Source organism: Callorhinchus milii, unplaced genomic scaffold (assembly GCF_018977255.1).
Source record: "Callorhinchus milii isolate IMCB2004 unplaced genomic scaffold, IMCB_Cmil_1.0 Scaffold5, whole genome shotgun sequence".
Classification (NCBI taxonomy): domain Eukaryota; kingdom Metazoa; phylum Chordata; class Chondrichthyes; order Chimaeriformes; family Callorhinchidae; genus Callorhinchus; species Callorhinchus milii.
Genome location: NW_024704746.1, coordinates 18,278,101 through 18,350,189, shown reverse-complemented (window position 1 = coordinate 18,350,189; position 72,089 = coordinate 18,278,101). Strand labels below are relative to the sequence as shown.

The 72,089-nt window shown below is 36.6% G+C and overlaps 2 protein-coding genes across 6 annotated transcripts; both read right to left on the bottom strand.

Moving 5' to 3' along the window:
* Positions 1–13,505: 13,505 nt before the first annotated feature.
* Positions 13,506–36,628, bottom strand: cdc7 (cell division cycle 7 homolog (S. cerevisiae)). 5 transcript variants are annotated; one of them, XM_042335573.1, is made up of 13 exons: positions 36,489–36,626; positions 29,671–29,776; positions 27,747–27,833; positions 25,708–25,843; positions 23,938–24,031; positions 23,667–23,809; positions 23,074–23,308; positions 22,018–22,113; positions 20,062–20,237; positions 19,377–19,459; positions 17,240–17,389; positions 15,004–15,428; positions 13,506–14,619 (listed from the first exon to the last, which is right to left on the bottom strand). In XM_042335573.1, the coding sequence occupies exons 2-12, from the start codon at positions 29,765–29,767 to the stop codon at positions 15,010–15,012; spliced, it is 1,716 nt and encodes a 571-aa protein (XP_042191507.1). In that variant the 5' UTR covers positions 29,768–29,776; positions 36,489–36,626; the 3' UTR covers positions 13,506–14,619; positions 15,004–15,009. The 5 variants fall into 5 exon arrangements, with proteins under 5 accessions (XP_042191507.1, XP_042191506.1, XP_042191505.1 ...); XM_042335572.1 differs by having other exon boundaries at positions 13,506–15,428; positions 36,502–36,628; XM_042335571.1 differs by having other exon boundaries at positions 13,506–15,428; positions 23,938–24,030; positions 25,707–25,843.
* Positions 36,629–37,946: 1,318 nt separating this feature from the next.
* Positions 37,947–61,806, bottom strand: hfm1 (helicase for meiosis 1). Its single transcript, XM_007887346.2, has 37 exons — positions 61,716–61,806; positions 61,086–61,416; positions 60,456–60,664; positions 59,091–59,138; positions 57,968–58,038; positions 54,886–55,018; positions 53,748–53,899; positions 53,126–53,203; positions 52,784–52,945; positions 52,471–52,671; positions 52,291–52,379; positions 52,125–52,168; positions 51,931–52,032; positions 51,199–51,344; positions 50,752–50,846; positions 50,505–50,638; positions 49,781–49,828; positions 49,104–49,184; positions 48,888–48,979; positions 48,539–48,645; positions 47,707–47,754; positions 47,031–47,128; positions 46,487–46,618; positions 46,117–46,202; positions 45,276–45,359; positions 44,824–44,981; positions 44,469–44,572; positions 43,711–43,872; positions 43,329–43,418; positions 41,835–41,956; positions 41,647–41,729; positions 41,097–41,179; positions 39,972–40,196; positions 39,476–39,578; positions 38,878–38,953; positions 38,231–38,391; positions 37,947–38,095 (listed from the first exon to the last, which is right to left on the bottom strand). The coding sequence occupies exons 1-37, from the start codon at positions 61,804–61,806 to the stop codon at positions 38,038–38,040; spliced, it is 4,287 nt and encodes a 1,428-aa protein (XP_007885537.1). The 3' UTR covers positions 37,947–38,037.
* Between the last annotated feature and the right edge of the window lie 10,283 nt (positions 61,807–72,089).

The following is a 72,089-nucleotide window of genomic DNA, read 5'->3' as shown; positions in this document are numbered from 1 at the left end:
AAGTATTCCCAGGTCAGGTACAGTCACACGCAGAGTAAGGTTCTTCTGTTCCTTTACATCTTTTTAGAAGTGTGAATGTTCTGTCCTTCCAACACTAGTCATCCTATGATTCAGCTGAGTGAGATTATGGATTTGTACCAAACATTTTCAGTTTATGCTAGGATCCTATTTTATTTTCATTTGATATTTCATCGTCTTATCCATTAGAGAGTTTGGACATGAACATACATACAAAATGTGAATGATTAAAATCCAAATCTCATAGAGGAAGGGATAAAGTGATAATCCACAGTGTTACGACCTTGCTTTTGCACATCACTTGTACGCATAAAGAATCTTCTATTCTCAGTGAAAATTGAAACAAGAGGCCAACCAGACACTAACAATCCACTTAGACTTTTTTAAGATACTGCACTAAGAATTCAAAGTTAAAGAGTCCAATGGCATTTAGAAATAGAATTTCTTTATATTTAGCAAATCCAGAGTAATGCCTTGAATGCTAAGTGAAATCTCTACAAGAAATAAATTAAACAAAATACAGTATAGTTCCCATCCATTCCAATTTAACAAGCATGGCAAACTATTTCTGTCCCTAATCCCCTAATAAATCCATGTTTTTTTAAAAACTTCTTGCCCCAGCTAAGGGACTTATATTTATATCCTTGCAAACTGAATTTCAGTAGGCAGAGAAACACAATTATTTTTAAAAGGGATCTGATTTTAAGAGATAATGCAAAACAAAAATATGATTATAATTTTTGTGGGCTTCCAGAAGTACTTTTCTGCTTCATGAATTCCATATTGTACCAATATTACAACGTACAGCCATGCTATCCTATCTGGGGCAAACTGGCTGCCAAGTATTGCCCACAAAATGCATAGTCTTTTGTGGAGTCCTGTAACTTAGTGGTTACAGCACTTGCCTTGCAAGCGAGAGGACTTGGGTTTGATTCCCAGAGAGTGCAAAATGTTGGGTAGGTTTCCTTATTCCACATGCCTCTGTTTCCCTCGCAGTAAGTAGAAAATAGAACCCAGCTGTTAGTCGCTTTTCCGGGGGTAATAATCCCTTCAAATAAATAAATTAATTAAAAAATAATAATAATTTGGTCACTCAATCCACATCTGTTTGTGCGCAATAGGCTGCTGCGTTTCACCCACAAATATACAGTCAATTCACTTTACAATATACTCTGTGAAGCGCTTTGAGACGTCTTGAAAACCTGATAAGGCGCTAGATCAAATGCAAAGGTTACTATTATCCTGTATTACTAAAAGAGTTACTTTATAGTCTTCATCAGGAGTGGATGTGATAAAACATAATTTTTCTATGCTATGATCAGCCAATTGGAGAAGAAAATGAAAACAGTTACAGTAATCTGAAATAATGTGAGACTGAAATGTTAGATACACAAATCACTTTGGGCTTCACAAATGCTTATGCCATTCATGGACCTAACCACTAAACAATGGTCATCAGGTTCATGAATAGTACAAATATCAAAAATCTCCAATGACGAGACTAGTTTTTATAATAATTATAATCATAGTTTTTATTAGGAATGCATTCCCAATCACCAGGTTTACACACAAATTATTATTTTTATTTTTCATTTTATATGCACTATCATACCTCTCTTTGCTACACTTCCACACTATCTTTCTTTGGCAATGTAAGGGTTATTGTAGCTACCGTGACTTTGCAATTGCAGGATGTGTAGATAACAAACTAAGGGCAGATTTTTCTGCCAGTTAAGCTCTGATCCCCAAAACAAAATGTTCTGTTACTGCAATGCTCTCTACCTAATAGACCTTCAAAGAACTGGCAGAAACCATATTACTGATAACAGAATTCAAAAGATAACTAGAGATTGGAATTCAAATACTAATTGTTAGCCTGGTACATCAAGGTTTGCTTTATGTTTGAATATCATATCAAACAGGTCAATAACACATTTTCTGCTCTATCCTGATCTTTGAACACAAAGTTTCTTCAGTGCAAAATCTCAAATGAGTTAACCTGTTGAACATCCAGTGAACTTGTCTTCACCATGTACAACCAAATAACCCAGTGTTTGCCAAGCACACAATACTAGCGTTCTTTTGTGTGTTTGTTTTCAGTGTGTACACAGTTGGGATAGTTGCGATAACTGTGATTTGAGCAAAATCACTGCCACTGAATACAACTAATTTTCTGTAGCTCATAAACACATCACTTAGGGATCTCCGTGCAGTGTTCCTCTCCATTGTGTTCTGTGCATCAGTACGTCTTGATTGAATTACATTTTACATGTAGACAAAAGGCAGAATGCTACACTGAATCGCAAGCCAGCTGGATGAAAACTACAGCATTTAGTTGTTAAACTACTTTCAGAACTTAGTTGATATCGGGTCCTGCACTTTTTTTTAAGACTATGAAGCCTCTCCAATCAGCTTAGTTTAGCTTTTGGGACAAAAATTATGTCAATGCTTTTCTGGCTTTAGTGGCTGTTTATCTTTTTGTCAATACAATTAATCATGTTTGAAACGTTTCAGTGGACAATGAGAAATCCCCCCTTTTTTTTGGCATTTCCGAGAACATTTTGTGAAGTACTCCCCCATCTCACTCCCTTTTTATTGTTCACCCTGTTGGATGCAATACAGCTGTCTTAATCATCAGCAGCTTAATCATTTCTGCTGCAGTGTATTGGATTGTATTTAAAATCGTATTGAAACTCACCATTATTTCCCATGGCAGTATTAGGACTTTATCAAGGTCCAGTCATCTTCCCTGGGGCTACAACAACTCAAATAGAATCAACACAGACAAAAATAGGCCGAATGGCCTTCTTATGTGCTATAAGTTTCTAAAGCTACAGGAAATGACCTACCTGTGATGAGGTGAGCCTGGCTATTCTGGAGAAGGCAGTAGATTATTTGAAACACGTAGCAATGTGTGGAGGCATTATTGACTTCTGAGGGTAAGGTGTCACATTTGTGAAGAAAACAATTATTTGCAGCATTGCAGCAGTTTTTCTGAAGTGGCTATTGGCCAAACACGAACAAGAATTTACCATCTACAGATGGGTTGGATTAACTCTTATTGGTTGCCACATAATGACAACTGATGGCCTGTACAACGATCACTGAAACCCAATTGCCAAAAATGTGCCATGTCCTTCATTCTCCCATCCTCCACACAATGTAGCTAAATAATACCAATGATGCGATTTATAAATCAGGTGATAGAGGATTGTGCATTGGATCAAGTTTCTGGTACCGCAGACCTTGTAACTGAATACAAGTATTAGAATCACTGATTTGTGCTTCTCCCTGAAAGTAAACTGTCAGACTGCGTAACCACATTGTTTGAAGGAATCTTGTGCGTCAGAAACAAGGTACCGAGGTATTGCAACTGTTGGTCACTGCATGTATTTTGCTCATATTAATCAAGTGTAATATTTGCTGTCTTATGTCTCACCCTAATTAATTCACGGGCAGGACATGTAAAACAAAATCGAGAAGCAAATGTAAACGTCTTGAGTGGTGAATGTGAAAGCCGCTGCCCTGTAACCCAGAAGCCACGTCTTTAAAATCTAAATCTATCTCCTGCAGCCAGTTACGTCCTTCAGAGAGAGGCGCTGGCAATGGTCTCCTCCATCAATGTCAGTTAGTTCTGCAAACTTGGACCACCACTTGCAGCCTTTCGGGAACATTTGACGATGATCTATTAGTTCTCGGCAAGGGGCCTAATGTCCACGTAAGTTCTTCTGCAAATGTTACCATTACAATACTCAGTATCGACTCTCGCAAACGGCATATCTCTTTAACCTAAAGAACTTGGTGAATAAAATTATTTTGACATTCACTGTCTCGGCCATTAACACACTCACCTCTTTATCATTCTTTCCTGAGCCTCTGAGTGCTTTTTTTTTCTTTTCTTAATCTGGGCAAATACATTTTTATGTACACATCTGTTTGCAAGTCATTATCCATTGGCTAGCATTTTGATTCTTTTAGATAGAAGTAACTAATGCTATATTAATTCTCAACATTTCTTTCACACAGTTTGCTTATGACACAAAGTAAAACACAAAACCTTTAATGAACCATGCTTTAGAAGCAGTTAAAAAAGGGGTCACTCGTTGCGTTCCTCAAGTGTGTCTTAGAGCAAATGTTTATTACTTTTGGAAGTTTTTAGAAACCTCAGTGATGCCTCATATTCCCTAGAATTTTCCTCTGAGATTGTACCATTGAAATGTCAAACCCCTTCATCGGTATCATAACTTATAGCTGTTTAAATGATAATAAATAGTCCTATAAAATAAATACAGTATTCACAATTCTTACACCATTTTGAAGCAATACACACACACACACATCTATAAAATACAAACTGTGTAATAAGTGTTTGTCTGATCAAACCAGCCAGGCCAAAATAAATTGGAACAAATAGGACTTATGTGTACTTCATGAAAAAACTTAAATCAGTTTTACGCTTAAATGTTAATAAGAAAATATTAGCTCTCAGACCAATGAATCTTGTTTTTAAGATTCCAACATAAAAACAAACTCTGATTATGAGTCGATATTATGAGTCAACCTGTCTCAGTTGATAGGACTCTCGTCTCAGAGTCAGAAGATTGTGGATTCAAGCCCCACGTCGGGACTTTGAATTCAAGGGGTGAGTTGCATTGTTGGAGGTGCCGTCCTTCAGATAAGATGCTAAACCAAGGTCCTGTCTTGCCTGTTGAGGTGGAAGTGAAACATCCCATGGCACTATTCGAAAAATGAAGGGAGTTTCTCTTGGTGTCCTGGCAAACAATCCGCCAAATTAAATTGGTCATTCACTTTATGCTTGTTTGTGGCACATGCTGTGTGTAAATTTGCCCACAAAGCACACAGTCACTGCATTTTATACTGAAGTATATTCTGTAAAGAGTTTTGGGATGTCTTCGCAACGTGAAAGGCACTAAAACAAATGTAAAGATTATAATTATTAATATAAATGAGACACAAGTCTCAGCTGTCTTACTTTGTTCCATAAGAATTTGATTTAATTGCATTTGAGAACAGACAGAGCATAAAAGTTGATTGCTTCTTTTACCACTTGCTAGGACTTTTGAGATCTCTACATGCCTAACAATCAGTGATGTATCACATTTCCCTCTCTCTATATAAACAAACTAAACTGAACATTTCTTGTGGAAATTCTTCCGTCTGAACTGTGCAATGGTGTTGTGCTGTGAATCAAAGGCAACAATGGAAGGATTTGGGTCAGAAATGTCAACATGGCAACTGTGAATTTATGTTCAAGAAAAGCGTTTGTGAATTGTTTAGCATTAAGTTATTTTAAAAGAGAATCTGATATTTTGTAATAATCTTTCAAAGATAGAGTAGAATTTTTTAAATATGCAGTTGGCAGGAGGATTGGATGTCAGAGTAGGTTTGAACACCACCATTGGAAATGTGACACTTGACCATTTATTAGGATCGCATGATTCATATTCTTCTGAAACAGAGAAATAGGAACATAGAAAGCTACAGAGTGCTTGTAATATAATGCATGAAATAAATTTATACAGACTTATACTGGATGATTGCAGTATAAATCTGTACAGATCAGGAATTCTAATAAAATAAACTAGAACACACTATTATTAACAATGAGGGTAGAATTGAAAAAATGTTCGAACACATTGAAAGGACCACATGACTCAGAGGAATTAATAGATTCATTTGAATAGCTATGGTTTAGAGTAACTGATCATTTTAATATGGTATGCTTTGGATTTCCCTATTATTTGGGAAAATAATAACAAAGCACTTTGTGAAGGCTGCCATATAAATTGTTAATATTTAAATATTGCTTTTTCTTGAGGCCCACATACCATTTCCAGTCGACTGAACGAGTAAGTAATCTGCCTGAAACAATTCTGCTACGATTGAACATAATCTCACTACGAGCAGAAGTGGATTGACTTTGGCACTTTGTCCTTTCTCCCTCCTTGAAGTGAAGTATCTTATCCCTACTTGTTGCCTCACTCACTAACTCCATTGTGATGATGTTTACTGCAACATAAATCAAAGTAGTATTTTAAAATGAAAGTAATGTGTGGGAGTCCCAGATCATGTAAAATCTCTTTAAATAATCCATGCACAAATCTATCCTAAACCAAGCCAGTAATTTTTATAACTAGCATTTTATTTTTCACAAGAAAGAAGATGTGAAAAGCGCTATATCAAATGCAAGGATTATTATTATTATTATTATTATGATCAGGGAATTAAAGTTAATAAAAAGATCCCATTCGTTAATTTATTAACTGGCTACACTTCATACAATAGCAATCCATATCATTTTACTTGGCAAAATTTATTGTTCTTTGGCTATATAGAATATTTAATCTTTTTACGTGTGAGCCTATTTAAAAACTCAAATGGACTAATGTAGGAGACAGACTGTAAAGGGTTTGGAGCCAGTATACAGCATAAACCAATGACTCAAGTGCAAGCAAGTTTAAAAGTATTAGGGATAACAAAATCTTTCAGGTATCGCATTTGAGAACAAATTATTTAAACAACACTCTTAGCTGTAGCCTTGGACACATGTGTAGTAAATTTGGGTGTTATCCAATAGTGTATTGAAAGCCACAGACAGCACGACTGAGTGAACGAGGAAATGATAGATAACCAGGCGCTGGCAGACAGTATTGCCTGCCAACTTTGGCCACAGTTTTACCAGATAAATAACTTCACAGTGACGCGCTCTACTGATATTTCATAAACAGAAATTATAAGGACCTGAGGCTCAGTGCTGTGTGTGTGTTTTGAAACGTTTTGCAATCAATTCAGAGACATCTGTAACAATTTTGTTTTTGCAGATGATGCCAAGAAATCAAAAAAGATTAACGTCATATAAAGCTTTGTAGAAAACCCAAGTTAAATATGTGTAATAGCCTTAATTATCTCTAAAGGGAGTTCTGTAAAAAGATACTCTATTTTCCACAAGTTGCAAAAACACCCCATTTGCTAAGATAGTTCTTCACCTTATATGGCAAAGTTTAATGAAAGAGAGGTAAGAGTTTCAGCCTTCAGAATTTATTGCAGCTCAGTGCTGTTTAGATTAACTCTTTTCTGTTTGGCCATTTTCAAATATTTATGCAAAAATTGAAGCTCCAAACTTAATCAATTGCAACACAAAGTCAAGACATACTGTTTAATATAATAACTTGCAGTGAAATAAAACCTTATAAATCGCATTAAAAAGTTACTTGAAATGTTACCTTTATCCTTCTTTCACTTAGTAATTTATACCTTTTGGCTGCAGTTAACTTAACTACATTTGTCTTTCAAATGAATACTTGGGTTAGGAATCTGAACACTTGAACCATCTGAGAAACACATTTTCTTTGCAATAGTGATGAACACGAGTGAGCAAAGCCCATGAATTATTTGAATTTTCCATAATTTGGGTAATTAATCTATTCCCGTTATCGCTGATTATGAATACTTACCCAGAATATCTCTTTTTTTAAAATGAAAGCATCGTTTGGGTAAACAGAACTTTTAATCTTGCCTCATTTTACATACAATGGAAAAATATAGTATATACATTGCAATACAAATAGATACATTCTAGAGTTGTGTGGATAATTCTTGCACATTTTATCATTTATATTGCAAACCAATTGAAGTATTTTATTAATCAGCTATAAGTAAAAGTTCCCCCATTCCATGAGAATTTATAGAAGAGAAAACACCTATTAAACATTATTCTAGGAAGACAATATGGTAGCTGGCACTTGGCAAAATACAACTCTACAATATACAAATTACTCAAGCTACATAACCATTTATCTAACATGCACCAGTATTCTATTAGCATCGAATATTTTTGTAACAGATTCATAATTTTTCACAGAATAAAATACAATGCTTATTATAATTAATTTAGCAGCTCAATCAATATTCTATTTCACAGCAACTATGACTGAGCTAGAACTATGCCCTCCCCAATACATCATATTAATGATTTTCACCTTTGTCAATGAAAGGCAGATATACTGCAGTTGAAAGATATAATTTACTGAGTCTTAAATAGGTGATCTATTCACAATTCTAATACATGTTATTCACATCAGACTGCACTATAGGAATGATTTATTCAGCAAATAAAGGACAGATATGCACATTTTGACATAATTGCTTTGCATTCTTGTGGTTGTGAGTTGAGACCAATTTGTGGCCCACACTTAACATCCTTTAACTGCTGTGTTATATTTTGTGGCCCAAAGATGAGATTGCAATGATCTACTGGATGATATATGTGTAAACACATAGCACTAATTGTCTTTCTTCATGGGAGTACAACAACAACAACAAAATTACATTTATAGAGCGCCATTCACGTTGGGAAGACGTCCCAAGGCGCTGTACAGTCAGGGGTCAGGACCCGAGCATGGGGGAGAGGTGGGATAGGGGTGAAGGAAGGCAGAGAGGTAAGAGGGCGACTGAAGGCACATCGAAGAGGAGAGTCTTGAGGCCGGCCTTGAAGGAGGCGAGGGAGGAAGTGAGGCGAAGGGACCGTGGGATGGAGTTCCAGAGTGTGGGGGCAGAGAGGCTGAAAGCCCGGACACCGATGGTAGGACGGGTCGGGCGGGAGATATGGAGCAGGCCAGAGCCCGCTGAATGGAGGGAGTGGGCAGGTTGGTCGGGAGTCAGCAGGTCGGAGAGGTAGGAGGGTCAAGGCCATGGATGCCCTTGAAAGTGAGGATGAGCATCTTGTATTCCATCCTCTGAGGGATGGAGAGCCAGTGGAGTCGGGCGAGGGTGGTAGTGATGGGATCACGGAGCCTGGTGCGCGAGAGTATACGAGCTGCAGAGTTTTGGATGATCTGCAGTTTTTAATCATTAACCAACAGCGGAAAACAGCAGAGTGCTGTTTTCACCAAATATTGCAAAATCAAGTGAATTTGTCAGACTTTTAATTTCAATGGCTGTGGGTCTCAATGTACTGAGAATGATAACCAGGGAACATGGTATAAAGCAATGTAGTCAGAGGAGACGAATATTTTTCAAATATTTGTTTTCACAATTCTCATAAAAAAATGTGTGGACATTATCAAAGGACGCAAATATTGACAGCAGCACCAGACTTCGTCACAAGGAAGAACAAAATGCTAAGTTATTGTAATTAATCGCTTTAGAGCAAAGATATTTAAAATATGCATATTTAACAATTTTTTTAAAAAAATTGAGAGCTTAGGTGAAGGACCTAGACTCCCAGTGCAGAATACACCAAGGTTGAAAAGTGAAGTAGGAAACAGAATTCCACCCCACATCACAGAAGTGGTAGACATACAAGTAATTTTAGATTAGAGAAGAATGCAAAGCAACAAACTTGTGACGATAAACTACAGAACGTCTACTCACTTGCCCTTCAAATGTACGAGTTAAGCATTCCAATGTCACACAGTAGATATATTGTGCATTCTACTGGTCGACCCTGTTTATTTACATAATTTTAATGTCCAGAAACAGAATTGGTTTGTTTTAATGGGATCCTAGTCATACTCTAAATGTCAGAAATCTAAATGTGATATATTAAAACTGAGATATGTGATGAAAATACATCTAATGATAATATACTGTATTTGAAACCTTACTCCATATTTTTTTCCTTTGCAACATGTAACTCGCAAACATTTATAATAATAATCCTTATATTTCCCAGCTAACAATTTGGTGTTATCTTTCGTACTATGTCACTGATATTAGTATTTAAAACTGTGCAGATGGCAAGCAAGGTTTACATTCTAGATTGGGATTTAATTCCAAGAACCAAATTAGTTAGAATATTTAATTGCTTCTCTTATTCCCTCCCCAACCTTAATGTTCTCCCTTCCTTTCAGTAACTAACATTGGGACAGTTCTATGGGTGCCAGTGGGCCTCTCGTTCCTTGTTCAAGTAGCTAGTCTTTATGTGGTGAGTCTAGACGAGTATGTTAACAAGCTCTGCAGGGGTGGGAATGCAGGCTGAAATATCCACTACCTGCCCAGGGTTACAGAGGCTAATTTAATAACCATCACAGCTGCCCAGTTGAAACTGGATGATTCAGCACAAACCAGGAATGAACTTGGGCCCAGGACCACACCACGGGTTTACTTACTCATTGAACATAGGGGATGCTTAGAAATTGCTTTACTTTAATCACGGAAGTACCGTACTGTGAGAGTTTAGTTCTTGAATCATATGATTCTTGTGGGAATCCGTCCAAATAAATAACTACAATTCCCAATATGCATAATTACTATTTTCACAGTCTGCCTGGAACTCAACACCATAATTAACTCACCAGGTGAGGATAACCAGAAATGATGCTGGAATTCCCTTCAGCTTTATAGAAAATCTGGTCAATGGTCCCAGAACTCAACAGACTCAACGTTAGTCCAGATTTATGTACAGTTAAGGAAGGCATATGGATAGCAGTTCTTTTCACGTATAGAAATTACAGTCTTTGTTTACAAGACTTGTGATAGGAATAATAAGATCCACAGATTTTTATAGATATGTTTTACTCCAGCTATTCGTTTTCAATATAAAATCATCATATGAATAACATTAAAAACAGTGGGATTGTAAGCCAATAAAACGTGAAATGTTGAATCTGTAAATTATTAAAAATGAAATGCCCTTGAGTCTAGGCACTGAGCTGGCTCAAGGAATATATACAAATTCAATACGACAAGTATTCCACTTGGCAAAGTTAACTAAAATATGACCAATGTAACATTTGCAAATAATTAAAACAAATTTTCAAGATGTGAACTAGAGTAAAGTAATAAAATTGAGAAATAAGACTGTTAGGAGAAAATATGCTAAATAGAACCCCCAGTGTTACTGGATCAGATACAAAACCACCATATGCTAGAAAGTTAATTTATGTTAAATTGAAAGCTGTTGATTACCAACTACATACCAAAATTATATCCCGATTAAATAACAGACTAAATTGAACCTCAGACCCTCATAATCCTCACAGGGTTGCGTTAAAGTTACCAAATTACTGGACGGGATTAACTCAAGAAGTCAAAGATTGAGAATTAACTGTGAGCACAAGCTATTTTTAGCAGAAATTCAAGAATAATTGTTAGTTACAACTTTTATTTTCATGAGATTGTAATGGATGCTGAAAAATAATAAATGGAACATTTTGTTCCAACTTTGGTCTAATTTTTTCCAACATGGTGTGATAACTAGGAAATATTGGAATAATTTGGAAACATACACCATTAGTACATTAAACTTTCACTCCATGTGTTTTTCACCCTCTTAGTTAGTTGTTAATGATAGCTTTGCATGAATTTCAGTTTTCAGTGTTAGATATGATGCAATTTTGTTAAAAATGTGCATTTGTTTTAAAACTTAATGTGTTCAGGGCCTCCCTAAAAATCTTGACATTTTCATATATCTTAAATAAGTGGTAATTTCTCTAAAATTATTCTGAGTGTCAATGTTTCCTGAAATATGGGAGTACTGTTAATATAAATAAACCACAGACAATTTATCATCTTAATATATTATACACAACTACTTATTGACCCCCATCAATGAAGAAGAATTTCAATGTTAAATTGAAGATGATTACCAGCTTCAAAATGACCTACCAAAACGTGCAGAATCATACTATACTATTAAAAAAACAGTTTTTTCTGTGAAGAGCAGTTTTAGGCACTGAGCAACATATCGTTGAGTCCTGGTGGGACTTATCAGAACGGGGAGGGGTTGAGCCAGGGAAGGGGGTCTGAAGTTGTTGCTTGGAATGTTTGAGCAATAGTACGTTACCAAGAATAGTGTTACTCGGAAATACAGACAAGGCTTACCAATAGCAAATGCTGTTTTTTTTCTTTCCCATCTGCTCCATGTGTCTGTCTCCCGTTATGGCCTTCTGTCTCAATTTAGCATTGTAGCCACTACCTTTAGTTCTCCATTGAGAAAGTTAAATGCCAAGATTACATTTCCAAAGTACCTTTAGTGAGTATGAAAACATTTCTACAGTGAAAATAGAAGCAGTTATTCAGGAGACAACATTGTAGATTAAACAGTTGCATACAGCAAGGGAGAGTTCTGAAGCTCTATTTCGTATAGAAACCTTAATTGGGATCGGAGTCCTGTAGCTCAGTGGTTAGAGCACTTGTTTTGCAAGCGAGAGATCTGGTTCGATTCCCGGCAGGGTGAAACCTTGGGCAAGTTTCCTTACTCCACACGTCTGATAATAATCCTCAAGAAAAAAAAAAAATTGGTCATTTCAATCCATGACTGTTTGAGGGACACTGCTGTGTTCAATTGGCTGCCACATTTTGCCCACAAATATAGTCAATTCACTTTATACAGTCTATTCTGTGAAACGCTTTGAGACGTCTAGAAGACGTGAAAAGCACTATATCAAATGCAAGGATTATTATTATTATTATCATGTAGATCATAACCCCCAAATGAGTGAAAGTGGACAATCAAGAGTTGTCTATTTCTGTGCTTTGGGATTGGAATTGCCGTGAATTGCCATGTTGAATATTCTGTACATATTGTTACATTTCAGTAAATTATGACCACAATATCCTTGTTTTGTTCTACATAAGTGACCTTTGAAGAAAGGGGTGTTCAAAACAATTAAATAATAGATCTATAATTGAACCTTCAGTTAGCATGGACATTATTGGCATTGGGACTAATTAAATCTGGTAATATTCTGACTCATTGATAGTAACTCAGCAGGGTTTGACTCAATCCCTATTTTGAAATTTTGAAAAGAAAGGATTATTGTTCACAGGAAATCTCTTATCATTGCAATAACTTTTTTCACCCACAGCCCATATCAAAATCCAAATACAGGGTGAAGTTCCATTTATTGTGCTGCAAACCGTAAAATCTATGGATGGTCGAGAGCAAACCCATTTTTCCATTTTATACTGTAAAATCAAATATGTACTTTGTCTGTACCCACTGTACAACAACAGCTTGACCACATTTGATTTGCAAGAGAAATTCAATTTATATTCAAGACTGAGATTGATAGGTTTCTAAAGGACAGAGGGATTAAGGGATATGGGGATAAGGCGGCAGATAGAGTTAGTTAGGTTAGAAGATCAGCCATGATCTTATTGAATAGCAGGGCAGACTCGAGGGGCCGAATAACCTACTCCTGCTCCTAATTCCTTTGTTCCTATTAACATCAGCTCCAAAAGGCACTACACTGCTAACTTACCTTTCTGAAAGGTTGAAAAACCAAGACACCAGCTGTAAGTAAATGAACATCATACGCTATAAATATATATATATATATATATATATATTGTAGAATACTGGTTTCAGTGGTACTTTAAAGGGTAATTTTCCAACACTGGTAAAACCATGAATGAAAAATGGCAGTTATCTTTGTAGATATGAACTCCATTTCAAAACATATTTAAGTTCAGATCTTTATTCACCAAACAACAGATGTTGAACAAAATGAATGACTGAACAATTTCCAGTATTTTCTTTTATTTCCCATTTTCAAATGAACAGCAGCGGTCTTGAAACAAAAAACTGCCCCAACAAAGTATCGTAAATCAGTCAGTGACAAGAAGATGTACAAACTAGAGTGAAACATCACCCATAGTCCATTTACTCATTTTACACACAACAAATACAAATCAGAAATGGCAGTGGTTAATTCAGGTAAAGCACCATTTTTTCCCCCAAACAAACAAAGTGGATTACAATTACTATCCTGTGCAAAGTTTGTAGTTCTAAACGTTTCCTGAAATCCCAATTACAGAACTGTTCCTGAAAAAATAGGTAGCAAAATATACTACTGTCAAATTCACTAATTTTATGTACAACTGAGCATTCCTGCTGTTGGTAGAAACTGACTGCAGCTCAATTTGAGGTTTTGAAAACATAAATTGAAAACACTTTCATCTGGACACATTTAATACAAATTTTACTAGGCATAGTCTTACAATTAAATTTCCTCATTGAATATAAAAATCAAATGGTGTAAAATGTAACAATAACAATATATATATATATATATAAAAAAAGTCATTTCATGAACATTTGCAGAGTAACCCTGAGATCCGAGTTCACAGTTCTGTTCTGAATTATAGTTGTATAATTGTATTCAGATTTGATTCCCCTGCAAATTACAACTGCTGTCACTAGCTACTAAACTGTTCACCAGGCAGTTTGTACTGTCTGTGCATTATACATCATCATTGCTATTTGCAAGACATTAAAAAAAAAGTTTCCGATGAAAACGAGTTTGATACTACTCAAATCAACTGCCTCTAACTGAGCAGTAGCATTGGCAACATAGAGATGAATGAGTGGCAGTTGTGCTACACCTCCTGATTTAGATCAGTGTACTTGTTTGTGTACATCTGTAAATTAGAAAGCATTTCAAAGGAGGAAACTGGATACCTTAATACATTGGTGCTCCAGTGCTCTGAGATACAAGGTGAGCTGCTGATATGTTGCATGGCAGAAGTTCTTATACAGAGGGAGAAGGAAAGAGGGCGAAGAAACAAAGGGCAATTCTATCCAGGCTGCTCTTGTACACCTCCTCTGATTGGGTAGTATTGAGCAAATAAGCTCACCTGTTGAGGAATTATTCATTAGATGGAAGACCCAACTAGAGGGTAGAAAATAAAACTGGATTATAAAAAAAAAATTTTTTTTAAAAAAAGTACATACGATTTCTAAGATGCACAAGTTTAATTAAAAACAGTACAAAATCTCAAAATGGCTGGAAGGGGCTGCTCAAAAGGTTAGATGATTACCGGGTCATGAGCATATAAATCATCCACTATTTGCACAATGGACGAACTGAAAGAGTTGGTGTATTAAAAACAACTTGCTCTCTTAGGTAAAACATTTTGAATGCTCAGCCGTGTTTGACTAAATTAAATAACGTTGGCTCACTATATTAGCCATATTCATGTTATTCCCCATGTGTGATTTGCAGCATTCAATATACTCACTTTGAATTATAAACCTTCAAAGAATGGGTGCTGCAAAGCTTTTTCTGCAGTGATCCTTGTGGCTGGGTTTAGATCTAAAAGCTTATCAAGCAGGTCATATGCTAGATCTGGAACTCTATCCCACCCCTTCGTATCTGGTGATCTCTCAATGCTTTTGAAATCTGAATTGCACAGAATACCCTGGTTGAGCTTTCTTGGTTGGTTGTGGGATGGTTCTTGTTCGCTTGCTGTGAAATCAATCTTTTCCTTCTTTTTATCATCCTTTAAATCTGACTCTGGCACATTGCCAGTAACGTGCGAACAGTTCAATACTTCGATATTTTGGTTGAATGTCTTTTTTCTCATGCTGTCTGTTCCCCTGAGTCTCTCACACAGAGTCCTCAAGTCCAGGGCTGGACTCTCTTTGCTGCACAACACAGTTTTACCTGGAAAACAAAAGTAAAATTAAGTTAAATTTATCAATCCCATCCTTTACATGTAATGGTGTGATACATCATAATAATAATCTTGTACTTGATATAGCGCCGTAACACACCATTGAGACTTCTCAAAGCGCTTCACAGAATATAAAAAATTAATTTAAAGAAAAGTTAAAATTAAACAAAAAAGGTTTGGGTCAATATTACTGGGATTTAGATTAGTGATCTGTACATGTTCTTTAACTTTTTGTGGTAAGAAAAAGGCTAATAAAATAATTGTAATCTTACATGAATTAACATTGGCTCAGAACCAGAATCCAGCTCCTTGTAGAAACAACCAGAGGAATAAAAAGGCATATTTCATAAACCAGAACACTGTGAATATTCCTCTGCTGTTCTGTCCTCACTGGAGGTAATCAAGAGCTAGAAATGTTAGTGGCAGAAAAATTCTTGAACTGACAGCACCTGCAGATCAAGATAGAATTGCTATGGATTGATGAGGTAGTTTGAATTCTTTAATCGGGCAATGGAAGTCTTCAAAGTAGAAGCATTCCAGGAAGCCAGCAATGTTCCCACAACAAACTACTCGAATTCCATCTTCTGAGTGAAAACTTTAAAGAGCTAGGTATTCAGTGAGATACTACTTCTGGTCCTCCTTGTATGAAATCTTGATATCCCTCCTAATGTGGTTTTATTCTGTATTCTTGCTCGGTATTGGGTCAACACATTCATGGATGCTGAATGGCATGATTTACATTATCTCCATGGCACTATTTGCACCGGAGCAAAAGCACACGTTTAATGAATTGTACCCCATTTATGCCAGACCATACTTTCTCAGCAATTCTGTCCACCCTGCCTTTTATTCAGTTGCAAGCCATCACCCTGTTTTAAATCCTAATCTCTCATGTGCCAGGACAAAGTGCTTTTTGATCAACAACACCCTCTCAGAACAATGGTAAGTGTGTAGGGACTCAAAGGTCAAGGTTTTTGGCAGCCCTGCACTGCAGCACTTGAATGAGTAAGTTTGTCCACAGTGCTGAAATAATTAAATAGTTTAATTACCAGTTTTTTCCCCTCCAAGTGTCCCTGCCCTTGCTGCCCATTTTGCAGATGAAAGGAACTTTGAAACAATAAGTGATTCGAGTGGCTAAAAACAATCATGTCAACACAGGAAGGGTCTCTGTGAGAATGTGGCCCAAATGAATGAACTCATCTACTAGGAGTTGTTGGCATCAGCTGGCATCTAGGGAGTAACCAGATCCATCTGATCCCTGTAGGCTTCATTCAAAACGCTTGTGGTGAAAATAGTGCAAGGTTTTTACAAATTAAAACCACAAAGTACAGAACAAAACTTTAAAGGAATTTCCTCAGAGGCTGTGGGACTGTTTTTAACAAGTAGAAAAAACAATGTTACCAACTACAGACTTCTGGTGTGGGAGACATACAGATCCGCTGCCAATAATGGGCGAAAGAACCAGAGTTTTGGATCAATGTCTACCATTTCAAAAATAATGCAGCCATTTTTATATTTTTGTAGCAGGTTGGTTGGAAAATATAATTATTCTACAGTGACATGATAGATATTTTAAGTTGTTTCCAATTTAAGTAATTCTAGATTTTATACATATTAGGAGGTATTTTATGAATTTTAAAAATATCTGTGGCATGTGCAAGCGAGTTTGAACACACCACTTTTGCCTAACTCGTCCATTGAAATTTATTAGTTAGTTTAAAAATACTGTCAATCTTAATAGCACAGAAATGTTGCTGGAAAATGACTAAACATTTTTTTTTTAAAAAAGGACATTTTATACCAAAGGATTTAGCAGCCTGGAGGGTTTCCTTCGATCCACGGATAGTCATGATCTGTGTCAATGCAGTTAAATCATCACTGGCTTTGAAAAATGGATATCGTGCACTCAACAAAGAAAGAAAGACAACGCCTGCAGACCACATGTCAATTGCTGTGAAGTAAAAAGCACATTCTGAAATTAATAAAACATTCAACTGATCCTTTCATATTCATTATTCAAAAAAAGTGTTGCAGCAGGCAGCTTTTTTTAAAAAAAAACTTAAAAGGGTTAGTTTTCTGGAGGGAAATAAAATATTTTTTTGTGGTTGAATTTTACAACAAAAGCATACTTAAGAATATACTAAGCACTGGCATGGATAATTATTGACAGACTTCATCCCACAGAGCTAACACTGGAAATCTTGCATGGAATCTGTCTCTTATTTTCTGCACTGCAAAGATCAAATGAGTTACTCATTTCTTTACTCACATTTATGCACATGTTGTACACAGCTTGGGGGAAAAATATGAACTGAAGCTGCTGAATCAGCATTGAAGCAACAGTCTGGGCATTTGATTTGTTAGTTTACTTCTCTCTTCAATCCTCCGGATAGTTTCCCCGTAATGAGCCACTTAAGAAGGAGAATTTTTTCCAGATACAATGGTGGGATTTGTTTTGACACCATCAATGTTACTTGGTAACTCATTAATAGAAAGTGCATTTTGAGGCAACCAAAGATGTAGATTTAAAGTACTTAAAATACTATTTGCTTGGAAAGTGCTCTGTAAAGTGATATCGGCCCATCAGAAACATTTAGTCTCATTATCAACAATGTAACAGAATCTGATTATAACTAGAATCTTCTTAATAGCATATGCTGTGCATTTTGTACTGATTATTCCTGAAAAAAGTCAACAGCACAGCCACAAACTGGGCAATAAACATTTAGTTGAAAAACAGGAAATGGATTTCAGATCTCCATAAAATTAATTCCACATGTACATTAAAAATAATTTTGTTAATTTAAACGAGAGGCCATTTTGAACAAGTTTGCAAAATGTTGCTATGTTGAGAAGCTTACGCTGAACAGTATACAACAGTAAATACATTTGATACTGGTGAGGTTTCTGTTACAATATTTCACGATAACATCGCAAACAAACAATTCACATAAGTTTTCATAGGAAATTTTATATCAGTGTAATATACAGTTTCTTTAATTGTTACACTTTTTTTAAGAGTACTATCAAATATAGTTCAATCTGTTTTGATTAATATATCCTGCATTTTTGCTGCCCAATTAAGTAACTTAATGTAACAGTCAAGTGTTAAAAGTACAAATTGTCGCATTCATTCTTAAATGAACAAAGGTCTACATGTGGATAACTATATTAAGAATTAAATAATCAAATTTTGTTTGTTTGTGTAATTTATTTCCAAATTTTAGAACCCTTCGAGGAATGGATGATCCACTGGTTAAGAGAAAAGACAGATGAGCTGTTCCCAAGCCTCCACTAATTCTACTCCTGATGGCAGGTTAGACTGATTATTTCCCTCCCTGTGGTAAAGTATCTGGGGTCTTCTTGCACCTGTGTCTGACAGCTTGGTCATGAATGGAAATGTGTTGTTTTAAGGAAATTGCAGGTGCAAATCAGCACTTTTCAACTCCATGTTAGTGTACTGGAAATCCAGATACACTTTCCTGATTTCCTATCCTGTATATATTATTGTAGGCGGTTACGAAAAGGGTTATGGGCATTACTCGGTGAGGTTAGGTTTCTGTGATCCATTTAATAAATCTGGGGTCTAGAAAATGTACAGTACTGATTGTGTCCAAACTAGCCTTTGAATCAAGAATTGAAAGAATGCTGATACTCCCAACACCAACAGGCATACATGAAACCAACATACATTGTATAAATGAGAAACAATGAAGAGACCTAATGTAGTCGATCTCCAAAGCTGCTTTCTAAAATTCCAAAATGCAAAGGTCTCTTCCCATAGAAATAATGCATTTTTTTTTAAACAGGAATTATTGCAGAGCCCAGGAGAATAAAGGACAGAAATACTTTCCATTCAAAGCTTTCCCTGAAATGATATCCTCCTTTAACTCCTTTCAATGAGTAATTAAAAAAAAACCTTTTAAATTCTTTCTAACCTGAAGTCTGTTGAGGGCACTTCATTAGAACTTCTGGAGCTCTGAAACCTGGAGTACCTGCTCTTGGGGCAACTTGCTGCCGTCTGAAGATGAGGATAACATTGTTGCACATTATCATTTCACCAAACAAAGGAATAACACAAATGCAATCATTTCTGCTCATTATAACAGTATGCAAAAATAACAGGCATTTATTTCATCACTACTAGTTTTACTGCAACTGCAGGTTCACATTTAACAAGTTTCAAGTATCCTTCCAGCAGTTCAAAACTTATGGCTTTGTTACAGGTTTAAAGAAAAACCTGAGGCTAACGGACAGGAATCAGGGCACAGAAAACCATTTTCTTTTATGTGGCAAGACAAACGTGCAACTGGAGACAATTTTAAATGTGGACATGTCACAGCTTTAGGACTGGTATTTGCTGGGATCAAATTAACACTTAAGGAAACTGCTGTGGATCGTATTCCCAAACATGCCCACCTTGATTTGTTATTCCAAGATGTACTTTTCTTAGAACAAAGTGAATTGCTCAATTTTGTAGATGATGTTGTACAATTGTCTTAATAGCTGCAAAGGAATTTCTGTACAATTTCTTAAACAATTAAATAACTTACAAATGTTATTTAGTTTAATTGCAAAGCAAAAACAAAGAACATTATTCTTTCATTATTGATGGTACAATACCTTGAGAGGCAAACATTGCAAACCTTGTCTGTCATAAAACAGTCACAAGTCAGGTGTGATGGGCATATGGTGGGTTTCCGAACTAATCCACTTGTCGTACCCTTTGTTGATATTTTACGTTTTGCCGTTATTATTTTTCTCGATGCTATATCTGTAGTTTTCATAGATTTCCCTGGCTGTAAAATAAAGAACGTCATTTGAAACAGTGTACCAATTACAAATTTTCTAAAAGACAAACATAAATCAATGTGCTTGACTTAACAGGTTATCAAACCACGTTACAGAATATCCTGTGAAATGCTTTGAGATGTCTCGACGGGTGATAGCGCTATATCAAGTGCAAGGATTATTATTATCTTACCCACACGTTATGGTAATTCTGATTCTATTGTTGAAAGTGAGGTACAGTATCAAGGGACGCAACAACAACGACAGAATTACATTTATAGAGCGCCTTTCACGTCAGGAGGACGTCCCAAGGGGCTGGACAGTCAGTGGTCAGGACCATGAAAGGGGTCAGGGCCAGGAAAGGGACCATCCACCAAAAGAACAGGTGCTTCAGAATGTCAAACATATCCATCCACCTTTTCATTTACTGCTGTTTGAGGGCAGCTTAAATTTTTGCTCCGTAGGTTCCCATATTCTTCATATCTGGATACAGTAACATGTCTAGTTAAAGTCAGCCAGGAACGAAGTAACATGATCTTCAAATAAAACGTGTACTCCTTCACCTCAGGGTTTATCTATTCAGTATGTTACCATCAGATATACATAGAAGGGCAATTGAAAGGGGATAGCTACTAATCCAGAAGCCCCTAGCAAGGTAAGTAAATTAATGGCTTTAAACAAACCTCTCACCGATTCAGATTACATACAAAATAAATTGTTTTTTTTATCAAAACCCTACACCTGCCACCATTTGATGTATCCACAATATTGAATTCTGTTACCCTTGAAGCCAAGGTCTCTTAAGACTCAAGCCTGTAGCCATTGGTATGATTTATGGAAACATGAAATATTTCATTAAATATAAATAATGTATCGCATAAACTGCATTTCTCCAAATGCTGGAATATTTGACGGAAAACTCCTGGGTTTGTTTGGTACTACAGAAATACAGAAATACTGAACTAAAAATGCATAGTCATTTGAAAACTAAAGTTACCATTAGCAGCCATCTTAGATTTTATCAATTTCAATAATTTTAGACCATAACAATTCACCTTCCCCTCCTCCTCTTCTGTGACCATTACGGCATCATCTGGGTTCCAAACACACCTTTTCTCTTTTCTCTCTCTGGTCTGCAATTCTCCCCTTTGATTTGCATGATTAACACCTCTTTAACTCATCATCCCCTGTCCTCTACTGCATTTTCTCCTTTGTCTTTCTTGCCCTGCCTCCCCCATCTCTGTCAGTCCTTAAAAGCTTCTCCCTACCAACATGCCTCAGTTCTGACGAAGGGTCGTGGACCCGAAATGTTGACTCACTTTCCTTTCTCCATAGATGCCGCCTGACCTGCTGAGTGTTCCAAGTGACTTCTGTTTTTGTTTCAGATTTTATCTCAATACTTTCCCAAATTGATGTTTGCAATCACACAAAGGACTTGGTTTTACAGTTAAACATGCTCTATGTTATCTTAAAAACCTAACTGCTACAGTCTACTGTCTCAGATATAATCTCCCATTTGTGCTGAATTTCAAAAAGAAAGATGTTGATGATATGACATCTGTGAATTGTAGTACTAAAAAATGTACAGACCTGCTCAGACCTGCATTTTGCTACTAGTCTAACACTGTTTTTGACAACGGAATATTACGTAAAATCACTTGCAAATATTGCACAATTTTAGAGTTATTGTGGTTACAAAGGGAAATAAAGGTCAACTGGATTACAAAGGGCAATCAATGTGCATTAATAACCGTGCATCATGTTTACATTTTGCTGCGGGTTTCTTACCTTTATACCCAGGCCTTCAAAGTATCCAGCACAACAAACGTTTAAACTTCTTTCACCAAATACAGACCGTTGAGTAGACAAATTTAAATATTCTTCCTATAAAATATTTTAAATATAGCTTAGTTTATGTACTCAAACATAATGTGTACAAAGTCATACAGCAAATGTTACCACATATTTGTAGCTTATTGAAGTCAATGTTTCAAAATCTTGAGACAATCTAAACAATCATTAATAACCTTAAGAGTGCAAAAAAACATCAAGGTAAACAAAACATTCAATTCAAGGTAAACAAAAGATTCCCCAACAATAACTTCCATAGGATAATGTCTCAAGAGCTCTGTACAGTGAGGGAGGGGTTAGACTCCGAGGAGAGAAGATGGAGGAGGAGGGGATCATAGCCATAAAGAGTTAGGTTTTCAGGTGGGATTTCAAGATAGATGAAGAGGAGGCAAAGCAGAGACTGAGGAGGGAGCTCCAGAGATTACAGGGGCAGTGGCTGAAAGCATAGCCACTGATGGTAACGCGGAGGGGTTGGGAGATACATGGAAGGTCTACACTAGTTGGGTGAAAGTGGTGGGTAGAGGAGTGGAGTTATGAGCAGCTTAGAGAGGTAAGGAAGTGCTGGGAGTGAAGGGATTTGTATGAAAGGGTGAGAACTTTGTCAATCCATTTAGAGACAGGCAGCTCGTGGAGCATGGCAAGGATTAAGGCGATGAGTGACCTTGTATACACCTTTCTTGTTTGGAAAAGCAACACTTAAAGTAAGATAAAATAAAAAATGGCTTAACCATGATGTAATCACAGATCAATTGCAACACTGGTCTTCCTAACCCTATTGTACCTATGCTGATGATAGTGCTGTAATTCTTATTGCAGTTGAATACTCCCACTATATTCTTATTACACTAATCACCAGCAATACAAATAAAGTTATCTTTTAAATAGCAAAATAGCAGCAATTATATGTAGCTTAGTTGAATCTTTCAGCAACCAAACCATTTAATTGCTTTGATGTCCCATAACAATATATCGGAAAGAAAATTAAAGCAATACCTTTCCATGCTTTGGTTGTAAAAGGGGCCCGGGTCTTTTAATGGGTTGTTTGCCAGTTGTCTGTTGAGCCAGAGGTTTATTGATTGTTATTGTGTGAAAGACCTTGTTTCCAGAGCTTGTGGTAGGTTTACATCTTGAGCCACTCCCTTGCTGTTCCTCCGTCTTTACTACCTTAAGGAGGTTGATTTCAGTATCAGGTGTACCTTGTGCTAGACCAAAATCGACTAAAGCATATCTGTAATGTAATGAAAAGCAACAAACAAATTAGTCAACAACACAAATCTTTCTTTTCCTCCCTGTGAAGCATTAATAAATTCTTGGGTGTCAGCCTGGCGCAGTGGTAGCACTCTCGCTTCGGAGTCAGAAGGCTGTGTGTTCAAGCCCCAAGTGCATTGTAATGCAGATATGAATACCAATTTGTTTTCAAGATTATGCCAGTATGCAGGCAAACCTAAATTCACTTTTATCAATGTGCATTTCCAATTGTATAGCTTGCAGATACTACTAGAATAAAGTGGAACTATGTGCATCTTCCTCAGAGCCAAACTATGCATTCAAATTGTGTCATAACACAGGCATGTAGGTATTCTTACTTTTTCAGATGTCCATTGTACAGGAAATTGCTTGGCTTGATATCACGATGAATGATGCCAAAATGATGGATACGCCTCAAGGCTTTTAGTAAATTAAACATATACTTGCAAACTTCTTCCAGCCTCATAGACCCCAAAAGATCCTAAGAAAGAATTTTTCTTCAAATGATGTCATGACAAATCATATTTCAGAATAAAACCAATTTACTCACTATAGAAAAATGGCATAATACTGCAATTGTAAAACATAATTTTAATTTAAAAATCTTACCAAAAAGGAGACATGCTCTAGATATGGCATGACAATAACCACATGATCATCCTTCCTGAAGCAAGATTTAACTCCCATGACATTGTCTTGCCCCTAGAATGTAATATATATCAATCAATTTAAAATGCATTCGCAACCCCCAAAAAATGATCAACAAAGGTTACAATTCAATTTAGTTTATCCAGAAGTCAAATGATACATTTTTGGGGATGACATCATAATTCACAAGGACAATAATTGGAAGCATGCTAATTACAACAAACATTTAAATTAAGAAAAAAATTACAATATTTTTCAATAATAAAAATAGGTTCAAACAGAGTAAGTAAAGAACTAATACAAGTGTAGCAGACGACAAACAATAAAGTAAAGCTTGACATGAGCGGGATTTATTATGAGCCAAAGTTCAAACTTGAGTATGGTTACATATTTCTTGAAAAAATACAGAATGTATTTGATTTGAATAATTAAAAAATGAAAGTGCATCAGGTACAGTATCTCATTTATGCAACATAATTTTCTGCAATGAGAACTAAATGCTAAAAAAAACAATGTCTCAGGTAGAGGAAGTACAGATTCACTATCACATCTGTTTTAACTCACTTCAAGGTTTCTTGCTCAGAAATGGTAACTTTGTTCCAGACACAATATAAATTCAGATCAATGAAAAGTATGTGCTTGATCTAAATGTAGCCCTGAACTGCATCATGTAATGCAAGCAGTGTAAATCTCAATCCTGTAATCCAGGAGTGTAGTTGGTGTTTAAATCAAGGATGGGAAACTTGATTGAAAAACAACACTACAGGTTACATCTTTCCATTGCACTCAATTGTAACCTCTTAACCTATACTTACTGAGCTTATTAATTATTTAAACAAATTGCAAATTAAAAACAAAACCAACAGCTCCCTCTGCCTCCATGTTTTAAACACTTTCTGGCACCAGCACTGTTAGAACTGGCTTCAGAGTCTGCAGTTTATAGAAAATAAGGGGGGAAAAAATAATCATCTAGACCCCTAGGGCATGATCCTAATCCAGTGAATAATATTAGAAACCGTGTATATCAGGTGAGCAGGATTAGTCTCTGCTTTGATCTCTGTCCCCATCCTCTCAAGGCCAAATGCCCTAATGGCAGTTTGTTTATATTGGGTTTATACATTACAAAGGTGATTTGGGAATCCTAGCAAACATGAGTCACTGTTGGGGGATGGGCAGAGAGAATCCCTCTTATTTAATTTTGCTTAGAGAACATATTGATAGCAATAGAACATTTTGATTAGTATTAAATTCAACTATTTTATTCCCAGGAGTTAACAAGTCAAGAAACGTTACCTGTGGTTATTAAACAGTACTTGGCTCAGAAATTATAACATTGCACTCTTCATGTATTTTTTTTACATGAATAAACAATGTATAGCAAACCCAACAACAAGCTCATTCAAATATGCAGTTAAAAGATTCACTTTTCAATTGGAAAATATCAATTAAATGATCTCTTACACAATGTAAGCATAGATGAACACTAAAGACAAACCTCAAGTGCAAACTTTTGAGTTTAAAATGTAACCAATGTTATGAATTGTTTCACTTTGATTACATTCTTGTAAGAGCATATTATCACTATTTGAAATTACATATTAAATTCACCAAGAATGTGGTAATTGGCTGCTAATCGTAGAATGAATTGACAAATAAATTATTTTTGTGGCTTTTCACAAACACAATAGACTCTCAACAAAGTTATGACAAAATAGAAATGTTAATACTGACCCAGCAATTGCCAAACATTGAAGTTCGGCAGCAATTCGTACTGGATGACTTGTGGGAATTAAATGTTTAAGAGCAAACTTCTCTATCAGTCCCGATTTCAACTGAGCTGAGGCCAAATACACAGAACTGAATGTGCCTGAGGAAGGATTAAAATAATTTGTTAAGGAGCAAAAATGGAAACTTAAAACGTTTTCTAAAATGAGAGCAGCTTGCTGAAATATATTGTTATACATTTGTCAGCAGAGAAAAGACATTCAGAGTGAAGCACGTAGCATAAAAATATCAGTGCAGCATTATATACAACAGGGGATAAAAGCAACATCACATACTTTGCATGCCACACAAAAAGAAATATTGGAGGCCATAAACTGAACAGTTTACAAAGCTTGGTGCCAAATTAACTAGCTGTGCTATGAATGCCGATACGCAGCTTGAGCAGGTATCTTTTGCTAGAACAGTATTTCTGTTATATAATCCAAAAACAATAATATCTTAAGCACTAAAAAGAAACAAATGTATGCTATGAAATGATAGTGTAATAGATGAGGATTTGGGTTATTCTGTGTTATCAAATACTGTATACAGTTTCAAAAACAATAACATATTCCTATAATAGCATTTATCAGTAAAGTCTCTCTCTCTATCACTGTTTATTGATGTTATTAAAATCTTTACCCAGTATCAGTAAAAATAATACAAAGCAAAAACTCTTCCTGGAATGAAATGGAAACCACAGAGCAACCCTCAATGTTCAGGTAATTAAATTAGAGTTTTGAGGTGGTGAAAGCACATTTTTTAAACAAAAACAGAATGTTTGAAATATATTAACTCTTAGTGAAGTATAGAAAAGTTCCTCCTCTGGAGCACACTCTTTCTACTATCACTGCTAAGTAGTTCATCAGCAGTCCCTCCCTGTTTTGACACATACAAACACAGCGCAGAGTGACCTGGATGCAAGATATGACAAACAGTCACTGACTTCCGTTTAACTGTATCTGCCACCGGTCTGCCCAACTCACTGCAATGTAATGGGTACTTTCGAGAGAGAGAGAAAGAGAGAGGGAGAGAGAGAGAAAGAAAGAAAGAAAGAAAGAAAGATGGAGAGACTGATAGAGAGAGAGAGACACTGTGAGAAAGAATGAAAGAGACTGAGAGACTCAGAGACAGAGAGACACAGAGAGTAAGAGAGATGGAGAGCGATACACATGTTTCCTTACTCCACACAGAGCCTAATAATAATCCCTCCAAAACAAAAAACAATAATAAATTGGTCATTTTCAATCTACAACTGTTTGTGGGACATTGCTGTGCGCAATTGGCTGCCGCGTTCGCCCACAAATATACAGTCAATTCACTTTACAGTCTATTCTGTGAAGCGCTTTGGGACGTCCTCCCGACGTGAAAAGCGCTATATCAAATGCAAGGATTATTATTATTATTATTATCTTCACCCTTCTGACTTTAGATCAACCAATACAAGGGCCCAAGAAGTTCATCAAAATGCTATTTTTAAAAAAGCAAAATCTCCAATTCTAAAATGTACAATGTGAGGTAGAAGGAAGAAAACAGAAAAAGTACTTTAAAGTTTTTTTTAATTGTGACATTTTAATTGTATAAGGTTCATATTACCGTAAGAGTGTTCCTGACATTGACTGTGTATTAGGGATTGTCAGCATCATGAAAACTTAAACATTTTGTCAAGTCAAAAAAAAATGATAAAATGTGAATTTTTCAATATTTATATTAATGTTAAAGCATTATTCACACAAATGCAGCTAGTCTGCTCTGACATACTGACAAACAAGTGTTGTGTCTGCCAAATCTCAAACTCTCCATTCCTCTTCAATAAACCCTGATGTAGACTTGCAGCATATGCGTCCAGTCTATAAAACAGTTCCCATAAAAGGCTTTGTTTGGAACTGAACGTTAGGAGACTGTTTGCATTGCAGCATCTCAGAAAGTGACATCAAGAGCATAAAAGTCAAGATCTTTACTGCAAGTCGATTTATAGTTTATAAATATTTGCAATTAAAACCCACCTTCACCAATTTTGTCTTCAATTAAAAACATTTTGGAGAGCTGCGGTACTGCTTCATAGAGTCTGTCGATATCCATTTTAATCTCCGCTAAAATAGAAAAATTATTGGATTCCTTTGATCATTTAAAAAATGCAGTGGCAAGCAAACACACATACACACACACACACACACACACACACAGAATCACAAGGAGACCTCAGTGACCACCTCCTCTTTCCTCTCTCTCTACCTCCCCCAATCAAATATATTTTTACACATTGTACACTTTGTTCAAATCCCGGTGTGGCATCACCGGGATTTGAACCCAGAACTTTCTGGTTCGGTTCTGATGCTCAACGCTTGGGAGCAATAATTCAAGTTATGGAATGCACTATTCCATACAACAAAATAACAGAAACTGATAACACTTTGTCAACTTGGGTCAGGTCAAATTATATGACAGGGTACTTTGAGTCCAGACGTCATGCACTTTTGGCTATCAGGCATGAAACTATTAAGGTTGCTCACTCCTGCTGTTTCTCCAAACTACTGAACTTTCATAGGTCTTCGGGACGGCTCTCTCTCTCAACACTACAGTCATTCTTTCAACAACAACCACTATTCTCATGACTAATTTCTGAAGTTAATCTTCTATGCATTGAACCTGGATGTGACATTGGCCTTTTCAAGAACTCTCAAATCATGTCAATAAGAACATCTTAGATTATAACTCTTGTTGAGGAGGTTCAAGCTGTGAATCTTGCATAATGAACCCTTTGCCTGGATATCCACAACATAAACATAAAGTTCCTTTTAAAATTGTGCTCTAAATACACAATTTTGACACCACAAAGGTAATGATCCTTTAACTGATCATTTTGAATGTCTTGAGGTCAAAAGCCAATAATTCCATTTCAAATTCCTTTTATATTTCTTTTCTCCCGACCAATGTATTAAAAGTGGTATTAGGTATGATTGAGGGGTGGTGATTTAATCAAAAATAATCTAAGGTCTGTTGTTGGTAGCTTTGTATTTTGTAATGCGAGTTTTTTTTTGCATAACCCATTCCATTAATTTATTATCTATCTGTTTAACTTCCCGTTTGCATTCTAGGTTCTCATTGTGCAGTTAATTAAACAAAAGTGTACTACAAACATCTTAATCTCTGCAAACACATTCAAAACGATAAAGCAGATTCTGAGTTTACAAGTGAAATCAATTAAGTATATATCCTTCATGAGATTGCTTTACAGATGCTACACTTAACAAAACATTAGAAGTAGAAAGTTTAAATATCTATGTCATATATCTATCTAAAATAAACAGTTAAATTAAACGGAATGAAAAAATACTTTGTATACATTTACTTTTAGCATGAGCCTAAGTATCTTGTCTCTCTGATACGCTGGAAAATGTAAAATTGAAAAATGTAGTTGCAACATGTCGAAATCTGCAGAGGGCAGGTAACTTAATCTGTTGAGTAGTTTTGTCTTTTTGCAGATCAGCTTTGGGCACAGAGAGGTGCATAATCAAACTATCCTTAAAATATTATAAAAAATAAACTGCACACCTCAACCCATCCCAAAAAATAATTGAGTCCTGATTCTGCTTGGAAATAGTTTCTACCAGTTTTTGGATCAGCTACAAAAGAGGCTCTCATTCACGGGCATGAGGTGCAAGGCTTGCAAACATGCTCACAGAACCCATGGCATGATGCTCTGTGATATTCTTATGATTGCCAAAATAATCTGTTGTTCCACTTATTATAGCCTCTTTCTGGCTATTTGCTGCACAGGGTTGAGCACTCCCTTGGGAAATTTCAAGGATACATTTAACATGGTTAAGTAGAACATCGAACAAGTTTATAACCAGAAAATACACCAGCATCACAATCCTTGAAACAAAAAAACATTCTCAGAAGTGTGTCATTTTGTACCATACTTACTTGAAAGCTTTAAACCACCTTCATTTTCTTTACCAGATTTGTCCTTTATTTGGCCATTTGAGTGCGTACTACCTTTCACTGTGCTTTTCAAAGCCATGGTATTTTTCTGTGAAAAAACAAAGTTTACAGTATAAACTAAAGGTAAAACAACAGATTTAATGGAAAAGGTTTATTCATTAAGCTCAATATAGTACTCTATTTTTGGTTTTACATTCATCACATCCAGGCTTGACTACGCTAACTCCCTGCTCACTGGATTCCCAACATCTCCCTCCACTAGCTGCAGATTATTCAGAACGTGAAAGGCGCTATATAAATGTAATTTGGTTGTAGTTGTTTTTTGCTGTAAATGCAAAGCAGTTTCTGGGAATGAGAAATCTGTTTTATTCTCTGACAGAACACATGTTTTGTATTGGTTCAACTTTACTAGAATTATAGTCTAAGAGTATCTCATAGCACATTAAGCTTAATGTACCAGGACGTGGAGTCCTGTAGCTCAGTGGTTAGAGCACTCACTTTGCAAGCGAGAGACCTGAGTTCAATTCCAGGCAGAGGGCGAAACCTTGGGCAAGTTTCCTTACTCCACACAGAGCCTAATAATAATCCCTCCAAAACAAAAAACAATAATAAATTGGTCATTTTCAATCTACGACTGTTTGTGGGACATTGCTGTGCACAATTGGCTGCCGCGTTCGCCCACAAATATACAGTCAATTCACTTTACAGTGTGTTCTGTGAAGCGCTTTGGGACGTCCTCCGGACGTGAAAGGCGCTATATCAAATGCAAGGATTATTATTATTATTAGTTACTGATGTCTTCTTCATTCCCAATTACTTTAAAGACAATCAGTCTGGAAGCAACACAAAAACATTTGAAAACACATTTATTTTAGCTATACTTTTGGTAGCACATTAATTTAAGTACTGTACAGTACCTTCCTGGGGGCACGATTTCTATATTGCGGTTAATTGAAGGAAAATTAAATAAGGTCCAAAAAAGAACACAAACATCAATCTGGTCCTATCAGAGAGATGATGCATAATGCATCATGGACTCTACTGCATCCAGGTTACCTCCCAATGGAAAATTCTGGTTATCCTTGATACTTGGCTAATTTAGCAAATTTCTACACCAATTCTCTTGGGTGAGAGGAAAAGGGATTACACTTAAACCCAATTCATGAGTTACTCTCTATGGACTGCAAAACTCAACTCATGAATCACTCTCTGTGACCTGCAACAAGTAAATTTTCTGGCCACAAGCAATTCTGAAATTCATCCTTCTGTACCCATTTCACTCTTCCACAGATGGCTTGGCTGCGAAGGACAAACTGGCCCGTTGAGGGAAACTGAAATACAGTGGTCAGTTGAGACTGGGAGTTGAACTTGGCTATCCTGGAAACTCAGTGCTATAGCAGCTGGTCTCTCTGAAATATAATCAACTGCTTTATTTCCTGTTGTTTCCAATGAACAGCAAATAGAATAGTTTGTAAACAGAGTGAGATGATGGTCATTTAACCTGTCTGAAAGATACAGCAGGCATATTTTTCTAATAACAGAATAATCTATCTTTACATTTGGTTTACCTTACAGTATGAATGTTCAAATTACAAAATCAAAAATGTGATAACAGCCCAATACATCTTGCAGGTGGTTTACAACTGGAAATATCAAACACAGTTTAATCTGACCTGCATTAGAAGTGAGAGCTAGGACAATTTTACCTACAATTCAATATTTCAGATGCAGATAAACAATATGCAAATCTTTCTTTGCTGCCTTGTCATCTGCTTTAACTCCGGAGCTCCTCCTACTGCATCTGTGGGAATTGCATTTTATGCAATATTCCCTTTTTGTCTTTCTGGTTGCCACCGGCAATTCGGGGAGACGAAACCGCCCAAATACATTTTGTTCTAACTGAACAAATGGAGACTTTTATTCCACCAGCCTGGGCTGGATTCCACTCCACATTCCAAAGGTGAAAGAATAATGTGCGAACCAACCCAGTGAGTATTCCACCACTCACCAATAATACTGTTTTTAATGTCCCATCAGCACAACCAATCCTAAACCCAAAACAGATTACCCGCCTTCAAGCCTCCGCCATTGCAACTCTGATTAACCACAAGACGTGATGACAAAACCACCTTTTTTTGGCACAAAACACAACTAACCTTTCTTTAAAATCTCTTAAACCAGTTAAGCTAAAACTCCTATACACAAGAAGTCTGTGTAAACTAGTAATATTTAGTTGAACACTATAATGTAATACACAGAGAGGTTTTTTTTAAAAAAAACAGACCTTGTCAACTTGTCTAGTCTTTTAGAAAACCATGTATGAACTATTACACTTGTCACCCCTTATAGTTACAGTTCTCTTACACATAGAATGGATAATAACTTAAAACCATCAAACTCTTGGGAAGTTTTTATTTTAAGAAAAAAATTGCACTCCTCTTAGATTTCACATCATCTCTTAAGACCATTTTAACTGGCATGTGTCTGACTGGAATTCCTTTAAAAAATGTTTTTTTAAAACGTCGTCATGTTATTAACCAAATTTGCCTCAAATTATTTTTCCTTCTTCAGGATGTGTTTATGTACCACACAAATATATCACCACCCAACCTGGTGACAATATTGAAAAAGTGTACACATCATATTGCTTGCTTTGCAGATATCTTCCGTAGCAGCATCCTTGTTAGCCCATATTATGGCTGCCGGGCCCAATCAATAAATAGTCTTCAACCCTGCCAGGTCTCTCAACTCTCAGAATTTTGCAACACAATGTTTTATTTTATTAAAGACAAACAAATCTTCCCTTTTTGATAGCTTTAGTACTTCATTTTTTTCTTTGTTCAATTTACTTGCCCCCTGAAAGCATTTGAATCTTTTTACCATCCACTAGAGTATGGTTCCACAGGCAACATGAAATCTCCAGTAACCTCATTACAAGTTGCCTTTATTCATGTGTGAGCCTGACAGCGAGTGTTGGCAGGGGCATCACAACTGCGCCCAATCCTGTCTCCATCCAACATTCACATCTGGGATCTATGTTGTATCATTGTAAAATTGTGAATTTGTGTGACAGTGCAAAAAATGGAATACTGTAAAAATATTTAATGCCCCCAATACTTGTTGATTCGGTAGAACCAACATTTGCCTTTTTTCCGCTTTTTAAAGCAATTCTCAAAATCTAAGAATTAATACATTTAGGCTAAACTTCAGAATACTATTAAACAATGTCTACATAATATCCTGAATCTGGAAACAATCATATTTCTGCAATCAACTATAGCAATCACTAAAACACACACATTCACTACTTTTGGCTTAACAGGCATAAAAAAGTTGCCCTTTCGCCCTAGTTTAAAAAACGCAATAATAAATGCAAGTGTGTTATATGGTTTTTGTGTGGGCATTGTTGCACATTTGCAATCAAATCAGCACCACGTGGTGCTTCACCTTACGAAAATTAAAGATAATTTAATGCATGAACCCAAATAAATGCATTTGATGCCTCTCCAAGAGAGGCAAAGCTTGGATCAAGATATCTACATTAGACTCTTAGTAATTTGTGTTTTAAGGAGTGGTGTTATGCCATAAAATTCCTATCAAGTCTATTTTAACTGCAACCATACTTAAAAAAAAATCTATGATGCCTAACAGTATGAATTGAAAACACATTACAATGAAACATCTGCCAGAACTAACTTTTTAAATATCAGTTTTGGGTGGAGTTAGGTGAAGTCATATCTTTTTTTAAAAAATAGGTTGAACTTCTGTGGTCAAAGAGAATGATAGCCTTGGAAATGTACTTTCCCACAGCACAAGTACTCTTGGTGCAGAATCACGATAAAGCTCTTTTCCTCCATTTTCCAGTCTCAAAATAATTCTCCTGCTGCACCAGTGTGAGATTTTCCATTTCCCATAAGGGCCTTACTTGGTCCTGTTTTGAGTGAGATTGCCAACAAGTGCTAAATTAGGGCAGTTTGTGCTCAGAATCCACAACCACTAGGACTCAGATTAAATAGCCAGAACTCATTTCACATAGCACCATTAAGCTAGTGGACAGAAAAAAAAATGTTCATCCCGTTGGTCTTGGCTGGAATCAAGTCCAGGTTTGAGAAGTGGAAGAATAGTTTTCCTATTTACTGCACCATACAGACTTTACAGGTTCACACAAGATCATCCCACCTACCGTAGCACATCTAAGCAATCAGAATCTAGAAATCCATGAAAGAATTCTAGTCGATTTCCTTCCTTAAAAACAATGAAATCAAATCTGAAGGCACAGAAAAGCCCAAAAGGATTTTGGAGGCCTGACAAAAATACATTGGATACCAGTTATATCATGTGCAGATGTTATATAAAAAATACAAAAGCAGCAGATTTAAACAAAGTAGTTCCCTAGATAGATAGGAAAAAAACCATAGCCACACAGTGTATATTTGTCCTTCAGCAACAAATCCATTTAATACAAATGGGATCTGCCTCCTCCTGCAATGGATTGATCTGGTTAAAGCTGTTACAGAGGAACCAGTTGCGCCAAATGGGTCCATTAAGTTTAACGGTGCGGACATCTGGGAGCAGATCTGGAACTGTCAAATCTGGAAAAGTACCGTGCCAGCAAGTATGCAGGAATACCCAGCCAATTAAATGTTAACTGTCTCAATTCTACATAATGGTTTGAATTATCAATTTTCATCTTTGAAACGTGTTAGGACTTTTATCCAAATGCTACTACACATGATCACTTAGTCTAAATTAAATATAATAATCCTTGCATTTGATATAGCACTTTTCATGCCTTCTAGATATCTCAAAGCGCTTCACAGAATATACTGTAAAGTGAATTAACTATATATTTGTAGACGAAATGCGGCAGCCAATTGAGTACATTAGAATATACAGCACAGAAACAGGCCATTCTGCCCAACTGGTGTATGCTGGTGTTTATGCTCCACATGAGCCTCCTCCTGCCCTTCCTCAACTAAGCCTTCAAGCCAATTGCGCATAGCAGTCTCCCACAAACGGTCATGGATTGAGTGACCAAATTCTTATTTTTTTCTTGAGGGATTATTATCAGGCGTCCGGAGTAAGGAAACTTACCCAAGGTTTTGCCCTGCCGGGAATCGAACCCAGGTCTCTCGCTTGCAAGACGAGTGCTCTAACCACTGACCTACTGGACTCCACTGTAAATTAATAAAACAATCAGGAAAGATTGCATCTATTATTATTTGTTAATCAATCAAGCTGTCATATTCAGGGGTGAAGTCAGTATCAGGGTCAAATGTGTCCAATTTCTTTTTTGGACCATCATATATATTGTAAGTGTTATGGTGAAATGTACATATCAATTGTGGCAGCAGCCTAAAACGTGATAATATTCTTTCTGTAATAATACTTTCATTTAATTTAGCACTTAATAACAAGTAACTGCTTCCAGGTGTAGTGACTGTTTTTTTAGGGAAATGTGGAAGTCATTATGCATACAACACCCCTCTATGGATGATCAATTTCAGCTACAAAAATCACAACACTTTCCAGTAGGTTACTGTGAAGCACTCTGAGACGTGAATCAATGACAATAACAAAATTAAATTTGTATAGCGCTTTTCACGTTGGAAGGACGTCCCAAGGTGCTGGACAGAGAAGAGTTTCGGACCTGAGCGAGGGGTCGGGATCGGGGAGGATGGAGGGAAGCAGGGAGATCGAAAGCACGGTTGAAGAGGAGGGTCTTGAGATGGGTCTTGAAGGAGGCAAGGGAGGGGGCGAGGTGGAGGGACAGCGGGATGGAGTTCCAGAGGGTAGGGGCAGAGTGGCAGAAGGCTGGAGCCCGCTGAGCAGAGCGAGCGGGCAGGATGGTGAAAGGTACTAAATTAAATGTATTTTGTGGAGTCCTGCGGCGCAGCGGTTCGCGCCCGGCCGGGGCGAAACCTCAGGCAAGTTTCCTTACTCTTAAGTCTTCTGTTTAACGAGCAGTAAGTCGATACATGGATCGCTTTCCTGGGTTCAAAAAAAAAATTGGGTCATTCAATCCGCGACTGTTTGTGGGACACCGCTGTGCGCAATCGGCCGCTGCGTTTCGTCCACAAACTCGTGTCAATCCACTTTACGGTATATTCTGTGACGCGCTTTGAGACGTCCCGACGACGTGATAAGGCGCTCTATCAAATGCAAAGGTTATTATTATTATTATAAACACAAGCACAGTATTATTATTATTATTATTAGCCTTGGAAGAACCTCCCTTGTTATTAGTGGGAGTTAGTGGGAGGGAGGACGTCGTCCCAAGTGATCAAAGTTTTTTTTCCGTCCCCGCGGTAAGTAGAGTTAGGACTGTCGCATTTTTTTTTAAGAGAAGAAACATTCGCCGAGTCACCCGGAGACACGATCTTTTCCCCGATTCCCGCACGTCGCGGCTTCTCACACTTCTGAAAACATTCGCGGAAAGATCGGGCGCTCGGGTCAAAACGCGCGCAAAAAAAAAAGGTGTGTGGGGGACGGGGACGGGGGACGGGGGACACCATTGATTTCTTCCTCACTTTGTCGAGACGTCTTGTTTCTCTGCTCCTCTCGCACCGGGAGTGGAGTGAGAGTGAGAGGCGGTGGGGAAGTGAGTGTCCGGCCGCAGAGGGGCCCGAGGTCGGGGCGATGGCCTAACTTTACCCCCCACCCTCCCTCCCTCCCCCCCCCCGCGGCCTTGTGCCACACACACACAACACACACACACACTTCAAAAGGCGCGAGCGACAGCGGACGACATCTCTCGAGGCAAACACGGTGCGTCCAGAGAGAGAGAGAGAGAGACTTACCGTGAAGTCTTACCGTGAAGGGCAGCCCTTCAGCTGAACGCCGTGGCCGGGCCCGCGGCGCCGGACGACTCCAGGGCGCGCATCCCCCGCCAACAAACTCCCCGCCGAAACTGACGTCGGGCGACGGCGACGGCCGCCCCCCCCCCGCCCCGGAACCTGCATAGAGCACAGCAGACGCCAGCAGAAACTGCTGAGTGAGTGAGTTCATGCAGGTTCCGGGGCGGGTGGGCGGCGCGGTGACGTCATGCGCGGGACCGGCAAGGGTGACGCCGACCGACCGACCGACCCGCTTGAGGGGGGAAATAAAAAAAAACAACGGGTTTGTTGTTAATATTCGTATCGTTATTGTTATTTATGAAAAAGGAACTGAATTGCCGTCGCTCGAAACCCCCCCTCGAGACGGTTGAGAGCTGCACTTTTTTTTTCTAACTTGGCGGCGGCCTTCAGCGACTCCCTTTCTCGAGCGGCCCCCGATTTAAAGCTCTCGCAGAAAACTTCCCCCCCCCCCCCCCCCTCCCCGACTCCCAAACTGGGACACCGTTTTCTAACTCGGAGGATGTTCTTAAATCCCCCAAATCTGGGCCTCCACCCATGACAATGTAATAATAATAATAATAATAATCCTTGCACTTGATACAGCGGTTTTCACGTCTGCGAGACGTCTCAAAGCGCTTCACCGAATAGACGGCCGAGTGAAGTGACTGTACATTTGCGGGCGGGGCTCGGCAGCCAATTGCGCACAGCAGCGTCCCGCGCGCCAGTCGTGGATTGAAGTGAAACTGGTCAGTAGGTCTTATGTGGCAGTGTTCCGGATTCACTCATATGATGGTTTTCCCACACTGTAAGGAACACATTGGTTCATTGGGCCATCAGCCACTATGCCCCGAGGCTCTGGAATTCCCTTCCTCACTCCCTTCGTCTCGCTCCCTCCCCATTTTCAGGTCTCTGCTGAAGACCTTTCTTTTCGACTGCACCTTTGGTCACCTTCCTCTCAGTCGGGATCCGTTACTGTAAAGCGCTCTGAGACGCTGTCCACGGAGGGCGCTATGTTTGTTGTTCCCATTAGCTGCTGCTGACAACCCATTAGTTACTCTGTAAATAAATGGTTCCTTCACACCACCTGACTGAAGTTGTTCTTTCACCATAACAAAACAATTGTTTAGTAAATTATATTACTCATCTTTTCAACTCAGAAAATGAAAGATTTATTTTGAACACCAGACAAAATATTGATTTGTTACAATCACATTAAAAATCAAGCAAACAATATTTTATGTGTTTAAAATATAACAGACTGCTTTAAGATTTGTTCTGACTTTAGTATTGGAAACTAATCTACATTTACCAATAAAATGGAGAACCTTTCAATAGGTATTCATAATGGAATTTTCTACTTTTGTAACATTGTGAGTATAAACTTAATTTAGCAATTAGCAAAGGTTAATCCCTGTTTTCTGGAAAAGGGTAAACAATTACAATCCTCTGCCATATAACACTCTAAACATATTTGTTGTTCCAAAGGTTGTAGTTTCATCAAGTGAATGATATTCTAAAATATGCCATCAAAAATGCCAATGAAAGCGTTACATTCTTCTTCTGAATGACATCTGAAATAGACAAAAGAGTCAAATGCAAAATAATATAATCAAAATTTTGTAAGTGACTTCTTCAGGTGCATTGTTTAATTAATTTACTAATTTCCATCCTAAAATGTTTATTTTAATGATATACTAAGGTCCCACCTGGATCCTGTTTCAGTGTTGGTATTATACTGGTAGAAACAATTTAATGGTCCATTGCCTTTGGTAACATTCAATGACTTTAGGTGGCTGGATGTAGAAGTCGATACTTCTTCTGAGCTGTTCACACGTCTTGTGTGATCAATAGTTTCAAGGAAAGTGGGCTGCAGTATAAAGTTAAACATTTTTAGTAATACAATGTTAAACATTCTTCATAAATGGTTAGACAATTTATGTAATTATATAACCTTTTTAAAACTGTTTTTACCTCTAAATCTATTTGTGGAGTCTTGATACACAGCATATACTGTATTACATTTAATGTGTTTATTTAATAAAAGTTAAAGGAATCACTCGTTTTTGATTAAAAAATACCACCTTTTTGTTCCAGATATTTATTATTTAATCCCTTTGTGTAATGAAATATTTCCTGGTGACAGTCTTAAATTGTTCTTTACAACAATGAACTTGTGTCCTTTTGTATATCTGAAAGTTCTGTTTTCGATTTGCTTTCTCTATCCCATTCAGCATTATATACATTAGAACAGTGACAAATAATTCTAGGATTCATATCTACATCCTTTGGACACTGAAGGAAATTCCTTGTTTGTAGTCTGTTGCATTTCATTAATCTTCTTGTCACAACTTACTGTTTCTTTAACTGATGAGTTTAAAGGTAATCTAGAATTCAAGCATTGTTGTTCCATTCTTGGTAGATGTATATCACTATGAAATCAATGACAAATTGTATTAAAATATGCATTATGTATAACAGAAGTATTAAACTGCATGAAAGATTTATTTTTACTTAAATGTTCTAGTTTTAACCCTTTACTGGACTGTGCTTCTTAATTCTTCTCCAATTTTTCTTTGATTTTCAATTGTGATGATTACCCATACAGATTTTCACTTCCCCCTTGAAGCTTGCAGAGATTTTCAATATATCAAACAAGGCAGTATTTGAGTCCAGCTACCAAAGGCTGAAAGGACAGTATCCTAATCCACAATCCACTCAGTTTCTTAGATGCACTTAAATCCATGTTAACATTTACAATGATAGAAAAACATGAATAATATATTCATAGTAGCTACATCCAAAACAAAAAATGGAATTTAGTTTATTTAAGTATATAAATGTAAATACACTTAGTTCTGTGTTTTTTTTATTTAAATGATACACATGAAACTATTGATAATTATTGATATGTTCATCTAGAGTAATCAGCAGTATTATTTTGTAAAACTTACCCTTTGGATTTGTTATTAATCATTTGGGTCTGAAAAATATCTAAAGAACCTTTAGGCAATATGTTGAACTCTGTTAAGACTTGATATTTCTCATTTAAAGAACCTATTTAAATAAAGCAAAATAGAGAACATTTGATCAACAGATTTACATCATTTTTTAAATTAGATTTAGGATGCCAGCGATTCACTACTTCAAGGAAAAATTAGTTCAGTGTCATTCTGAAGTTTCATCACTAATGTGTACCTTCAAACATAATTGCAAGGTATCACCACTCAAATAATATAATACAATATAAAGTACAATATATTTTAAAAGGTAAATTTCTCACTTTAAATAACATTAGTAAATCTGAGGCTGATTTAGACACAAGAAATATGTGGCAATCTTTTCTGCAGCAATACAAGTTCATATATGGTCTGTAACAAACTGGTTCCACCACCCACAAGGTCAAACTCATACAAAATTCCGCGACCCGTATCTTTGTTGTAATAATACCTGTTTCAGATTTAAAACTGGTTTCCTCTTCACCAACAAAACTGCTAGCACGTAGAAGCTTTTCATCGTCAAAATCATCCCACACATCATCTCCTAGTTCAAAATTCACATTCGTCCCTTCAGTCGACCAATAGCCACTCTCATTTGCATCAGTTGAGTTGCAGTTGAAAGAATCATGTGTATCTTGACACCATGGAATGACAGATGAATTGTGTTGGGATAAAGCTGTAGAATGTTTTCATAATGAAAAATGTTAACAATTAAAATACTGTTTTTCTACCAAGAATTAAAAAAAAATGCCCTTATTATGCACACCATTCTCCAGGCAAAACAGTGAACAGCCTGTAAGCTCCCAAACTTCTAATACTACTACTCTGCTGCTATAAAATGCCTCAGAGTGACACATTTCATTGCGATTGAATGCTTGCTCTGCTTTTTGTACTTAATCTGAAAGCACTTCTTAATAAATAACACCGTCTAAAAGTACTTCAATTCGTAAATATCAGCTAGTACCATGTAATGTGAATTGTATCCTGGAACGTGTAGTGTTAGTTAATTCAAGAAAACTTGCAAACCTTGTACAACTCTTGTTTAAATGAATATGTATAAAAACAATAGTTCTAATAGTACACACAGAAAGCATATTTATCAATTAAGAAGTCAAATAAATAAAATGCTATTACTATATAGAAAATAAAAAAGAATTGCTAGTTAAGATTTCTTTATTGTGGTGGAGTTTTCCCCAGTAATATGTATAGGGCTATCGTTTTTGTTTTCTCCTTGTTAGTTGTGATTTCTTCATTGATATTTCATTAAAACTTATTTACCCATAATTAAAAATGAAACTCTGCAAATAATCTATAACTTTGGAAATATCTACATACAGCAGACTCTCCTACTCTCCACTAAACAAAATGTAGCATAGATGGGACACAGAATTAATTTCTCAGTAATTAAGTTATTTCTCAATTCACTTGCAACAACCTCTATTTAAAATGTTACTACTGATATAATCACCTACACTTGGTCATAGCAAATTGACATTGCTAACTATGAATGTGTTTGCACTGGGATAATTCTCGCCCCATCAGTATGTAAATTGTTTCCCATTATCTATAAACCCACCTTGGTTATATTCTTCCTGTTGGTGAGCTTTGATGTCAAATTGATTCCTCTTGCATGCTTTAGCCGGTGGACTAGGTTTTGTCCTTAAAAAATATACAATAAAAGGAACATCAAATACAGCAATTTACACTTGTATAGCACCCTTCATGCCCCAGGGCACTGGATAATCAGGGGTTTTGGACCTGAGCTGGGAGTTGGGGTCAGAAGGGGAGGAGGGTTGAAGGCATGGTCGAAGAGGAAGGTCTTCGGACAGGACTTGAAGGAGGCAAGAGAGGGGATGAGGTAGAGATTGCGGGATACAGTTCCATAGTTTGGGGGCAGGGATGCTGAATACCCGATTGCCAATGTTGGGGCGGGAAGTGTGGGGGACCTGAAGCAGGCTGGTGTCTGCTGGGCGGAGGGAGCGGACAGGCTGATATGGGTTTATGAGGTCGAAGAGGTAGGGGGGAGGAAGACCGTAGTTGCATTTATAATACTGACTATAAATGCAAATAATTACCTTACATTTACCATAAATTATATCAAATGCAAGGATTATTATTATTATTACCTAGGTAATGTTGACAATGGAGTTTTTTGTGTGTATGCAAATTGTTGAAGGTTTATATCTTGTGCTTCATTGAACGTCTGCATCTATTAGAAAAAAAGACAAAATGCAATCTTTTAATTAGTTAGGTTTAATTCTTTAAAAATATAAAATACTGTTTATGATATTTTACTACAGCCTAGAAAGAATACCTTTAATCGTTTGACTAATGGAGCTGAGAAAGTTTCATTTCTGCTTTTAAGATCACTGAGGTAAGAGATCATTTTTGTTGTACGGGTAGCAGAACTGGGTGCAACTGTCACACCAAATTTACCTACAGGAGATATCTCACATTAGAAAAAAAACTTAAGAGAACAACTAATAATACAGTACATATATTTAGTACCCTGTGCTGAGTTAGATTTATCTTGCTAAATCAGAAGAGATTAGATCCCAGACTCAGGCTGTAATTCTCTGCTCAGACTGCACCTTGAATACTGCATAGTTATGGTCACCACAACATAAGAGGGCTGTTCAGGCCTTGAGGCAATGCACTGCAATGAGGATGATCCCCAGTGCTAAAGGAATGAGCTCTGAGCAACAACTAGACAGCTCAGGTTCATCAGTCTTGAGAGAGGGTGACTCAGAGGGGACCTCAGCAGTGTACATTTTAAATGGGATTGAAAAGGTAAACCCAGATCAACACTTTAGAATGCAGCACGACAGTAGATCAAGAGGACATAAGTTTAGAGTTGTAAAAGTCAAGTTCAGGACAGATATCAGGAAAGTTTTCTTGATGCAGAGTAACCAATGACAGGAACAAATTGCCAGTAAAAGTGGTAAATGCCAGGACACTTAGACTAATTTAAAAAGCAGCTTATGCAGTGATGGGGGACAGTAGAGTAGGTGTACTGCAGGAATGAAGTTGGATGGGCTGAAGGGCCTTCTTCATTCAGATGAATCTTATGAGCTTGTGATGCAGTAATCTGTTTTTTTAGAAGTATGACCTCTGAAAGTGGCATTCTGGGGAGGTTGCAGTTTCACGTTAAAACTTTGTAGAATATTTGAGTCATCCAGCTCAGTCCCTTAGCAGACTGATAATAATTTCATAATCTGGTACTCAATTTATTAGTGCTTTTGTCGGCCTGAACCCAATTTTTTTCTTAATTTAAGGTATTTATTTAACCAGCCAACATTGTAAACAGCTCTCTAAGATTCGCCCATGAATATATAATCCTTGCATTTGATATAGCGCTTTTCAAGTCTTCTAGATGTCTCAAAACGCTTCACAGAATATGCTGTAAAGTGAATTGACCGTTTATTTGTGGGTGAAACACAGCAGCCAATTGCGCACAGCAGTGTCCCACAAACAGTTGTGGATTGAAAATGACTAATTTATCATTGTTTTGTTTTTTTGGAGGGATTATTATTAGGCGTGTGGAGTAAGGAAACTTGCCCAAGGTTTCACCCTGCCTGGAATTGAACCCAGGTGTCTTGCTTGCAAGGCGAATGCTCTAACCACTGAGCTACAGGACTCCACAGTCAATTCACTTTACAGTATTATCTGTGAAGTGCTTTGAAACATCTAAAATGCAAATGCAAGTATTATTATTATGAAGAACACAAATATAGCTATATACTGAAACATTTTCATTACATTAAATATCTAAATAAACCTCTATCAAATCCCATTCATTAGCACTTACAACACTCATGACCACATGTATCTTTATTCTTGCAAAAATGATTACACAGTCGTTTTACAGGTTCTGGACAGGTACTTTCTCTGGATAATCCTGTATTTTAAAAGATGAAATAGAGACAAGAAAGGAGACATTATTATGGGATAGTTTAACTTATCATGTACTTGAGGTCCCTTTGTAGTAGATTGTGATTTACAAGTCTTCCAAATGTTCCTTTCTTTACAGTAAAATACATACACATATGTAGCCGACAATGATTCTTTAATATACCACATGATTCATCGTTTTCCATGTGATCATTCTTTGTAAACACAAAGTACTGTAAATTATATAATAGCTATTAATAATTCAAACTTTTTTTTACAGGAAATAATTCAAGAGGTACCTTTAGTCTCATTAACAGAGGGCCTTGTTGTTGGAGTTGCTGTGTGCTTTTGTTTTGCTGATTGTGTACGTTCTATATCATGTTTTTCATAAATATGGTGAGTTCCAAACCTTTTTGGTCCTGAGTAAAAGGCTATATATGTCTGCTGAATGTCAAGACCAACTAGATATAAAATAAACCATCAAATAGAAATTTAATAAATCTACACATATTTTAACAAACCATAGTTTTTTTTTGTTTTGATTTCATTATAGAATATAATGATTAGTTTCCCCTCATGAAGAGATACTTTTTTCTATCATTGACAAAAGACCTGGGAGTGCCTAAATTAGGGTTACAATTTGGACGAAATAGACAAATCCACCAAAATTACTGGGAAACATTCCAGAAATTCAAAGGGAAATTACAGATATTTTGCCCTCTTGAAAGAAAAGAAAGAAACATCTTCTTCATATATTTACCTATCATGTAGTGGACAATGAATGTTTATTACGACCGAAAAAGAACACAAAGTGATATATGAAGAGCCAATTTTCTAGATGCAGGATGGGAAAATCGCAGTAGGCTCTGGCTCAAATGTCTTTCAAAGGGAATAATTTTTCATAGTTGGTATCCATAGTATGTGGTAGAAACTGAGAACTAAATGAAGTACTACTAATAAAATGATTCTAGATTTGATACAGCATTTTTCACATGGGGAGGACTTCATATGATTTACTGTAAAGTGACTATGTATTTTGTACAGAGTCATAAATTACCATAGTCAGAGCTGATAAGCTTAATGCTTAGTTCTTCTCCTTTATGGGCTCTTCTTACTTCAATCTTCTTTGTATATTTTCCTGATTTCAGCAAAAGCGAATCCCTGATTAAAAGTAAAATGTTATAATTCAAGCCTCCCTTTCATGTGTTCCATCCACTGTCAAAATAACTACTATGTTATTTAAGCAATAAGCTTTTTATTGTCTACCTCTACCATAACATTGTTTAGGTTATAGGTGCTACTCTTCTCAAAAAATGGTGGTGTCTATTTATACCCAAACATCTTGTAATTTTCCTTGCTTTCAACCAGATGATACTACATGAAAGGTGACCTGATATAGTTTAGATACTTACGTGATTTTCTGTTTGAAAACAACTTTATTGTCTGCATCTCCTATGATTAATGAAGTGAAGTGATTGTCAGGTGCTGTTCTCCTTTTCTGAAGTTGTTCATAATTTGTTAAATTGACTGTAACTAGGATTTCTGACACAGAAGCATGGTATCTTGCGATCTTCAAAAGCAAAATATTCCAAAATTAATAAATTCTGCATTAAACCTAGTATTAATTCACATCCATATTGTTTATATCATAGGTGCTATCTAATAATTAATTTCTAGTAATGAATTATTCTATTACTACTGAATAACCTGAAATTAAATTTGTATATAATAAATACAATGTTTACTAAATATACAAATGCTAATGAGTCACACATGTCTCACAAGTATGCTCAAAGAAATGCTCATCAGTGCGAGTATGAAACTGACCCTTTAACAACATAAAAAGTTTGAAAAATTAGATCACCTGTTCCACATTGAGTTCATACTTTGGGAGATGAATAATCGCTTCTTTTATCTGGTTTCCAAAAGGAGGGTGTCTGTTCACAATCTATAAATGATGTTTTTGTGTATTTATAAATGTCAAACATTTATTACAACAATTAACATAGATCAATCCAGATGTACTAAGTCAATCTGATATGCTTAAGTGTTGAAGCAGGAATAAGGTTGCTAAAGGATTGTACTCACTAACAATTCAAGAGAAATATTACTCCTGACTTGAGTAATAAGTTCATAGCACACAAAGGTTAATGAAGGTTCTAAAACATAGTAATCTGTTCAGAGAATAAAATTCGCTCCATTCTTGAAATATGGATTGATATTAATTTGGTCTATTTTTGTGATAAAGGGAAATGCTCAAATTAATTTATTTTAAATGTAATAACCTGAAGGAAAGGAATATGGAAGCCGTACAACTCAGCATAATGTCTCTTACAATTGCAATTCTATTCTGGCAATTGGAATGAAAATGCAGTACACCACAAATGGCAATTCATTTCCAGAATGTGACCATGAGGCTGATGTGAATGAGTGTTAAATTCTGGATAGTTCTAGAATGTGTGGAATAGGATATAAGCTGTTCAAATTAATTTCATTTGATACTGTTATTTACCTTTAAAGAAAATTAATCTTCATCTGTTCTTTTAGGTTATCAAATGTAAGGATTATTATGTTGGTGAATGTCAAACCCAGATCTGAAAGGATCATTATGACAATGGATTGTGCCACCCAGCATCAATAGCAATTTATTTATTGTTCAATCACTATGATGCAATTAATATCACAAAAAATTGACCCAGAATTACCAGCTCTAGTTCTCTTGCATTTGTATCTTCTATCTTTTGGAATGTAGTAAGTCCTGCATGAACCATGGCACTTGACATAGTAGCACCTGTAAATGGGTTGACAATTATTACTCGTTCCATCATATTTAAACATTTGTTAACACATTTTAGAATTGCTTTATGTTAACATTTCACAAAGGACTGAGCAGGGAAGCGATGAAAAACAGGCACAGAAAGTTATTTTTCATGCTTAAATTTTACTATAATGCCTATTTAAAAAATAAAATCGGTGAATCAGTCTCTTAGAGACAACACAGAAGCTTAGACACAATGTGCATAATAGATCCCTTCAAAGAATGCTACAAGGTACTAGTATAAACTAACTACTTACCAATTTTTTCAAGTTGTCTGGACGCATATGTAGAGTTCTCCCAAAGTTTAGCTCTAAAACATTTATTTAGAATCAGCGCATTCAACAATATTGAAAAGCATTTTTCTTGTTGTTCAAGCACTTCAGATAGACCTATTAATTAAATATGTGTACAAAATAATGAATGAAAAAAATACTAAATAAATGTTCCTGCTCTCTCATTTACCTTGAAAACTGAAGCAACTGTCAAGGAAATAAAGAAAAAGAAACTAGCTACGATTACAAAATATTTAATTTATAGTTATTCAAAAGTATTTAGCCACTAAATATTTTTCACTGGAAAGAATATACATATTTTAAAAGTTATTCTTTTAAAAAAATATTGTAGATAGCAATGCCTCACATTATTATTAATATTTAATTACAATAAAATCTTTATATTTAGTTCTAAGCTACAATCAATATTTAAATGTTTCATAATTATTCATCTAATATGGTAATCAGAGGTCTTAAAAACAAATTAAATATAATAATACTAAATGAAAACAAGTGCAAATTTGCTTACATTTGGTGACTCTCAGACCATTTCTGAATATCTTGCCTGTGTCTTGAGTTAATGCAAAATCTTGTATTGAAATGCATCCTAATTGGGCCTGAATTAGACTGTAATGAAATACCACATTATATTTAAAATGAAAAGCTTTTTTTAAAAAACACATGACAGTTGAATTGATACAATTCAGCACATATTTTTGAACTACATGCAGTGGGGCCCTGTTATAACATGATGGTTGGGGGTCCATAAAATCTCAACCAGTGCTATTATGGGACGCAAATCACTGATTACCACTTCCACGTTCACTGTAGTGCGCGTCAGCTTTTGCACGGTTAAAAAAATGGCCGACTTCTGGGGAATCAGGTCACCAATATTGTAACTTCGTGTGCGCTGCCCATCCAAAAATGCAGGAAGTGACATTATGGGTGATCTGATGACCCAAAGTCAGCCTTTTTCTTAGTTTATGATTACAAAATGAAGGAAAAAATTTAAAATAGATGGAAAAGAAGAATTCCTGTGAGCAAGTGTTGGGGTCCGTATGTTACAAGTGAACTCCATTGTCGCAAATGGATTTATAATGGGGTTCAGCTGTACAAAGAACTTAAACATTTGTTCAACAGATATGAGGAATTATTCTCTGCTGATTGATAAGATATTAAGAATATCAAAATTGTCTTTTTTGTACCAATTCACTTTCATTTCATTTGTTCGAATCTTCCCTTCCATTGGAAACCTGTATTAAAGGAAGAAAATAAAAAGATCAATGCAATTTTGGAGCAGAGAGATTTAACTATGAAAGGTTATATTTATCAAAAGGAATATTGTATGATGTTTTTCCTATAATAATCTGATGGATTTTTCTAAAAATATTTGAATTGTTTACAAACTTAAATGTAGGAAATAAACTATAGGTCATAATCATAAGTCTCTTTTGAATTGTATTACAGTGTATTCTCACCAGCAAATGTAACTATGATAACTCTTTTATGTCATAAATTAAGCTCTCGATATCTTTTCATTATTCATTTTATTTGTGTTATAACCAGTTTTCAACAATGCAGATAAAAGTATATATAGAAAATGTCATCTGAGAAACAAGTATAACAGATTATAAAAAATGTATAATAATCCTTGCATTTGATATAGCTCCATATCATGTCATTGAGACGTCACAAGGCGCTTCACAGGATATATTGTAAAGTGTAATGACTGTGTGTTTTGTGGGCGAAATGTGGCAGCCAATTGTGTACAAGTGTCTCACAGCGTGTTGGATTGAGTGACCACATCATTATTACTTATTTATTGTATTTTTGAAGGGATTACAACAAGCGGGTTCTTACTTACTGCTAGGTAAGGTGTGTGGAGTAAGAAAACTTGCCTAAGATTTTGGCGATTATAGTATATCATCACAAATGACACTATGCACAATTACAGTTATTTGTGAGTTCTTAGACTTGCTTTTCTCATGTAAAAGTAATGACCATTTGAGTCAAGTATCTTAAAGGAATTACACATACCTAATGGTAGTTCGGTTCTTGTCTTTGTTTAGTGTATTAAGAGTCTTTTTTTCATTGACTCTCAGCTGAACATCTGTAAATTCCTTGCATTTAGAAATCAGTGTGACCTACCATACAAAATATATGTCAGTAAAATTGTTTCCAAACTGGAGATAAAAATAAAAATTGAATGCTGGACTTTTGAAATACCAATATGAAATAGGTGAAATCCACAGTATTATCAATTAACATCTGGAAGATAAAACTTTTTTTTGTAAAATATAACACTATATAGTAATATAGTACTATGAAACCTGAAATGGTTGGTTTATTCACCTAAGACTTTATTTTCTGCTTATTAAAAAATTACCATTTCAGCTAAGGTTTCATTTCCAGTGAACATTTGAAAAAGCTTCATTGTATCAAAAGCAATACAATATCGCGCCATCAACTTTCCAATTTCTGTAAAAGTAATATAACAGAAGGAAAACAATTATTACAGTACATTAGCCAGAATTGGGGCCTACTTTGACAATTGTTTAAAAAAAAGAAAAACTTGCAAGTAATTAGAGAAATGCAATTTCACCTGTAGGCTTGAAATTGATTTCTTCATCCATCTTTATCAAACCAATGGAAGACAATGCATGCAAATTCTTCAGGCACAATTCTGCATCAATAATGAGACAGCTTTTACTCACAATAACAGTTAAATTCATCTGGACAGTTATGAAATATTTGAAACTTTCTAAGAAACATGTTATTGTGCTGTTCCTTACCCAAACTAAATAGAGCTCTATTAAATAGAGCTGATCCTCCAAAAAAATTGAGTGCACAAAGACACAACGCAAATATATTAACATTTAGTGCAGTATTTCCACATCATTCTACAAGGGGTAACATCTGGCAAATCTCCATTAATGTAACATATATACTAGCATCAAAATGTACTTTTTCATTATCATATGCTACCTCAGCCCAACAGTGACAATAAGAATGCCTAGAGGCAACATCAATCCAATATTACATCATGTTTAAGCGCTCCCCACGTTTACCTATGCAATTTAAATATGAGGACCCCGATACTGACTAGGCAGACATCCGAATGTATTGTATACCCTTTCCTTTTTTTTATTTTACAATTCGTCAATCGATGGAAGCAGGGAATGGCTTTTAACTCCTGCCCTTGTGTTGATTGTTGAAAAATATTAATATGTCCATTAAAACCAGGAGAATGTTTTCACAGGTAAAAATAGGATGCAGTACCTTGCAATTTTGCTTCAATTCCAGCTCTATTGATTCCAGTAGCAAAATCTTGGAAAACAAAATATGAAAATCATGTCCTAAATCACCACAATCTTTGTTGATTTTAAAAATACCCAAATATATTGGGTAGATTGGGTTTAATGCCCATTTAATGCCTGTTAAAACTCAAATCTTAAAAGTAGTAAATACAATCTGAGAATGTGTTATTATTGTGCCAGTCTGATTGGCCAAAAATGTGCAGGATGTGACATTCCCCGCACCATGCAATCCTGAATTCAGTTGGACCATCCAATGAAAGTGTCAAACTGAGGCTAGTTGCTCCCTAGAAAACTTGAAAAAATCAGAATGAATAAACTCTGCTAATTCAACAGATATGTAAAAATAGGATGCCTCCTTATCCTCATGGAAAAGGAATAATATACACCACAAAAGAAAAATACAGGTGGCAATTTTTAAATAAATAGAATAAAACATTTCTTTCTTGTCAATCTGGGATCTGCTTATGAGCATTCTCAGTGGTTCAAACCTATGATTCACTGTTTCAATATAAATCAAGTGTTAAAACATACAAAGTTTGTTTTTTAATTACAATACGCAGCCTGAAACAGTTTTTTTGATTCTGGATTAAAGACTTGATTATGGAACAATACTCATTTAAAGCATGGATACTGAAGTCATAGAAATCAAAGAACATTGTAACAATGAGCAACAATCTGAATCTTACCATAGTGATTTGGGTTTTTGAGAGCTCTTATGTAAAGAAATGTGGATCGTATCCACTCCAAAGCTACACTGACGTCGGTAATTGTGTGCAGCACTATTTCTGCATTCAAATGTTCCACAAGATGCTTGTGCAAACTACCAAAAAAAGAAAATGTGAGTTCTTAATATTCTCAATCATTTATTATTTAATTCTTCTGGTAAAATTTGTGGAAAATACTCATGCCAATCAGTTATATCTATCTTTATACCTGCTCTCTATGGTTTGTGCTCCACTTATCATCTGAGTGTACAAGTCCTTTGTCTGGTTCCGTGTCATGATAACTGCTGTGGCTGTTGTATCAAACTGGAAGAAATTGCAACTAAATATGACATTACATACTAACTATAAGAACTTTTGTATTTGAAGTATTCTTCATATATCGATGGACATGAGCAAACTACTCTATTGTGTGTATTACAAGTGTTGGTTAGAAGCAAGTTGATATGAACTAATGACAGATAGATCACAAAAATGAATGTGCTAGAAATATTACAGAATTCTGCTCTAACTTGCTCTAACAATGTTACAGAATTGCATTTGCTCACTTTCTTATCTAGAAAACTTGTGACGCAAGGAAGACCTAACTAGTGGGATAAATATAAACTAATGGAGACAACATGAAATAAAAGTATTCATGGATAATGTCATAGTATACCTGAGGTCGTCCAGCTCGTCCAATCATTTGTAGTATATCAGTTTCACTGTATTCCTGAAACATTCCTGCTGCATAATGCATTGTGGATTTAATGACTACTAAGTGTGCTGGCAAGTTGACTCCCATAGCTAAGGTGCTAGTAGTAACTAAAACAAAAAAAACTAGAAATGTTGTACTGTAATTGATAAATATAAACTTTAGGTTATCTCACACAATTAGTCACAAGTTGTATCAATGTGAATTGATGAATAAATGTCTTAAGATGCTATTAATAATAATATTTCAATATTTATGATTACATGCATAAAAGTGATATCTCTTTTGTAGAGCTAAATAAAGTATTTCTTAGTAAAGAATCAAAAAACATCAAAACATAAAATTCCCTCTCCATGCCTAAGGTCTGAAAGAGATCATTTAAAGTAACTAACTAGTAAACAAATAAAACCCATGATGGAGAGTCTGGTATGAGACACACTAGGTATAGGTTTGTTGCCTATGATGAGCCATCAGCTGAAATAGGTAACACAACAGAGCAATGATCATGTGACCAGCCACTTGATTAATATTCTTAATTGTACACTGTCCCAGTTGATTTTTCCTCAAGAGAAATGGCAATTCTTTTTAGTATGTGCAGGTTGAACAAGTAGCAGTGCGGTACATCAATTTAAATCAAACTTGATCAAGAAAAAAATCTAAAGATAGTCTAAAGATGGAATGAGAAACTGTACTCACAAAGTACTGGTAAGTCTCCTGCAGTGAAGGCAGCTTCAGTGCATTTTCTGTCAGACAGATCGACACCAGCATGATGATAACCCACTCCATACAGTAACAAATCTATTAAAATTCATATATATATTTTAATTTTGGTAGAAACATTGGACTTAATTAATTTCTCTTTTTAAAACATAACCAAAATAAATACGAACCTCTAAGTTTGGACTCTTTGATTGAGTTTGAATATTTTTGCAATCTGTTGATTTTTTAAAAAGAACAGTGATGTTGTGTATAAAGATTATTGTTTTTATTTGTTTTTTTCACTTTCAAATTAATTTTGTCTTAAGACAGTTCAGGAGAAAATATTTTTAGAATTACCTTTGTTTATGTTCTATACTCATGACAAATTTGGCATCTTTTGCAAGTATAGATGCAGCCTGTTGCACACCTTTTCTTGTAGCACAGAACTGCAAAATAGAAAATTACCGTTGATAAACAGAATTACAAGTTTACCGGTGAAAGATTTAAGCCCAGAAATAGAATTAAAAAGACAAATACCACCAATGTAGGTTTCTGTTCGGAGTATGTTTGTATAATACTAGCTGTTTTGTAATTAAGAGACAAGTCAAATCTGAATTCACTTTGAGCATTGGAGAAAGGAAATCCAAGAACAACTTTGCGTAGTTTTACTGGACGATAGCTTTCATCCATCTTCATGAAAACAGCGGGTCCTTTTCTATCTGATAGCCATTCTGCTATCTTAGAAAGGAAAATAAAAAATGCAAAAATAAACTTAAGTAATATTCATGAACTTTCTGCAAAATGTTACTATTTTTACCATAGTATATTACATTTTATCAACTAGACTTACATCTTCAATATTAGGAATTGTTGCGGATACTGCTACAAATCTCAATGTGGCATCAATATCGGATTGGCGTGATACACGCAAGGTAGCTGACTGACATGTTTTCATTCTGCTAACTACAACTTCAAGGGTTGCACCACGGCATTCATCTTTCACAACATGTATCTAGAATAAAAGGTCACATTTACCACTGTAATTTCAAGTGTTAAACGTCTATGTGAGTAATTTTTTTTTACACACAAAGTGTCCAGACTTATTTTGGTAAGGGCCTTCTTAATTAATTCAAGTCCCAAAACAATCAGCAGAACAATTTAATGTCTAAAAATATCAAACTTAGATTTTTACCTCATCAATGAGGAAAAGCCGAACGAGCTGGACTAACGAATTATCTCTCCATTTTCTTGTCATTATATCCCATTTTTCCTTGAAACATAATTAGAATCAGAGCATAAATAATCTGACACATATGAATATAATATACAATTATTACATTTCATGGGAAACAGTGTACTCTGTGTAAAATAGATGTTACAATAAAGCAATATGTCCAATTTTTACTTCAAAGACATGAATCAAGGTGTAAAATGCATCATAAGCAACAAGTCTAATTTCCAGGAGTAAAGACATTAATCAAATTTTTGTCCTATTCAGGCAGTCCTTTCAGTTAAATAACCTTGCCCAATATTCAAATCTCTTCCCACCTCAAATTCATGGGGTCATAACTATTAACAAACGGTCAATCTTTTTCTTTTAAATTAATGCGTGAGTTAATATTACTATAATAAAATCTGGATGTTTTGACTCGCAATAGCTTTGACTATAAATCTAAAACATGTTAAGTTTCGACAGATGCTCTAAGGATTAAGGAAACATTCTCAGTGCATTTTACACATTTCTACACCTGTACACTGGTAGATTTGTTTGCATCTATTGTTGTTTACTTTTAACTGTTCTTATAGACACTCACTGGAGTAGTCATGATAATGTGTGCATCCAAAATCTCGAAGTACTCATCCATCTCTGTGTCTCCAGTGAGCTCTTTACAATTCAGTCCTATAGGTCCAAACTTTGCTTTCCAGTCATCATGCCGCTGACTGCATAAGGCCTTGATTGGAGCCACTAAAAAAATGCAGTACAACTTAAGAGAGAAGCTTTACCTAAAGCTAAAATGTAAACTAATCAAATCCACCCAGAAAAATGTCTCTACATTAACAGATATAATGTACAACAGGTATATTCTGGATAAGCTACTTTACTAAATTATTAAATCCAGACAGGTAGATAGATAAAATATAATTTTAAATGCCTCTATTTTTCTTCCCAGGTATTGAGCATTGCTCCATGTACCAACAGTCAAATAGGAACAGCATTGGACTATGTAAATGTGCATAACCTGGCTTAGTTGGTAGCACTCTTGTCTGATTCAGAGGGCCATGCATTAAAACCCCACGTTGAGTTTATAGTCTAGAACTAGAATAACACTCCATTCCAATGCTGAGGACAGCCATATTGTCGGAGGTGCTGTCCTTCAGACGTGCAGTTAAACCGAGGTCCTGTCTGCCTATTGTGGTGGACATTAAAGATTATATTATTCGAAAAGAGAAAGTAGTTTCTCCCTGTGTCTTAGCCAACAATTCCTCAGATAAAACTAGACATTCACTTCCTGGTTGTTTGCACAAATTGGCTGCTATGTTTACCTACAGATACAGTCATTAAACTTTACCTGTGAAGTGCTTTGGGACATCTTGATGATGTTATACAGCACGGTTTCATTGCTCTATCTATTCAATGTTCTTTATTTCCATGTAGTTCATAACACATCAACATTAAGTATCTGGCTGCAGTTACACATTAATAGTAGCTCACTTGTTGAAGTGGGTTATTCTGTTGCTTTAGGTAAAATTAATTAAACAAATTCAGTTTTGTTTAGTAATTTTTTTGTGGTTCACTCATGCAAATATCAAAATACCGGGAAATGGAAATGTATCAGAATTCTTTATTTGAAATTAATTGAATGCTTAAAATAATGAAAAAAATTAGTAAAAAAATAAACAAATTCAGCAGTACCATGGGAAAATAATAAAAACTTTTACTTGTGTACTTACTGTACACAATTTTTATATTGGACCATGGCTTTGGAACTTCCATCAGTAATCTGATAATGGCTAGCTCAAATATCACAGTCTTTCCAGATCCAGTTGGGGAACAAATCACAAAATTCCTGTCTGTATACAGAAGCTAGAAAAATACAAAAAGTTTTAGGTCTAGTTAATAAAACAGGTGACTTTTTTGAATCACTATATGTTGTACAATCTTAGCAACAAGTATAATACAATTTATTTACACTACACAGTGTAAATCTACTTACACTCTGTTTCAACATTTTGCTTATTCTCAAGACAGATTTGGCCAAGCATTTTGGTATTTCAAATAACTTTGCAATAAAGTGATAGGATATAGCAATTAATTTCATATTTCAGTTTTAAGGACTATCCAGGCAAGTGTAAGAATATAAATATTCCTTCCACTTAATATTAGAAAGAGCTGCAAAGCACTTCAGAGATTGTCTCAGTGTGAAAAACTTTATATCAAATGCAGGATTAAGTTTATATTTTGTGCTTTTGATGTTGAAATGTCTCAAAGGGTTTCACAAGTAATGTAAAATGTAGTGAATGTAATTTTGTAGGAAAACAGGAAGCCAATTTGTGAACAGCCATGAAGTGAATGACCAATTTTATCTTTCAGATATTGGGTTAAATTTTTCAGAAAACTCAATAAGGCAAATGGTCTGCTCATGTTTCCATGTTCTCTACAAATTTAACCATTTTACTATAAGTAAATGCATTCCAAGTATAAGTCAAGGAATTGTGCACCTTGAGTAGTTTGACCTGCAAAATAACAGTAAAGTCCTATGAATCGCTTTGAGGCATCCTTCCAATGTGAAAGGAGCTACATTAAATGCAAGAATTGTTATTAGTTTCCAGCCACACGCAGAATGCAGATTTACTCAGATATTTAAAAAGCACAATAAGATCTTACCTCCACATGTGCATTCTTACGACTGTATTAAATTCAGACTAAACAGTGAACTCTTACTCCCTAATCAATCCAGATGTCGATAATGATGCCTATTAGGTACCATGTGCAAATGCATTTGTATCACGCACAACCCAGGTGTAAATGAATACATACAGAGGAATACACAACCCATTCATTATGTAAATAACCAATGAAAAAATATGAATTATGTCTACAACTGGTTTCATTGGTTAAATCTCTTTGTGCACATTGCATTTAGACATTGTGCACAATATGAATAGGTTTATACATGTTGTACACATGGAACTCCAATAGGGTTTATTAGCAGAAAATAAAAGCATTCAACATGTTACAGATTACGCCGGTATTGCTACAAGCACAACATTCATCTACAGTCAAGATGTGCCTAAGATATTCATTATTCAACTATATTCAGAAGATGCTTAAAGTATTTGTTCTTCATGTTTCATTAATTTCTTCAAAACGTGAACAATTCTGAAAGAAGCAGGAGCTTCTATGCTATTGCAAGATTTCTAAAAATGTAAGATGTACTCAACGACACAAGCACAGGCAACCTCTGGTCTAAATCAAATGAAAAGGAATTCACTAATCAAATGCAGATAATCTGTAAAATACAAACATTATATTTATTACTGTAAAATTCCCTGGATCAATGTACATTTTATTCAAGAATAATGTATTATAGTATTATTGGCTGTAATCATTTTGACAACTAATCTACAATTGGAGGTATCACAGCTGAGGCCAAACTTGTTATTACTCATATCCACACATAGGTTTTCCGGCAGGATAGCAATCAAGAGTGAGAATGCTGGCTTATTTTCTCCTTCCAAGCCCATTCGTTCGTCTTTCCCTTTCCCATTCACCTCGGCTCCCACCCACAGCTCAACTGACCAGCCAGTACTATTTAGTGCTTTGGGGCATCCTCTGGGCATGATAAGTTCTATATAAATGTAAATTTGATTTGTATTTTTATTGTTGGATTGGAGTACTGAGGTCAATTGTAACGCTCAACTACTGGCTGGTTACTTGAACAGTGCTTTATAAATGCGAGTTGTTGTTGGTTGAGATCATCTAACTCAGTACAGATTAGATTTAAACCTAGAACCTATTGCACAATACTATTGTTTAACACTTAAAACATTGTAAACATGCTAATCTTAAGAGATATTTCATACTTATTAGTTCCCCAAACCATTTAGAATTTCAAAGTAGTTGCAAGGTGTTAGAATCTCCATTGTTTAGTTCTCTCCACTACAATAGTTTGATTTCAACTTTTCTATTCTTTAAGGCCAGGCTTCACTTCCCTGACAATTTAATATCACTGAAAGATCTTATGATATTTTGCCAGGATATTTCAGTGGTAGATATAGCATTGAGTTCTTGCTTCTCATCAACACTTATAATCAGGTGTTCTTTGTTGATACCAAAATGTTCATGTCCACATTCAGGTCAGATAGTTCATTCAGATTAAAGTCCAATGGGTCTTGACTTAAAATTCTAGGTTTCCTCAACCTTCCATTCTTTCAATGTAGATAAAATGAGTACCAGACCTGGATGTGGGAATAAAGCAGAATATATTGCACGCAATGTCTGCCACGCAGTTTCACTTTTGTTCTTGGATACTCTTGATCACTGGCAGTGAAAGCTTGGATCAGAGTGCACACTACAGGAATTCACTCATAATGTGGATGATCCCATCAAATAATCTCTTTTTTTGGATCCCTTCATGAGTCCCCCAGGCCCCCTCCCCCATTGCTCATATATTTTGACCAGTCTGCTGGTATGTGTCTTAATAAACATTAAGGATCTAACTTCTGGCATATTGTGGCACCTAACTGAGCATTTTTGCTATTAATTGTTTGCTAGTGCAGTATTTGTTCCTTTGGCAAGTGGAAAATATTCTGTTGTCATGGTGGATAATTTTGTGGAAAATGACATACAGATGTTTTCCAAGACCTCGGACTAGCAACAATTATCAAAAGTGGCACTTTGTCACAATTCTGGAAGATAATACTTAACTATTACTCTTTCTTTTATGCTACTCCTGGATAAATGTTGTAGTAAGCCTTTGATTTAAAGAACAAGGTCATTAATGTACTTCTAATTCTGATTTAGAATACATACATCATCCAGTGCTTTGGACTGTATATAGTTGAAATAAGGAAATTCTTTGAAAACGCTTCTGAATTGAACAGCTTTGTGGAAGAATGTTAAGGAAATAACTATTATCATTACCGTAATACTTAGCAACTTGGATTTATATAGTGCCTTCCGCGCTGGACGGCTTCTCAGAGCGTTTCACAGTAACAGATCCCGGGTCCGAGTGGAGGGGGAGGAAGGTGACTGAAGGCGCGGTAGAAAAGAAAGGTCTTTAGCCGAGACCTGAAAATAGGAAGAGAGGGGGAGAGGCGAAAGGAGTAAGGGAGTTCCAGAGCCTCGGGGCGTGGTAGCTGAAGGCATGGCTACCGAGGGTGGAGCGGAGAACTCGGGGGACAAGGAGGAGGCCAGACCTGGTGGAACGAAGGCAACAGGCACTGTTGTGAAGAGAGGTCAGAAGGGTAGGGGGGTGCAGAGGAGTGGAGGGATTTGAAGACAAGGGTGAGGATCTTGAAGTTGATCCTCTCTGGGATAGGCAGCCAGTGCAGTCTGGCAAGAACTGGGGTAATTGGGGAGCGGAGTTTGATGTGAGAATGCGGGCGGCAGAGTTTTGTATGACCTGGATTTTATGGATGGTAGTGTAGGGGAGACTGGCAAAGCAGGGCATTTGAATAGTCCAGCCGAGAGGTGACAAAGGCATGGACCAGGGTTTCAGCAGCTTTTGGAGTGAGGTATTTTCCAATCAGCATGCCATTAAAAGTTTAACTCTTGAATAGATTGCTTCTTTATCAGTGCGTACCTTTTGCACTTTCTTCAATGTATTCAATTTACATTAGTGGATACATTTTTAAAACAGAAAAATATTTGTATGTGCAGCTCTTGCCATCTAGTGGCAACATTGATCTACAACACTTACTTCAAAAATAGAAGAGCTGGTATGCAACATAAAGCTACAAGCATGGTTATATTGAGGGTGGAATATACTCATTTTCATTTTTAAAAGTTACCCCAGTATTGTAAAACTTCTAAACAACAGAAAAAATAATAGTTCTGTAGTATTTTCTCTGCAGTGTTACAGAACGAACATTTTGTTCATAACAACATTATCTTATTATTTACTAACAAAACAAGTCCATGGATCTAAGGATACAAATTTCAGTAACTGGTCTCAATGTTCCTGAATTCTTTCCTGTTGCATCTGTAAGTAATAAAAAGCAATTTGAAAGTACAAAAGCGACACATTTTTCAACAGGAAACACTAATTTCTTAACCCCTCATCTCTTGAAAGCACTTCCCAGCAAGGTGAAATCTTGGGCAAGTTTCCTTATTCCACACACCTGATAATAATCCCTCAAGAAAATAAAACAATAATAAATTGGTCACTTCAAACCACGACTGTTTGTGGGACACTGCTGTGTACAATTGGCTGCCGCATTTTGCCCTCAAATAAAGTCAATTCATTTTAGTCTATTCTGTGAAGCGCTTTGAGACGTCCAGAAGATGTGAAAAACACTATATCAAATGCAAGAATTATTATTATTAATATGGTAGTCACATGGATTTATTATACATTACATGCAACTGCAATTCCAATATAAGATGCCATCTTTAAGATTGTGATGTTAGGTCCAAATCTACTACACTTTACAGTATATTCTGTGAAATGCTTTGAGACATCTCGAAGACGTGATAAGGTGCTAAATCAAATGCAAGGTTTATTATTATAATTATTAATAACTGTATGTTCAGCTTGTGTGGGGTGCAGTATGTTTTGGTTATGATTTTCAGTTAGTTATTCCACAATTTGTTGCAAGTTGAATTTGTGAATGCTCTGTTTCCATTCTTCATCCATTTCCTTCACGGTTATCTGGCAGCCTAGGTCTCGTTCTCACAACTCTTCACATGTTTTATGTTGAAGTAAGCATGGTGCACAGGATGAAGAAATGTAGAAATATCCTAGGTTGATAAAGCTTTTTGTTAAGTCAGTTGCTGGAATGAAGATCATAATTTGGTCCTTGTGGAGCAATTGAATTTTAAGATTTCTAATGCTAACTGGATACTATATTTAGGAACTCAGATGATTAGGATGGTGTTGTTTTTATGCCTATTAACCTCATTTAGTTTTATAAAGTACAAAACTCATCACCACAAACCTATTGCATCTATTGCTACAGTATAAAATCCTGATAAAATGCTGCACTGTCAGAGTTGTTCTGTCAGGTGAGACTTTAACCCAAGACCTATCTGCATATTCAGGTGGATGTTAAACATCCAATGCACCATTGGAAAAGAGAAAGTCAGTTCTCCTGGTGTCCTTGCTAACAATCCCCCAAATAAAACGTACCATTCACTCTGTGATAAGGTGTGGGACATTGCTGTGCGCAAATTGGCTGTCGTGTTTCTTACAAACACAGTCACCAGAGTTTACAGTAAATCCTGTGAAGCATTTTGAGAGGTCTCAATTATATATGGTTCTACAGTATATCCAATGTAGAGTGTTATTATTATGTCTTACCTTTCAGGTTAAGTGATTGTGGTACCATAGGAAGCACACGTGCTTTTTTCACACAAGACTCGCTCTGATTTCTGCGGTTGGTACTGTCCATCACACCATATACGTTTTCTTTCACAGCAAAATTTCTAAAGCCATTTATTTCACTGCACAACACTGACTTCTCAAACGAGGAAGAGCAGTCAGTTCCTGCTAGTGGTTTTTTAAATAAGCTACAGGGAAATACAGAAATGGGTCATAAATGTCAAACATTTCAGTCCCTGTGATAAAATATACCGATTTAGCTGTTAATTAAAAAAAATGCACATTATTATTTAATCAAACTTCTTAAACCACAAATAAACTAAAGCAGAACATTAAGGAACTGAATCTAATGTTCCAAAACTTCTTATGTACTAAAAAAGTAAAATAAATGTTACCCTACACATACAATGTAATAGGATCAGATTCATAACAAAGAGGGCAGGATCTTTGTCTTGAAGTCTTACTTAAATGTTCCCAAGAAAGCACTTTGGCTAGTAATTCCTCAATTAGCTGAGGGAGTACATGACTTTGAAGGGCCCTGCACTACACAACTGAAACACAACAGTAGAAAAATGCAGGAGCTTTACATAATTTTTTTTAGAAAATTACCTTTTTCTGAACGAGTTTGGACTTTTATCTTTTTCCTCAGAGTTATGTGATATATTTGGACAATTCAAATTATCATATAAATGTACAATGTGCTTTTGCTGTTGTCTGCTATGACCTTTGCAGTCATTTAAAAAACTGGTTGAATTATCAGAATTAGCATTTCTGAAATTAAACTCAGATTGACTTTTTAAAGAGTTGCTTATCCCTAATTCAAATGTTTTGCGTTTGACTGGGATATATGTATATTTGGATTCAACAGCTGTTTGTGACTGACACATATTTTCATCTTTCTTGAAAGGTGGAAAAAATTTCTTTGATGACTGATTGATACCTGTAAAATAAAGCACAAAGTAAAATCAACAGTCTGTTAAGTTAAATGCTAAATTAGATAGTGAAGTTAAAATTGCAATATTCCTAAACATATTCAATTCCTAGTTTCGCCCACAAAATATACACTTGACAGTTTATTCTGTGAAGGCTTTGAGAATTCTCAACAACATAATAAGGCACTATATGCAAGATTATTATTATTGTTTAAAGAATGACATTAAAATGTGTTTTGAAATATCCCCCCTTCTTTCACGGAAAAATGTGGTATAGCAAAATAAAAAGGAAAGTAGTGTATAGTACCTGAAGAGCTCAATATTTCTAGCTCTTTCTGCAGTTCCTGAGTAGCTGGTATTTCAGTAATTGGTGGAGCTGGGGCAATCTTCCAACTCATCTGCTCTTGATTGCTCCATTTCCTGTTAAAAAGTATCAGTAGAGCACCTTAACGCGCCAAATGCATAAATTTACTGAACAAAAATGACTTATTCATTTTAGGAAATAAAAAGGTGAATTACATATACTGTAGTCGATAGTAATCTAAATGCTATAAAATTCCTGCCTACTGCAAATATTCAGTAGAAAGAAAAGGAAAATATACAGTGTTTCCTTGATACTTCTGATGACCTTAAAGGCTTCATTGACTCTTTTTAATCAAGAGATTGTAAAGTTAACTTGATTTTTAAGATTATAATGTCTATGAATAAATGGCTGTAAATTATGTTAAATCAATAAGTCATGTTTATGGATTGATAGAAAATATATAACGAGGGACCCCCATTAGTTACAGATTAGTGAAATCACCAACCTATATGTTTGGGTGAGGTACCAAAGCTTCATGGGATTGTACCCAAGCATATATAGAAATTTATTTTCAACAATATCTTAAAATCTTCACAAAAGTAACTATTTTGGTTCTTCCGAGTTATCCACACTTGTGGGCATCTTTAATTATGTTACACTGTTGACCATGCCATGTTACCATAGACTTACATAAAATATACAGCACAGAAACAGGCCATTTGGCCCAACTGGTCTATGCCGGCGTTTATGGCTCCACATGAGCTTCCTCCTGCCCTTCCTCAACTAAGCCTATCAGCAAAACTTTCTATTCCTTTGCAATTGAAACTTAAATTAGTCATGAAAACTAAAACTAGTAGCAACATACACTTTGTCGGAAGGTTTCTCAAAAAACAAAGTATCCAGGGGTAAAAAGCAATCATCTCCAAATTCCAGCATCCTGCAGCTTTGGCGTCTCTCTAACAATGCCAAAAATAAAAACAGAATTAATTAACACAGCAACTATTATATATATTATATAAAATATAGTAAATAATTATATATTATAACTGCCATATACCACAATAATAATCCTTGCATTTGGTAGAGCGCCTTATGACGTCTTCGAGACTGTACTGTAAAGTGAATTGACTGTATATTTTGTGAGGTCAAACCATGATAAAATTATATTTCCCAAATTAACTTGCACCTTCCCAGGGCCCTTTTGCGTGTCAAGTCGTACGCAATTCAACACAGCAACAGCAAAGGTCTCCCCAACAGCCAGAAACTGGCGATCGACCCATTAATTTGGACCCGGTTAATCCGGAAGAGCGCGGACCAAAGATACTGGGGGACGGACGATCTTCAAGTAATATCAGCGGATCGTAACCGTCCACCTGTACCAAGTGGATAGGACCTCAACCAACCGACGAACAAGGACCGCTGACACTTTCGCTCTGGGGCACTGGACTCGGCCGCCTCTCCGACCCCAAAGGCGACCCAACTGAGTGGAAGCGCCAGTCGCAGGCAGGTGGCCTCGAGGAGATGAAATGCTGTTAAAAGAGGAGATGGAAACCTCGAATAAGCCGAATCCGCCGGCAGCTCCCCACCCCACCCCCCCGGTAAAGGGCGGTCAGTTCGTCGAAGGAGACCGACGGCTATCGCTCTCTTGATTACGCAGATGCTTCTTTGTGACTCCCGGGGCACCTGACGCTCTGTGGGGCGGGAAGGAGCCGCCGCGCCTCCCCCGGATGGCGCCGCTCGAGCGCACGCTGGGCTGCGCTGCGCGCGCGCGGCGCCTCCCAACCGTCACGCGGCACCAACCGCTCCGGCCGCGTGGCGCGGGCCACGTGACCGGCGCGCGGTCAGTGTCCTCGCGGGTCGGCGGCCGCGGAGGCCGAGTTTGTCGGGACTCCGGTCGCTCATTTCTGTCTACAGTACTTCACGTACGCGTTTATTTACTTACTTACTTACTTACTTACTTGCTTGTTCGCAGATTTTTTTTTACAAATATTTTGTTGTGCCGGTCGAACCAAAAGCGTCATTGTAAGCCATTGTGTCCGCTATTTAAATGGTGGTGGGGGAAGAGAGAGTGAGTAGAGAAGAGAGAGTGTGAAGGGGGGAGAGAGTGAGTAAAGGGGGGGAGAGAGTGAGTAGAGAGTAAGAGAGTGTGAGGGGGGGGGAGAGAGTGAGTAGAGAGTAAGAGAGTGAGGGGGGTGAGAGTGAGTAGAGAGTAGGAGAGTGTGAGGGGGGGAGAGAGTGAGTAGAGAGTAAGAGTGTGGGGGGGAGAGAGTGAGTAGGAGAGTGTGAGGGGGGAGAGAGTGAGTAGAGAGAGAGAGTGAAGGGGGGAGAGAGTGAGTAGAGAGTAAGAGACTGTGGGGGGGGGGGAGAGAGTGAGTAGAGAGTAGGAGAGTGTGAGGGGGGGAGAGAGTGAGTAGAGAGTAGGAGAGTGTGAGGGGGGGAGAGAGTGAGTAGGGGGGTGGGAAGAGTGAAGGGGGGAGAGAGTGAGTAGGGGGTGGGAAGAGTGAAGGGGGGAGAGAGTGAGGGGGGGAGAGTGAGTAGAGAGTAGGAGAGTGTGAGGGGGGGTGAGAGTGAGTAGAGAGAGAGAGAGAGTGAGTAGGGGGGTGGGAAGAGTGAAGGGGGAGAGAGTGAGTAGGGGGGTGGGAAGAGTGAAGGAGGGAGAGAGTGAGTAGAGAGTAGGAGAGTGTGAGGGGGGCGAGAGTGAGTAGAGAGCAGGGGGGGGGCAGAGTGAGGGGGAGAGCGTGAGTAGAGAGTGGGGGGGGGAAGAGTGAGGGAGAGAGTGAGTAGAGAGTAGGGAGGGGGAGAGTGAAGGGGGAGAGAGTGAGGAGAGAGAGAAAGGGGGGGGGAAGAGTGAAGTGGGGAGAGAGTGAGTAGAGAGTAGGGAGGGGGAGAGAGTGAGTAGAGAGAGAGAGAGAGAGTAGGAGAGTGAGTGAGTAGAGAGAGTGGGGGGGGGGGCAAGAGTGAAGGGGGAGAGAGAGTGAGTAGGATGGGGGGTGAAAGAGTGAGGGGGAGAGAGTGAGTAGAGAGTTGGGGGGGGAAAGAGTGAAGGGAGAGAGTGAGTAGAGAGAGTGGGGGGAAGAGAGTAAGGGGGGAAGAGGCAGGAGAACTTGTTCACATGGAGTGGGGAAAAAGTTATAAGTTTGGGCTCATGGCAAAGCACGGCATTGCTGGTATTACCTCATCTCTCCAGGAGCAATAATAATCCTTGTATTTGGCACAGCGCCTTTCATGTCAAGGAGGACGTCTTAAAGTGCTTCACAGGATATTTTTGTAAAGCGTAGTCATTGCATTTGTAGGTGAGTGCGCCAGTTTTATTTGGGGGATTGTTAGCCAGGACACCGGGAGAAATTTCCTTCTGTTTTCAAATCACGCCATAGAACCTTTGAAGTCCATCTGAACAGGCAGACATCGTTTAACATCGTTTAACATCAGTTTAACATCGTGTCAGGAGGCCGGCATCTTCGACAAACTAGCACACCACCAGGACTGGCGTATCAGCCTTGACCATGCCTAGTTCAAAATCCGGACGTGGGATTTGAACCCAGAACTTTAACTGAGAGGTGAAAGTGCTACCAACTTTGCCATGCTGCATTACACTGAAATAATAGTTCAAAAGTTAACTAAAAGAGCCAAGGAGATCTAATTGTCTGTAATCTTGAGAAGCATGCAAATAAAGTGAATTATCCATGCTAGTGTTCCAGGTGTCCTTTTTTTGTTTGCCTACAAAATAGAGTCACTGTGCTTTTAAATCCTATGAAATGCTTTGAGATGCCCTTCTGGCAAGAAAAGTGTTGCACCAATGCAAGGATTATTATTTACCTTCTGTGCATGATGTTGCTTGGAAACTTTTTAAAAGGGGAAAAAATGTAATTATTACTCTAGCAGAGATGGACTTGTATTTCAAGGATGCTACAGGAAGATTTTATTGAAGCACTGTGCTGCCAATCATCAATGGAAAGAAGTGGCTCAGAATATCAATATAACAGTTGAACCTTAAAAGGAGGAGATTGAAGAATTGCACAATGCGATTCAGTGGTGGAAAACACAGTGCCAAAGACAATGTAGCTACAATAAGTGCAATAGCACAGCTGGAGAAAGGTAACCTAACACACCGGAAATGCTGACACTGCTGGAAGTAACAGCTTACCAAATCTCTACAAAGAAAGTATGTCAAATCAGGGGAATTGAAGGTTGTTAAAGGAAGGTGCAAGGTGTAGCATATTCTCCCAAGATAGCAAGTCAGTATATTAAGCGAAACAACTATAATTAAACTGAACATATCTGTGGAGTCCTGTAGCTCAGTTGTAAGAGTACTCACTTTGCAAGCGAAGGACCTGGGTTCGATTCCTGGCAGGGTGAAACCTTGGCCAAGTTTCTTTACTCCACATGCCTGTAATCCCTCAAAAAAACAATAATAAATTGGTCATTTCAATCCTCGACTGCTTCTGGGACACTGCTGTGCACAATTGGCTGCCGCATTTTCACCCACAAATATACAGTCAATTCAATTTACAGTCTATTCTGTGAAGTGTTTTGAGACGTCTAGAAGACGTAAAAAGCACTGTATCAAATGCAAGGATTATTATTATATTTAATCATTTGAGATGTTCCCACCTGGGCATATTGTCCATGTACCTGTGGGTATAAAACAGAAGCTTCACTATATTGTCATTTGAATGCATGCTTATTTTATGAATTAAAGAAAAAGAAAAAAAGTTTGCATTTCACATAGTTTTTCTTGTGTGTGCATGTGACAAAGTTGCATTTTCAAGCTTAGAATTGGAATAATTAGGATATTACCAGCTATTCATGTATCTTGTTCAATTTTCTCATACAGATTTTATGAAGGATAATCCTATATAAATGCAAGTTATTGTTTCTCCCTCTTTCCCCAGTTCCCCATGCAATCTATCTACATAGATATTTTCTGAAACCCAAAGGCAATTAGTAAAAACTTTTGAATATTTGTACATTCCCTACATTTTCCTGTATAAACCTGACCTATTTGTCTCCATATACAATATCCTTTTTCCCTCCCATCCAATCCCAGCAGTACAAAAATAATAAAGCATTTTTCTTTCTCGCCTTGGGGTCTGAGATGCCTCAAAACAGCAGGTTGTTGTTGATAATATGTCTGAACCATAAACTTCCCTTCTCGTTAGTAAAATCCTCAAATGTGACAATTTAAAATTAGAATATTGCCTTAATTTATGCTCTGTATGTCCTTTTTATGGTATAACCAACATGTTTGAATGCTAAAGCTATTTTCTGATGCTGGACACAATTATCTTTTAAGGCATTAACTGTGAAAAATCACTATTGCAGTATATATAATTTAATTTCAAACTGTTATTTGGAACAGTTAGAAACATACTCTTTTTGACAAATATACAATATTTTACCTTACACATTGCTCCTAATGATTTTTATCATTACAGGAAGTGTATTTTCAACACAGGAAGTCTCATCTGCAACTCATTGTTAATGTTACAAGGTTTCTGAGTAAGTCGCTTATCTTGCCATGCCAAAAGACATAGTTGACAACATTTCAATAATTGCAACCATATGGCAGCATACATTCCAAAATACATTAAACTATGGAATCCAGCCTGTTTTTTCACATAACACTTGAGCACTACTGTTTTGTAGTTCCATTGTAAACATTGTGATGAATATGTGAAATGATCTCAATTTAAAATTTAAAACCTAATATAAAGGACAGATCCGGGGAAATCCAAATAATGATAATACATAAGAGCATCATTACTTTATGATAGTTGGGAAAGATAGAAAAACTAAAATATGTAACAATTGAAACAGTGATAGATTTCAATATGAGATCTACATATACTACCAGTTTCATTTAATTGTCCTCTCTTTCATCTGTTTTTTTTTTTGGCCTTGAAAGGCTTGATCTTCGCTTCTTAGGCATTTTTATCCCTTAAGATTAAGCAAATGTGCTATTGAACTTGTTAGCATCCCTTGTTCACATATTTGCACACATCCTTTTGGGAGAACTACTGTGGGAGGACTCCTGTGGGGGACGCCAGTAGGGAGGACTCCTTGTTGGGAAGACTCCTGTTAGGACTCCTGTGGGAGACTCATGTTGGGAGGACTATTTGTTGGTGTCCATACATGTGTGATGAGCTGGTTTAGGTCACGATAGGAGATGTTCGAGAAAAAATATGCCCAAGACACTCCCCACATTCAAGAGCTTTCAGATGAGGTATAAATCATGTCTCTACATCAGTCAGTTATTACATTATTGGTGGACAGACACACAGCCATTTTGTCTTTATTAGTATAAATGTATCTAGAAAGGTGTGTGATTACCTCTGTCACTACTTTTTTGCAGAATACCATACATACCTTTTTTGGACTTAAAGCATTTTTAATATAGCTCATCAACAATAGAGACTCACCCCAAAACAATATGCCTATGACACACCACCATGCAAAACCTTTCCCAATGAGGTATAAATCATATTTCTCTGTCAATCGGTTGTTGTGTTCTTGGTGGACAGACACACAGACAGACACACAGACATTTTGTCGTTATTTGTGATAAAATCATTTTATCATCTGAATTGTTTTGCATAGCTTGGCTGACCGAAAACAAAATTCAGATGATCAAATGATTTCAGTTTCAAAATTCTGGAGGGTAAAACCCTATAATTCTAAAATCCTTTTAATATTTGCATTTATAGACTCCATCGTAATTATTTACATCATTAACCTATACAGTATAGCCAGCCTGATTCACCTAACTAAGCTTGTTTTAATGTTATAAGTTTGTATAATTATGAACATATTTTATGTTGGTAGGATTTAGGATTCATGATATTTTTATTCACTGATTCTGACATCTACCTGCGACTTAATAGTATTAATAATATCGGAACCTGTATTATGAAATACAACAACATCAACTACTTGCATTTACAGAGCGCCCTTCATGTGGTTAGCATTTTGGGGTGCTGAACACTATAATGTTACTTACATACTGTTAAGTTTGACATCTTTATAGTTATGAAGAATGGGCACAATCTTTTAAATTAGGGAATTCTGCTTGAAATGTTCTCCAATAGATTTCTATTTAGATATCAGCATTTTTAATGGAAAATTAAAAACATGTATATTTTGTTTCAGTCAGGTATTTGACACACGTGGAAACTAATTATGATGAAGAGTCTTCAAACCAAGCTACTGAGAGTTCCACATATGTATGATTTCTGTTTATTAGTAGGGTGTGTGCACTCTTCCTGCCCCTCAAGTGGGACACACCCTGCTCACTAATCCCAATGAGTTTAGATGTAGGTTGGATACCTCAATTTGTGCATTGGGATACTGCTGGAGTTCAAGCTCAAACCATGCACGTAAATATTGTGAACATTGGCAAACTTCATGCTTTTTGTCCAGCTAGGACCACCATACATGTTAAGGTTTTGGTTCACAGAGTTAACAGGCACTGGATGATAATCCCAGTCTCCACTAGTTTGCTCAAGAGCTAGGCTGGCTGGTCATAATCAGCAGAGCCTTGGAGAATTGTGGCCTGCCTGTCTACCATGACTGCTACAGAGGATGATACGTTATTGTACTGCTTACAATTTTCTGGAATTATACTAAATTACAGTTGTTTCCTATGTTAGTTTCTTAGTGACAGTGGGACTGAATTAGACATAATTAGTGTTGGATTCCTTAACATATGCATCATCAATTGAATTTTATAACAAAAGTTTATATCATATTGCTGGATATCTTACTCTGCGGATATGTAATATATACATACGCTGTATCTTCATTTCTGTAACCATAAAAGTTTGAAATTTTATGTATTTTGTAATATTTAAAATGCCAATTAGGGTTAAAGCAGCAAGAGGGCTTATTATTTATACACTATATTTAAGGATATATTGCTGTGCACAATTGGCTGCTGCGTTTCGCCCATAAATATACAGTCAATTCATTCTACAGTATATTCTGTGAAGCGCTTTGAGACGTCTTGAAGACGTAAAAATCAAATGCAAGGATTATACTAAAATATATTTTGGAAACATGATAAGCCAGGGGTTCCCAAACTTTCTGGGCTCGAGGCCCCTATGACTTGAGGCATTCTTACTGAGGACCCTAACTCAAGCTCCACAGGCTTCCTGCAGGGCAGTGAAGCATAGCTGCCATAGGTGGCAGATAAAAATATTCTTGGTGGAGTGAACTGGGTAAAACTTGTTGGGGTGACCAACTTCTGATTAACTGATGGATCTGTCAGTCTACCCAGCAAGGGAACCAATGTCATAAGCCATTCCATTAGAACTATTTGAAAGATTGAAAAAAAGGATGAGATGCCATAAATTCTGGCTTGTGAGAGACATTGAATCAAATGGGCGCAAGAGGTGAAGATGAATTATAATATTCACAACATTATAAGGTTTATAATTTGCTGAATTGTCAAATGCTAAGTTGGTATTCTTATTATATGATGATTATTTTGTCTGTGAACCTGGTGAGCTCCCACCCAACAATGTTGACACATGAACATAAGTTTCAATGTATAATTGACAAAGAAGAGTTAGAAGAGTTTTGGAGATAAGGAAGTTAGTCATCAAAGACTTAATGGAGGAACAATTTTGATAGGCCGAATAACCGACTCACATTACGTTGTTCTCTGCATTCAGTCTCCATTGCTAATTAGCTAAGCATGGGGCAAATAAAAATTGGAATTATTACATCCCCGTTGGCTTTCATCAATGGAGGCCACAGGAGATGTAGTGGGATTACAGCTTCTACACTTCAGAAATTTTTGCCTGACCTTGACCCAAGTCAGTACATTATGGGACACCCAGTGTAGACGACTGTGAATCAAGATTTGGAGCAGTTAATTGACCTCCATGTGTAGGTAGCCAGATGATGCACCCTGATCAGAGGGCACCAGATGGCCCTGCCTTCTGGTAAATAGCACTGTTTGAGTGAACTTAATCCACACGAATCCAGAATTGATGCCAGTAGAACCCAAGACTGGATTTGACGGCAGTCATTTTGAATGGTATTTGAAGAGACAGTTGATAGTTTTGCCGTGAAATGATGTGTAGCAAGAAGTGTATCTCCTTGACTCCCTCTAGAAATTGGTGGCAGATGCAATGTTTTATTTTATCACAATACTTTACTGTATATTTTTCTTCCGGGATGCTACCCCATGTGCTTTATAAATGCATTTTGTTTTCGTTGTATACTGTTTATTTTTCTTATGGATCTTGACTTTCAGGATTTTTAAAATAAATCTGTAAACTGTTTTGTTCATTTTGTTTTGTATTGGATTCATTAGTTTTTAATCAATTTAACTTGCCGACTTTTATACGTATATATGACTAATTCAAAAGATCATTATCAGTGGATTTGAATGGGTGCACCAATATCTCATATTCCAACTTGTTCTTTTTGTACTTTGCTTGCAAAACACTTCGGTAACTTACTTATTTTACTTTGCTTTCACCTCTTCATCTCTTTTGTTTTTGTACCTTGGTGATCCAGTGTTCTTGTAAAGCGCTTCAAGATGTTTTCCTATGCGCTATATAAGTGCAAGTTGCAGAAATTGACACCTCCACATTCTCACTCCTTTAATCCTGTTAATGAGCTCCCTTTTGTTCTTTTAATGTGACAATTATTTTGTGGGACAGGATTAAAATCTCACACCTAATTTGTCCACTATGTTGACATTTGCTAGCTAGTCCGTAGCAGATTAGGTATCAGTTTTAATATGTAAACATTAGCACACACAAAAACAGTTTTGCACATTTTGCATTTTATATACCAACAAAGGATAAATACATGGATACTAGCCCCCCACCCCCACCCTAACAATTTTTGTACTTTGGTTATTTTGTTGAAATTCCATACAACACTGCTGCCTCTTAAAACAGTGTTTTGAGTTGTTTGGTCAAAAATTGTAAACGTATTGGTAATTTTACTGTTGGTTCATCATAGTGCTGCAAAATAAGACAAAGTAATTGGTAAGTTTTTGTTGTTGGTCAAGTTCATTAAAATATAAAGGATCAGTATATCTCCCCTTCTGATACAGTAAGACACTAAAAACAACTGTTAGTAAAAAATGGAAACCAAGTTTTGTTTACAAACAAAAGGTTCAACATGAGGAGGTACACATCGCTTGTGAAGGTAAACAAGAAAATATGGATTCCCAGTTATAGATGATTCATTCAGTTGTTGAGTGTCAGTTATGAATTCCTGAGGGTGTGTGGGGGGTGAGTACCTTTAACAAAAACTTGAAAATCGAGCGTTAAGCACGTAATGGTTTGTGTTCTCTCCAACCACTGCTTCAGTGAACGATCGGAAATGTTTCCCAGCAATACATACGTTTAATAATTACAA

Bases quoted from the DNA above. Each gene is read 5' to 3' on its own strand.
- cdc7 (XM_042335572.1), bottom strand. From the start codon at position 29,767: ATGGCTTTGAAAAGCACAGTGAAAGGTAGTACGCACTCAAATGGCCAA. The intron at 19,460-20,061 runs GTATTGTACCAT...CCTCATCTTCAG, and splicing joins TGCAATGTTTGCCTCTCAAG to ACGGCAGCAAGTTGCCCCAA. The intron at 17,390-19,376 runs GTTAGAAAGAAT...TTTACTTCACAG, and splicing joins GTGCCCTCAACAGACTTCAG to CAATTGACATGTGGTCTGCA.
- hfm1 (XM_007887346.2), bottom strand. From the start codon at position 61,806: ATGAGTTGGAAGATTGCCCCAGCTCCACCAATTACTGAAATACCAGCT. The intron at 48,980-49,103 runs GTGAAATTGCAT...TTACTTTTACAG, and splicing joins AATCAATTTCAAGCCTACAG to AAATTGGAAAGTTGATGGCG. The intron at 41,730-41,834 runs GTATTCTTTCTA...TTTTTCTAATAG, and splicing joins CATTAGTCAAACGATTAAAG to ATGCAGACGTTCAATGAAGC.